We start from the raw sequence: 71,216 nt of genomic DNA on the forward strand, positions 1-71,216 counted from the left end.
GAGGAAGAGGAACCAAGATGACTCTATCAGACGTAGTTCTTGGGTCATGGGTCCTCTCAATCGTTTGGCCATCCGCGGTCTTGTCCATCGATTCGAAGCTGACATGGCTATTGTTAGTTGATTTGGCTAGAAATGACGGGATTTTTGCCTCACCTTCTCCATGCAAGCAGTCTCGACTAACAACCTCGCCAGTACGAAAATATGGCTCTAGCTAGACAAAGCATTGGCTTCTCCCGGTTTCTTAGGGGTTTCAGGCTCGAAAGACGCTAGATGCCATCTGAGGACAACGATGGACACCCACTGGACGCCAGGGATCCAAGCCGCAAGTAGGCCATTCTATGAGAGGGTTCAAATGCCGGGAGACAGACACTGCTATGCGCTCCATTGAGTCTGCATCAGGTAGGCATACCAACGCATGATCTGATGAACCAAATCGACTGGGAGAAGGTCGAGGTAGCGACTCGTCGATGCCACCAGTAGTCATGTGGAAGAAACAAAGCATAGATGGTATTGATGTAGGGGAGGTCGAGCAGATAAGAGATTTGCTCGCTTTGCATTCGGGTGATGGGAATCTGACGGCGTCTTCCTGTGGTGAGACCCGAGTCAGCAAGTGTTGATTCAGTTGGACAAGGTGTTGTACTCTACGTTATTCATGAAGAATCCGAGTGTATGCTTGAGACAGATAATCAACAAGATTCGTGATCATACCTGCTTACCAACTAGATCACTGCCAATTCTGTTCTGCAACGCAGTCACCAACACGCCATGTTGTATCCATGTTCGTCGCACTCTCAGGCTGTCGCTTCGAGAAGTCGCGCTGGATGAACCGACAAGTTCACAAGACGGCAAAGGCGCATGACGACTCATGCGTGACAAGAAATTGTACAGTTGTATTAGGAGACAGCTTCGTGCAGACAGCGAGAGGTTGAGGCACTCCGCTGTTCATGGTGTGAAGGCGGTGAGGAGGGGGAAGACGCGATTGCGTGCGTCGCGCCCTGGGTCTTATCTGACTCGGCGGGAATAGGTGACACGCCACAAGAATTGTCGCGGTCGGCGATGGGCTGCTCCTACAACGGCATAGAGATGTCAGTGGTGTTTGTGTCTCCGGCGCAGAGTTGACACAAATCATCGGACCCGGCGCAGCAGGAGGCGTGATATTGCACTCACCTCGTCGTGCACAACGAACGTCTGGGGCTTATGCATCCTGCTGTTTGCCCGCGGCCTTAGTTTGCAGTATTTCACATAGGACATGTTGCATGGTTTGAAGTGATAGGGCCAGAAATGGCGTGTAAGCCATGACCCTGCGCGGAGCACTGACGGAGAGCTGGTTCGGACTCGGTCTGGTGCGCTGTCAACGGTTTCCTGTCCATCGTTAGCTTGTCGATCGGCAAAGCAATGCTTGACTCACATGTTCTGAAAGACGACACGGGAAAGGGCACCGTGGCTGGTGTATATTGGATGGAATGCATGGATCTTTGTTTCGCACCGTCTTTGAAGTCAGTCTAGTCTCGGATAGGGTCGCGCGGAGACAGACTTACCTCGACCGCTCTTTTGCATCGATATATTCAGGAGCGGACAGTGGTCGGCTGCTATGGTGGACAGATGTTTGCATAGATACTTTGACTAGCTAACCCAAATCTGCTTCTTTGATCGGCTAGCATGAGTGACATAGTGGACCTGGTGGTCGTCGCGTCTCACAAGCACTTTCTAGCTTGTCGGCCCACGACGTATCCATAGGTGTCAGTATGGTGGAAATTCCAGTAGGGTTGAAGGGAAGAACATATCAGGTGCCTCAAACCGAGGGCCTGCTCGACTTTGCGCAGCAAGTGACAGTGTTGTAGAACAAATTGCTGGGGGCAGAGGGCGAATTTATAGGTTTCTCGGCTCCCGTCGCGAACGTGCTCTATTATAGAGCAAACGTTCAAGGACACGACGCTATCCTAAGTGAGGTCTGTTGCAATTCATGCCTTCGTTCTACCGCAACTATTTGCAGCGAAATTTTTGGTGTCATGTTAGATGCCCACCGAGTAAAAATGCTAGGGTCATGTTGAGAATTAGTCAAAGTGAGTCGGTTAAGAAACGTTGGCTCACTGTTGAATCTACGGTCCTAATACTGAGGCAATGGAAGCTGTTCGTTCTTTGATTTCACCAAGAGCGCTCACAATTTCATCCAAGGAACATGAAAATTTTCTGGCCTTGCTTGAGTGTTGATTGTCTGAGCTGCGTGTGGTTCTGCCCGTCTAGGCTGCGGAAAGCGTCAGGCCGCGGTCGCGCGGGTACGGGTACTCAACCCGTCAACCCATTGAAGCTTGGCCGTCCTTGTTGACGGGAGTCAACTTTTGAACTTGTGATCATGGTTGAGATGGATACCTTATTTTTTCGATTTTCTTTTTCAATCCTCTAGGTTTTACTCTATTTACTTTTGGAATTTCTGAGCTCTCAAACGAATGTGGAAAATGCGTTGTGATTGAATATATATCTCCCAGTCCGTTCATCACCGGAAGCCATTAATATGAGGCATATTCACCAACCATCAACACCACGAGACTGATCACCAGCACCATCATTAAACGGACTGCTAACAGAGTGCTGAGATTGAAAAGCTGACTACGCTGATTAACTGTCATGGTAAAAATGAGACCGAGTACCTAGCCACCTATGTCTTCAAGTCTATAAAAGCCTCCAAGAATTGATGGACATGCTATTGCCCAGATACTCGACTTTCACTACGATCAAGATGGATGCCCCTAACAGCACGCCAGAACGGGACAAAGAAGGAGAACAACAGCCCAGTGCATTGCCAATCGTTTCTGAAAAAGAGAATTCGGAGGAGGCTTCTGATCATGTCTCACCACAGGTAAGTAAAGCGGCTCAGCTTCGAATGCTCTTGCTGACCATTACAGCCCTCTACATCGCAACAGGAAGCAGAAACAAGACATGCCTTGGCGACTGAGCCCTTTCAACCTATTTTGAAGGTGCTAGCAGACCTCGAACGCGACGATCCCACGTCCGCCTTTCCAGCAGGTCGAATTGTCGGACTCTATCGGCGCCTCTGGGAGTCGTGCGTGTCCAAACACGTCGATGGCCAGAAGCTAGAGCAGAGCAATCGGATCTTGAAGGAGGCTAGCAGACACCTGACTAAAGAGAGGGACGGACTTCAGCTTCGCCACGACAAGCAGCTGTCTCGGCTGCGCTTCTTTGAGCAGGCACTGGAATCATCTCGGGGTCGATTGACTAGGATCCTCGATGACTGGGATCACCCTTGCAGACTCAACCTGGCAGGGCTGCCAGACATAGCAAGAGAAGGTTGAAGGATTCTATATTCTTGATTGTCCTATGTCTTTTACCATGTGGAGAGTATCCAATGATGTACAGTTTCCAACGATGTTGCAATGAAGAGTTACCGCAGGGGAAGAAGCTTATATCTTTTCGAGAACTCATATTACAGCTTTTGTGGAATGTGTCTGCGAATAATCCCGCATGTTCTAGTGTCGCTTTTATTACCCTAATATATTATAAACGAAAAACTACGGATCCAGTGACAATGTGGCCAGTGTAGCTAGCGGAGAAAGTGTCGATTAACTCGGCCGTCCCGCAAATCATCACGACAGCTACCGGAAGTAGATGTCGCCAGCTCGTACAGACCACCAAACCTTCTCCCCGGAGACCGCTTCAACAATCTTTGTGGAGTGTTGGCGTCTTCCATTCTGCTTCGAATGGCCCTCTGAATGTAATCGTTCCTGGTTAGATCCAGAGATTTTGTTAAACTGAAGTAGTTCAGTCTGGGATTGACCACAAGTGCATCAACAATCGAGGAATGCCCGCCTTTGACCGCCAACATCAATGGATCCTCAGAGCATTGATTCCTGAGGTTCACATCAATCCGATCATGGATTAGTAGTGCCTGGACCATCTCCAAGTCACCGCCACGGGCAGCCATGCAGAGAGCGGTGTCGTGAGTTGCGATCGTGCTTTCATTGATGTTCAGACGTGCGTCTTGTTGCACTAAAAGCCGTACCACATCGAGATGGCCATGTGAAACCGCTTGACAAATGGGTGGGTCTATTGCATCCCTTCCATTAATCTCTACGCCCTCCATACTCAGTAAAAGCAACCGTGTTCACGCGTCCGTGATATGCGGCCAGGGAGATTGGAGAGTGGCCTCCAACACAGACATTCAGACTGATGCCTGGCACCGCAAGCAGCCGTCGTAGGAGCACAGTATCCAACCTCGCCGCGGCATGGTGGAGAGATGTAGACGGCATCTCGAATTTCCCGCGGCCTCCAACAAAATTGACGTTGATGTCTTTTTCGGCCAACAGCCTTTCGGCTATCCCGTCGCATGACGAGTAAGTAGACAGCCAAAGTGGCGTATTGCCATGTTTGTCTTTGCAGTTTACGTTGGCACGGGGATGACTTAGGAGCAAATTGACCATTTCCAGGCGCTTGTTTCGAATGGCGAGGTGGAGCGGCGTATAACCATTCCGGTTCTGGATGTCCAAACTCGGGCCCTTTTGTCCGAGAAGCCGTTTGACAATATCTACTGACCCATAGGCCACTGCTTGGTGAAGAGGTAGCTCAGCCTCTTGTGATGATTTGGTACCAAGAAACACCTTGGCCATCGGATCGTTTGAAAAAATCATTTCCATCACGGGTCTATTGAAGCGACATGCCCAGTCCCATGGCGAGTGGCCCGAATCATCCTGTAGATCAGGGTCGCTGCCTCTAGAAAGTAGCAGATGCACGAGCCCTATTCGGCCTGCGAAGACTGCTAGGTGGAGCGCCGTTCGGCCGTGTTTGTGCTTGATGTCCACCTGGACGTTGGGTTGATTTAAGACACTTTTGACGGCGGAAAAGGTTCCGTAGTGGATAGCATACCACAGGGCGCTCTCCCGCGCTTGATTTTGAATGTTGATGTGTAGGTCTCCACGACTGAGCAAGAAGTCCCGCACAGCAGGGGAAGAGTATTTGAGCGCCCTCATTAAAGGAGTTTTGCCTCGGTAAAATGCATTGATGTTGGCGTTGTGCTGGAGCAAAGCCTCTGCAAGACCAATGTTGTCGTATTTGACGGCCAAGTGCAACAGATTGCTGTTCTGAAATTTGATGTTGTATTTCCAGATGCTGGGCTGCAGTTTAAAATCAAAGTCTTTGCATGATTTTGCGAGGGCAAATAATGCACTACCGTCCAAATACGACACAATCCACAGCAAAAGCTCGTTGGGCAGGTCTCTGATGTTTGGCTGTAATGTATTAGCTCATCGGTAAACTCCGTAAGAACGAATTGAACAGACCATGATTGGAGAGCGGATTGAGCAAACGAAATGTAGATGGGGGTGAGGTGAGAGTTGTGAAAGTAGGATATGGGAGGCCTTTATATACTCACCTCAGCCAAATTCCATGGTCAGCTAGGAGTGTAGTCTGTCACTCCGCTGAGAGGTGCGTAGCAATCACACGGCAGCATCAAAGCCTTGACAACAATGTTCAGGCGGAGTTGGAGAATCTGTGGGATCTAGCTCCTGGGAACGCCAAAACTGTTCCTGGTAGTGTGTCGATGGCCTGGGAACCGAATCTATCTCTACGTACCCACATCTTGCATCTAGCGCCATAAGAATAAATCACAACCTATCACGCACTTCCGAATTCCATAGGCAACCCAGAATTTCACCCAGCATATGTCGAGTTTGCTGCTCACCGCAGTAGCCAGTCTGTTCGCCACTGCCTGGTCACCGCGAAGGACAGTCACAAGTACAGCTGATTGCAGCAGTGATCTGGAATGATATCCCTTCTCGCAGGCCACTGATCGGCAGCATACGGCGCATACTGCGTGTGAATGCATTCTTCCACGTACCGACTGTTTCAAGGAAGTGTTCCATGCCAGCCACGCAGCCATGTAGGTAAGGAGCCCACGCGATGGCATATAAAGCTGGCGGGGGAACGCCGCAGTGATTCCCCAACACCACCACAATCCGAAGCACTTTCTGCCTTTGACGACAACCTAAATAACTACCATGCTGCCTTGGAATCCGTTTCTTGTTTGTGAGATAGAGGTCAGCCCCAATGGCGGTCCTGGCTCTTGTTGCGGGACGACGAAAAAAGGCGAGCCGTGCAAAAACTCGATCAAAGTTGAAGACACCAAAATCGGCCATCAAAAGTTGACCACTCTCGCCAGAGAGCCGTTTGACTTGTCAACGTTGCAATCCAACCTCTGTGATGTCGCCAGAGACTTCCTCTGCGCGAGATGGCACCGGCAACGGCAGGCCGACCAAGTTGGCCAGCAGTGGTATGAAGCCGCCGTCCGCAACCAGGCGCGAGTACCACATGGCTCCAGAATGGCCTCTCCATCAGTTGTTGTACATCCAGGCCAGCGTCAGACATCGTCAGCCTCCAGGCGACGCCCTGCCTTAGACAACACCCGGTCATCGCCACCACCGGTGCGCCTGTCAACCAATCCCGAGCCAGTACAGCCATTCAATCCATTTGTGACTTCCACAATGCTGCGGACGAACAGTGTTCCATGGCGGGTTTCGCCGGCCCGACCAGCCATCCTCTCATCGGCAACTAATATCCGGGCTGGTTTCCAAGACTTGACGCTCCAGAGTCTCACCTCGAGTGAAGAGGTCGACAGCGTCCACGTCGACAGCATCTACTGTGTGTTCTGCCAGACCGAGGATGAAGACCATGCGGACGAGAGCGTGATCTTGCACTGCGGTCAGTGCACATCGCTCTGTCATCTGTCGTGCGCCGAAGAATGGTTGGAAAAGCGAGATACAGGGTTTGGCACGTCATGCTGTGTGTGGTAAGTGTGGATGACTTTATTTCTGAGACGACCAAGATGCTGATGAACGCAGCCGAAACGAAGGAGCCGTAGATGCCTTGATTCGCCCTTTACCAATCACCTCATCGGATGCCGAAACACATTCCGTCCTCGCAGCAAGTGAATCATCTCCCGATGGTGGGCCCCCTCGCTCAGCCAGACTAGCAGGAATTTATCTACCGCGACAACCTTCCACCGCTGCACCGCTTCGCCGATCGGCACGACTCAATTCCACTCAGCGTAGGTGATCACAGGTTACAGCCGTTATAGCCGTGATATACAATTTTGAAGCAAATTAGCAAGAAATGAAATACCGATGGTCAAACTCCGAAGTACAACGCGACCGTTTCATCTCGTGAGTGCTGGACACCAATACACCATAGCCGGTAGCTATTGACTGCTTCGGTGATTCCGAAAATGTCTGAGCTCGAAACTGTAGTGGTAGATAAAAGTTCTGTTTTCATGATACCTAACGGCGATGACCAAAGAAACAGAGGATTCATCTCAGTGGAGCCGTGTCGCGTGAAAGGCGGGGATTATTGGCAGAAAAGCCACAGGCAAGAGATTGACAAACTCTCGTGCTTGTTAACTTACTCTGAGAACCAATATGTTGGCCCTGGGAACCTCAAAAGCATTTATAGGAGCTGTTTATCCCCTAGGAAATACTCTTGAGATCCTGGGGCTGTTCCTATTTCTAGCAAAATGAGATCTACCCCTTGGATCTTCACTCTACGTTCCTGACTGCAAACGAAACTAGCTCTGGGAATACATTGACCAGATCTGGGAGCTGTGGAGCCCCTGGGAGCTTACTTTAGGGCCCTAGAGTCACTCTCTTGCCTTCCGAGATCGCCGAAAGCCCTCACAAAACAGCTTCACCGGACCTGCGCAAAATTCTGCGTCATTCGGTCACTCCTAGAAGGCCAAATTATAGCTTAGGAATCAAACAAGTCGTCAACAGGAACGCGGCTTTGATTCCCCGACGTGGGGATACCAGGCCCCAGAAGCTACATCGGGTTTCCTGGGGGCTACGTGGCTCCTAGAGGCTGTTTCTTTGCTCCCAAAAACGCTTCAGGGGGCCCCGTGAGTAAGAGAACCCCTAGGGTTAAGAGATGAATTCCTAGCACTGATGCAACCGTCAACAGGAGCGTGACCGATTCTTGATAATGACGATGAAGATGTCCATGTTTGTATCTGGATACGGCTATGGATATCTGTTCGCTGTTTATACGGACAGAGACGGAAAGTGCGCATAAGCAAGGAAAATCTCCCTTTTCTTAGACTTCAGCCGTGAAAGACATCAAGCCTAGTGGATTTAGTTTCCACCTGATTTCTGGAGGCAGTAATGAGACGGCGTCTGAGATAAAAGCCCTGCTATCTGTAGAGGATTACCGAGCACAGCGAAGCAGAAATACTTACTCTAGTTAAGTTCAAGGTAAAGAGAATCATGCTCTTACTCATTCACATTAGAACAAGAGCGAGTTATAACAGTATCTGCGACCTTAATAGCTTCAAACCTTCCGAGGACCACAAAGCAGCCAAGGAGGACCTCGCAGGCTCAGCTGGACTAGACGCAATCTCGGCGTTCTGAAGCTCCCTGTTTATGCACTATATCGTATATTGAATGCTTTCAACATCACTTTTCACTCCTAAATCTGACATGGATTATGTACATGGCTTGGTCGAGCGGCGAATTGAGGAAATGATAATTTACCCAGCAAAAAAATGCGGCCCTGGCTCTTAAGCGCATTATAATTGGAATTGCGAGGTATTCTTTGCTCTGCACCTTGACTAGCTTTTAGAACTTCACAGGTCCTAGGTGTCATCAACCAAGGGGGACAAACAACGGTGGCTAAACGAATGCATGGCTTCAACAGGCCTCAATTAGGACAGGCACCCGTGCCTTCATTTTCAAAGTTCCCTATTTCCTGCTCTACAGGCGTGAGTGTCGGGTACGGATTTCCACTGAAGCACATTTCTCTTTGTTGCCAGAATAGCAACACCACTAAGTTTTAGACTGGGTCAGAACATGGAATCTGTATTTGAGGTGTCTCGATCTGCTGAAGGACACATACTGTAACCCATCATTAGCAAGAAAGACAATGGTCTTTGACTGAAATTCGCCACGCGTGATTGTATCTCAGTCGCCTACACCAAGGCAAGCATCGTGGCAAACAAGGGCGCCATTCGCAGAATGGCCAACAGACATTGTCGGGCGAACTAATAGCTGTCATTTCCGGCAAAATTCAGCGAATATGAAGAACAATGAAAATATTCGAAACAGAAAACTTCACACCACGAAGATGGAAATTGTGCCATCCTTCCCTGGGATTGGAAGACCCCTTGCTACAAGAGTTCGTGTTCGTTTAGCCCTCTTCTTTGAGGACATGCTCTTCCAGTTCTGATATAGAGCTACATCTTCAAGCGAAACTTCGGTCGGACGGAATTTAGCCGGGGAGTCCTCAGCAGCAGCAGGCTCGTCGATAGCAGCATCAGGCCAATCGGTAGCATCAGGCCAATTGGCAGGAACAGGCTCAGCGGCAGCAACAGCCTCCACAGAAGCGGGATTTCCATTAGTCGACTCTTCTCTGTACTGTCGCCCATTAGTTATCTTGTCCAAGGAGTCGTTTATTGATGCATTTCTCTCTCCGTTCCCATGACTGTGCATCTGTTCGCAAGGACTCTTCCCGTCCTGCGAGATGATCTCTTGGGAACGAAGGAGTATCTCGAGCATCATTTTCGTCACAGTATTATTGAAATAATGATCCTGACCGAGGGCATTGTAAAGTTCATCCAGATCGAATTCTGACTTGCTAGACCTCAACCACTGCCAAAGGTTTCTTTCGATATACTTCGGAAGCCAGGTTTCGTCGTCGGGAAGTTTTGAAAAGATCTACTCCCCGAACAGTGGCTGCGGTGCGTTAATCGTATGGTTACAAGACAATAAGGATGAGTACTTGCCGTTCAGGAACATGTCAGCAACAACACTGAGTCTTGTCAGAGAAATTATTTTGGTATTAGAGGGAATATGGTACCTACTTACTCGCCCAAGTGCCCTTGCCGGTTCCGACGTCTAGGATGTGCTGTGCGCTAGGTCAGTAAGGCCGCATACAGTATATTCGATAATCAATAGACTTTGTGAGGTGTCGTACCGTTGGGGAGTCACCTACTGGCGAGAGAAACAGCGGATTTGTCGGATCTGACTCCATGGCAAGAGCAACAAGGTGCCTGGAAGGGTGGTTAGTGAGAGTCGCGACCTTGGCTAGACACCCAGACATACCCAGCATCGCAACTTTTGAACTGTTGGTCATCGGAGGGATACTGCGTCAATGATAAGTTGTGTGTCCATATTAACTTCCATAGCTCTCTGACTTACAGGTATTCATCCGACCGAAGAGTTTGGTACCTCTCCGATAAGGTTAGCTTCAAGACTGGCGAGATCCAAGGTAGACTGCACTGCGTCTTACCGCCTGCCATTTTCCATTAACCCCTACTAAATCGAAGATCCGATCGAAAGTGGTTTGCCTAGGCAATGTTGAATGTCAGAAAAATTCGGCAAGGGTCATGGGATCACATGCGACAATCAATCTTCGGGGCCAGCTTTGCTATCGGCGTGGTACAGATCCGGATCCCGATAATGGCAGGTCAGAAGGCGTATAAAGGGACTCGGAGGGGTTTGAGCTTATCCCCGACGCACAATATCGATATTTTGGTGGGCCGTATTTAAAGGCAAGCTCGCAGCCAACAGCGGGGAAGCGTCAAGATGGGCTGGATGGTGCGAACATAACGAGATATAAAGACAGGCACAGATTTCCACGGCTGGTCTGAGGCGCCAAAGTCGCGGCATGGCTCCCCGTCGTCCGCGTTGGATTGTGGCGAGGCAACAGAGTTTATCCGAATCTTCACGTCGTGGTTGGGTAAATATAAACACTGTACGGTAATTATTATGCAAGATGATGATGGCTCGATTGGGTGAATGGCCACATATGGGTCCAAGCGGCTGCGGCATATCCGATCAACCTGCCACCTAGAGTGATTGTTGTAAGCGCTATCGCCAAGACAACCAATACGGAGTAGATTAACCTTACCATACCAATACCACTCCCTATCTCACAACCCTCGGACGGTTGGAGTTGGATGTGAAGAAAAGGATAGCATGGCCTTTCGTAGAGACTCACTTCCTGCAGCTTATGTCTTGGGCTGTTATCTGTCTCTAGATGGGGAGCCTTTGATCGTGGGTCTTGAAACTGCAAAGGTCATTATGCGCGATTCCATCAGGACGAAGGCAAGGTTTTTTTTTTTTTTTTTTTTTTTTGCAAGATAGCCATTCTCGCCTGATCCTGTTAGAGAGGGAGAGAGCTGCCCTTTTAAATAGTCTTGCGTCACATGGAAAGATGTGAAAAAAGGTTGTTCTGAACTGCGAACTTGATAGTATTAATAAACTTCGGGAGTAGGCCCTTCACCACTGGATAGTGGGGAACTCCTGGCTGTCCAGAGACCTGATTGGACACGGTTAGTTGGCAGTTTGGAACTGCGACCCCACGAGCCTCTTTGAGGTTTCGGCTTGGAGATCAAATGCTCGTTGCAAGTTATTAGAAGGACGGTGAGTCATCGAGGTGAGGTTTTTCGTCTTCCCTGAGTACCTCATACATGTTGAGGGTCATTTCTCCTACGAGTGATGCAAACACTCCGTTCCCGCCCCTTTCGATGCAAGCAGAATCTATAGATCGTGCGAAGAGCATGAGCAAGTAAAAGCGAGCGAATAAGATGAATCTATTGGGGAAATTTTTTGCTACTGTTGTCCAACTGAATTTCCTCCAACTCCTCCAACCAGCTATTTCCGTCGCGACGGGTGCAGTCCGCTTCCACCTCAGTCTCCTTTATGCCAGTGCCGCGGTGGTTAATCCATATGCAATAGAATCAAGTTGCATTTCTTCCTTAGGGTAACGTGAAATAAGGGATAATACCGCTTCGTTGAAATCAGTGAAAAACGGCTGGATTGACAATGCTGCACTTTCAAAGACGGGAGGATATGCACCGGAATATGCCCAGTCAATCAACCACACCTGTTCATGCTGATCTAAGATCATGTTTCGAGGACTGATGTCGTGGTGTGTAAGGACAAACTTGGTAAAATGGAATGGCGGAACGTCTTTTGGGGCTTGATGGACGCTCTTGCAGATTTCTAGCTTGTGATTAAACCAAGCTTCCATTTCAGCAGGGTCCATAAATGGCCCGGCGCTATAATCAGTGAAGAACCGACCCCGACATGGTCCTCCACCGATGGGGCCGGGCTTTAAAAGCTCAATGGACTGCATCTCTTGTATCATTTCAGCAACCTGCGCAGCGATTTTCCCTTGGGTGTCACGGGATAGGGTGTTCCAGCACTCATCCAGCGGTTGGCCTGGGATAAAATCCATGACAATATACCCAGATGTGCCAAAATATTGGGTATCATCTTTTACCTGGAATGAGCGATAGACTCGTGGGGCTTGAATAGTGGTTCTGGAAGCAATAAGACGAAGCATTTCCGCTTCACTAGCCATGACACTGCCGCCGCCCTTCATGATCAAAGTCTCTGAAAGCCGCACAACCGTCGTTCCACCTAGCTGATGGAGAATAGGAGCAGTTCTGAGAAGGGTTGCCAGAGCCTCATCAGTGACAGAATTAAGATCCTTTCCATCCAGTGGAAAAGATCCATCAGGCTCACGACTTTGTGGCTTGACGTGGGATGTCAGTAGATGGTATTCAGCAGATTATGAATAAACGTACATCTGCTATTGGGCGCATGAATAGTTCCATTTCAGTAAGGTAGATGAAGATGGGATGACGGTAAATGTCGGATTATTGCAAACATAGAAACCCCTTCAAGCTGGACGGGGTTATAAAGGAAACTCGGAGAGAGGTTTTTCCGGTCCGTGATTTTATCTGTGCATTATTCGTGGCTTGCGGCCTACAGGTGCTTATGACTGACCAGTGGAATTGCCAACCAACTGAGGGGTCTCTGACTTGGCAATGTGCCGCCGAGAACTGACTGTGTTTAGGAACTCCCATCGTCATGGCTCCGGCCAGCCCAGGGCGAATGACGTGATTGATAATAATAGCCGGGTTGACTAAATTAACAGTTAGTTACAGATGCTTGCGCATAGCGGATTACCCAACACCCCGATTCACTCATGAGCACCGGAGACAATATGAAAAATCCAATCGTTAGGTGCTCCTTGACTTTGCAAGCGCTAACATGTCCCCAATAGGCATGTTCAAAGGTATGGAAAATCCCAAAAATGAATCATTAGCCATATTCTCATCGCGTTTCGTTTAAGCGCTTTTTCGGTGCCTACAGTAGCAAAAGTATTGGCTTGTGCCTATCCTGCGTCGATCAGATGCTATGCTCGCCCAATCCATCCGCCTCGCTCTCACACCCAGGCGCTAATTCTGCACAATGGAAAACGTCGTGCATTTCATACTTCTCATTAGCTGAAACTACCCGACTTCACAGCAAGATAATTTCTCGGATAAAATACAAGCTAAAGGTTATTTTTGCGTTTTTATGTAAAGGAGCCCATATGTACATAAGTGGTCAATATGTATTCATGCCTCACAGACAGGTCGAAGAGAATTAATGATTATATATGTGATTCGCTTAGCCGACCTAGGTATGGAAACAATCTGATTATACATCCCTCTCCTTTTTTAAAGAAAGCCGGAACCATCTGGTGATTATCTAGTGGGACCTAGCTAACCGCTGGGCTGAGGAGCGTCAATCCTTGAACGCCTATACGATGGGTAAGGCATTGGGCGTCTCATGAAACGTCTTATACTATTTTTATTTAGACAAATTATAGGTCTCCATTCAGTTCTATGGGTACTTAAAGGGCCCTATTCCTTAACTTCTGGTGCTTCATAATCCATCTGTGTTTTCTCGCCTGGAAGGTCTTATCCGTACAGACCATACAATTTCTCTCAAATCCTGTGAGTTCTGTTTCGATATTTCGTTGTTAGATAAGTCATTCTGACTTGCATTTTTAGTCTGCCTCGTTATCTATGTCTATTTTTCAGCCTGTTCACTATGTGCCGGCCAGTCGCCAGGCTCAAATGTTGGCTATGCCAGTGAAGCGCATCCTCGCCGTTCCACACCGAAAGGCAGCGGGTACCAATCACTGGTGTCTCTATCTTTCTACATCCCCTACGAGCTCGGTTCGGTTTGATTGTCAGCCAAGTCACACTGTTCCGAGCTCGGTCCTTCGAGGAGGCTCCAAGGCCAACCTCATTATCTCTGAATTGCCTTATGAAATTTCTCACGATGCCCAGGCTCAATTTATTCTCGATGTTGCCCCTGGGCTGTCAGTGGGGCAAGTTGTTGGGGAAATTACTCAATGTGGGCGGCATAAATACGAATTCGATGCGAATGGAGTTGGGTGCAGGTGCTGGACTACTGATCAGATTAATCTCTTATATCAGCTTCGATTTGTCGGCAATGAATCCCAGGTTGCAGGGGCAAAAGCAGGAATTCTCAAGCTGTGGCCAGATCAGACACCACTTCCCCTTGACCAGGGGGCTTATTACCAATGAGCCTCATATTTCGAGTGTTCAAGTTGACGGGAAAGGATTTCGCTGTCAAGATTGTGTGATCATAGGCTTTCTCCTTTGTTTGACTATTCGTCTTGGGCGGATAGATTCGTTCGAAGTCATCTTCATCCTTCGTTGTGGATTTCCTACGATCAAGGTGGACATTACGTCCATAGTTCTAGCGGTGTTTACTTGTGGGATGGGGTGTTCCCGTAGTCGAGCACGTGTCTAGGATGGAGACTCACTGCGGGGCAATGCACGGCGTTTGGCAATCCTGAACCGCCAAGCTATGTATCCAATCAGCTTCCTCGGGGTGTTGATTTTATGTCAAAGAAAGAAGTGGGTCTATTCATTACAGTGACATGGGAAAGGTTCATTCGTTTCCCGTCTTCCTTATGTGTTTGTATGTATTCAGCGGGTAACGACTCGATACTGTACTAGTAAGGTCAGTCGAATACTCTGTTACACTGCCCAGGGACACTCAACCTGCCCCTTTTCTGAGTTTCCACACTTTTGATTCCTTTGGTTTAATCAATCAATGGTTTGTCTGATGCCGTTGGCTCTCTCTCGCCACCGCCCGAAGTGTTTGGTACCTCAGCAGCAAGGTCTGCTTCAAGTCCGCCGAACTCTAATGTTGACGTTGCGTCTTACCGTCTGCCATTTTCCTTTAACCCCCTATAAATCGAAGATCCGATCGGAGTTGTCTGCCTCCTAAGCAGTGTTGAATGTCAGAACAGTTCGGCAAGGGCCATGCGGTCAAGTGACATACAATATCCAATCTCCGAGGCCAGATGTGCTATCGGCGTCCTACATATCCGGATCCTGATAATAGCAGGTCAGAAGGCGGATAAAGGGATTCGTAGGGGATTGGGCTTATCCACGACGTACAATATCGGGAATTTGGTAGGCCATGTTCAAAGACACGCAGCCAACAGCGGGGAAGCGTCAAGGAGAGTTGGATGATGGGAACATAAAGAGATAGACAGGCACGGACCTCCTTGGTTGGGTAAATATAAAACCGTAATTGTCATGCAGGATGATGATGGCTCGATTGGGTGACTGACCACATGGGGGTCCAAGTGGATGCAGCAGATTCGATCAGACTGCCACCGTAGAGTGATGGTTGTAAGCGCTATCGCCAGGGTATAACCCAGTACGGAGAAGATTAACCTTACCATAACAATATCACGCCCTCTCTCACCCCAAACGGTTCAAGTAATCAAGTTGGATGTGGAGAAAAGGATAGCATGGCCTTTCGTAGAGGCTCATCTTCCTGCAGTTTGTCTCGAGCTGGGGAAGATGTGATCGTGGGTCTTCAAAACTGCACAGTTCGTGGTGGACCGAAATTGGTTACGCGCGAATGCACCGAGCCAAGCATTTTTCGCAAGATAGCCACCTGTTAGAGAGGGAGAGAGCTGCCCTTTTAAGTAGTCTTGCGTCACATGGAAAGATGTGAAGAGCCGAGGTTTTCAATGAGGTTGTTCTAAACCACGAACTTGAAAGTGTTCTTGAACTTCGGGAGTAGACCCTCGACCAGAGGTTAGTGGGGAACTTGTGGCTCTCCAGAAGGCTGATTGGACACGGTTATCTGGCGGTTTGAAATTGCGACCCCACGAGCCTTTGAGTTGCTTACTAGTTAACTAATTAGAAGGCAGGTGAGTCATCATGCCGGTAAAGACCGCTTCTGAAGTACGAAGAGGAACATTGAATATCCTATTGATATTACCTACATAGACATGCTCACTACCCTTCGGCGTCGGGCGCTTTTATTCATTGTCTTCTTGCCAGCAAGCAAAAGAAATCGTGTTATATATATTATGATTGTATAGGAGGCACGCGGTAGAGAACATCCATCTTTAGCTCTACATGATTAGATGAAGAGGCACTAGAGCACTCCCACCCACCTTGGAAGGCCTGGTCTGGTATTGCTCTAATACCCGGAACTAAAATTCTAGTGGTTAGATGCTCCTGGGAGCCCGGTCGGTAACCACTGAATGAGTGTGACGGTTCATGGATGCTTGGGTTTTACCACTACGCCATCTGGCCAAAAAAGCACAATGTTTGGTCAGCACCAAACACCCGAGCTACTATATATGCTCGATCTCTGACAATGGGTCAGTGGCAATCCAGTCAGCACACTTAGAAGCCTGTCATTTGGTGCTCTGAATTGGGTAATTGGCAATACCCTTCTATAGCTCGAGGGTTGCTCATCACATACGAATGCAAGCGCTTACAGGTTTCACATTTATTATGCCGAATAAGTTATTTTTACCATTCTGAAATTCAGATACTCCCTATTGCAATTTGAAAGACAACAAGATTTGCAGGGATCAGACCAGCCATGGGATCGTCGAGCCGCGCGACCAAGTGCGAGCAAGAGCTTCCCCTTCTAAGCAGCCGCCGCTTTGATGAGAGCTGTTAGAGTCGGACTCAGTGAGTTGCTCGAGGACATAGAGTGATTTTCCACCCGTAACTGGGTACGCTCGCAGCTTGATGTGTCAAATATGAGTAGCTCAAACGGGCAACCCTGTCAGCTTAGGCTGTTTACTTAGCCTTAGCGGAAGCAAGGCAGTGAAATGGGGGTAGAAGGCCGTATTAGGATAAAGAATAGACCTGACAGTTACTTACAGGAAACACTCTCTACCTCACAAGACCATCACGGCATTCACATTTGGTTCACATTGTTTAGCTGCTTATGAAAACGCTCAGTAATTGGCGTGGATTAGGCCGCCTACAGACTGTATTGAAAAAGCCCACAAATCCAGATCGGACACGCAACAGTCTCATAGATAGATACAGCAGAGTACTGAATCCTTCATATCCAATATCATAACTCGACCTTCATTCCCACCACTGTTCCTTTGACTTCCCATCTTGGTGCCTCATGCCAAAGTCCTAATCCCGACTATTGAGATATGGCTGAGTATAAGCCATCTTCAGAGCCATTCCCAAAGCTGATCATGTAAAACTTATCCAGTGGTGGTATATCCTCTGACAAGTTTGCGTTATACGGATTCGAGCACGCCATCTCACATAAAATCTCCTGATGACTCGTACGCTCGAGGGATACTCCTTTGTCTTGAACATGGGCCGTGCGAGGGTCGGTATGGGACATGGTTTGCGACATGGTCGGTAGGCTGAATAAATCGAACGGGACCGTCAGAATATCGCGGTGATCCTAATAAGCATTCAGTTATGGTAAGTGTAAGTCTCAGGGTAGCAAACATACCGCCCTCGGCTCGTTGTGAGGAAGGTTATTACCCTCTTGACGCCTTTGCCACCACACAGAGTGCACTTAAAACCTCCGTCTACCCCTGTTCCACCACAGAGCTCACATTGAGCCATCGTGTACCAGTAGTCTTAAGCCTTGTCAGGAAGATGGGGTCGGAGATCGGAGAGACAAATTGTGGTCCAGGAGTCGGTCGAACGTCTTTAAGAAGATTGGGCATGATCACATGAATTCCTGGCACAGGTTCTTCCTAAGGCAGCAATATGTAACTAGTTAAAAGTCACGCGTTTCGCTGACAAACCCAACGTTGTGTGACGGAGCATCCAGTTTCCCAATAGCGGTATCTGTGGGGGACTCCCTTGTTTCACTTTTCACGTTGAGGGGTGTTAGGACCCATCCTTCCCCTTCGGGTGTAGCGCCTAGTCAGCTCTACTTACTCCGTACTAAGTCCGCCAATACGAACGCGTTGTGCTTCCCGACTCTCATGGGTGGACAAGGATTTGTCGGTGTGGGTAGGCAGAAAGATGTAGTTGGCCTAGTTGTCGCGCCTTAAAAAGGGGAGGGAGGGCATGCATCGCCCATTCCCTGTAAAATATTTTCCTTTTCTTTCCCCACCGCAATATTATCATGGCCCAAAAATTAGTTGAGTGCAACATCTGCCCACAAAGATTTAGTACGAAGCATGAGTACCATTTGCATAATACTCATTTCCAGGTTTGTGTATACAGAGTAGAAACTTGGGCGACGAACTAACGCCAGGCAGTCTCGAGCACAGGAAATTCTTCTCAAATATCAACGTCTGCAGCAAGAACTACTTTCTGAGTTAAGCCAATGTCTGGCACATAAAGATTCCGACCGATGTTGCCAGAATGAAAACAAAACCCGCGGTAATGAGGACGACGATAAAAGCGAAGCGTCCGAGGATTCCGGTAATCCAAGTGTAAATAATGATGGCGGTGCTACAGGAAGCGCTCTGGTGCGAACAAACGGGATTCCATGCCCAGAATGCCACAAGTCATTCAAAGTATGGAAAAGTCTTGTTCGGCATTATCACATTCGTATGCATGGTCTTCTTCCTTTCGTTTGCCACGTCGTCTCACTGTATTACAGATGTCAGATGCTATGAAGTTTGCTGTGACCGTATCTTCAAGCGAGTCAGCTTATACATCAACCACAAATGCGACCTTCCCAAAGCCATCACGCGTCGAGAAGATCTCAAAAGACTGTCCGAGGAAAGACTTGAAGAGTCTCTGGCCATTCCAGAACCTCGTCTATACATTTCTAAGCGACGCAAAACACGCAGATATTTTGCTCACCAACGTAACCCTGGTCCTTGTCCTCACCCAGTCGGGCTGCCTGAGACGTCTCTTGACGTTGAAAGTATGAATAAACCTGCGTCATCTACCGATACGTCTAACCTTGCTTCGTCAGTAGACGCCTCGCACTTGGAATACGGTCTTTCATCAAATGTGTCATTTGATTTCTGCGCCGGCGCATCGCTAAACATGCCCACAGGCCCTACTTTCGCTACACAACCCACTGCTACATTTCCTACCTATGGTTCTGGTGCACGAGCACCTCTTATGTTCAAGGGTACGATAAGCGGGCCCCAGCATGACGGCATGTTTCTTCCATCTGAGCGAGCTGCATTCTTCTCAGAAGGCCTAGAAAGAGAACCTGGCGTTGCTAGCGCTCACGGAGGCCCAGAATGGATTTCTGGACACGGAAGCTTCTCAGGACTCAATTTTGGAACGCAAAATTGACGCCAATTTTCAAAGTGCCCATTTCAGCCACCATCTTCTCAAGTCCTCGATCCTTTGGAAGCACCATCTTTGCCCATCCACGCAGTTCCTCTCTTGTCGCAAAGACGAACATGATCGCAAGTCCCTTTACAATACGAAACGCAAGTCGAGTATCCGTGATAACCCTGTACCATGCATCAGAAACCATATGGAGGGTATAACTAGCAAGATCCCTAGCGTACATGCCACCATTTTCCAACTCAACAGTTTCAGGCCTGCTTTTCGCTAGGTGGGCGAATGGCACTTCCAATAGCCCCGTGGACGAGTCAAATGTATTGAGTTCGAGTGATTGCGAGCCGGCGTAGTATTCTATTTGTGATCCGGCCTCCCATAGTTGGACAGTTAGAGAGGGTAGCTCAACATTTGGACAGTTCATAAAAACGTAGACATGTGTTGGATCACTGCCGAAAACCCTGTATATCCCTAGCCCACACCAGTCGAAGCACTTTTCGAGGACGGAACGAATACGCTGGATAAAGTCAGCAAAATTCCACCAGAGAATGAATCGCCCTTACGGTGTCGTCTAGGACAGTTTGCTTGCAAAAAGTAAGGCCGTCGGCAGTTCTGATAGGAAAACGTTTCTGTCTCATTCCTTTGACTCTTCCGCCTATTATCTCGTCTTGGAAGACGATGAAGCCTTCCGTTCGCAACCGACATACGTCGGTTGGAGCTGGCAAACTGGCAGCCATGTGCAGAACAAGGTCGTTGAAAATGTCTCAACGGGACGTCGGACACGATGGTCGTATTCGGGCAAAGATGGGAGGGGGAACACTTAGTCACGTGATTGAGTGGTGTCTAGCGTCATGCTGTCAGCCCCTCCAAGGTGGGGGCCTAGTTCTTGGAGAACCTCTTGACCCAACACGAACAAAGTTCTTGGTCCACTTTTGGGACAAAGTTTCGTTTGATCCGGGACAAAAATATTAGTCCGATCCGGAACTAAATTTTTAGTTCAATCTGAGCACGAAAATCCGAGTAACTAGGAACAAAAATCCTTGACCTTCCTGGAGCAGTTACCTTTGATCCTGGCTGGGAAAGAGCGGTCGACTCCATAACGTGATGTGATTGGCTTATCGACATCCATAACTTGTGCCAAGATTGCATGCCATATTTCATGGGATTCAACTTGCAAGCGCTATAGCCTCTGTATCTTGCCCAAGGAGGATACGAAAGAAAATCAGTTCCAAAATAGGTGCAGGATTTCCGTCTCATGCATATTTGGAGGCCTAGGCCTGTGGATGCAAACTATTAGAGCGAATCGGACAAATCTCTCCATTCGAGCGCAAATATCACCCAAAGCATGCTTTCGTACCTTTGTTCTAATAATCAGACATCGACGGTGAAGTAGGGAGATGATGAGTTGAAAGCTGCAGGGGCTTGCGGCGAAGTTATAAATGGGCGCAACATCTCTCGTTCTTGGAATTCTTTGATCGTATTGACATCAGTGTTTGACCCTGCTGTTTTCTTTTCTTCTCTATCATACCAACAAATTCCATCGACTGGATCGAACAGCATGGCACCTATTCAGAGCAGCCCAACTCTGCCTTCCTCAGAGCACAACATTGCATTGAAGGAGACTTCTTCCTATGACCAAGGCTTGACGCCACCCGATACCCCAACAAAGGGGACGGCTTCAGCTCAAGCTACTGTGGAGGATCTGAAGCATCTCTTCGGAGTGGTTCTTGAAAAGATGCTACTCGATCTTACCAACCGAGAACCTCCAAATACTCCTGTCTCCCAGGATCAGCCCCCATCAGGCCTTGACATAGTTCAGCTGAAGCAGTTGCTGGTGAAACTTACCCGCGATGAATTGTCTTTAGCTGAACTCTCGGTGGCAATTAAGCCTGCTCAGTCTTGTTCCGCAAGCAATGAACAGGAGAACGTTCCAGGGTTAGATGGATTTGATCGCAAAAATCCCATCTGTACCACCCCGGATGATTTCAAATCGTTCGAAAAGTGGGCCTCGACACCCAAATTCAAGACGGTCGTTGAAACGTATGAGCCACCAACTCCACCAACTCCCCTTCCCATTCTCTTTTAGAGGCTGGCTGACATGGGTATAGTTGGAACAAAGAAGCATGCAAATACAAGATAGCAGAGCCGGTGGAGACCAGCAGTGGCTTGGACGATTATGCTGAATATGCATTCATTGTCCGTGAACGTGTTGGTACGTAATGTCTTTGCGCAGGGGACCGAACCAATACTAATCGCATGACTAGAACGGAATTCCGAGGAGGTGACGCCTTACATAGACATCAAATCGGAAGGCCTACGCGACATCCTGCGTGTGGTGCTGCACGACATCAAAGCTATTAGCCTGATGGAGGACAAGCCATCGGTAATTGACACTGAGCAGAATCTCGAAAAGAACGCTGACGTGGATTTAGATCGAGCAAAACGTCCTTTTCCATTTCCTCCCAGAGCTCGACAGATGTGCAGAGAACATGGACAACGGCTCGGACCATGACACTGCACGTGCGGAGCATCTCAGCCTGCTCATCGACCACCTCAAGCAAGCATATGCTTCTATCTCGGGGCGTCTCGAATCAATGTTGCAGCACGGTCATATTACTTATGACCTTCTTTGGGCGCTTTTCAAGCCTAGGTGCCATGTTTATACCACATGCATTGGCACAAAAGAGCCACGGTGTGTCAGATTCGACGCGGGGGAAGAGATGACACAAAATGACGAGACGTGGTGGAATCTCGAGTGCCGCTTCATCGATTATGACGGAGTCAAGTTCGGCGAGGCCGGAATATTTCTGCGTATCGCAAAGTTCCGGGGGTCAAGACCGATCGAGAGCCTTGAGGCCTTCCCTCTCCGCTACCATCCAAGGCACGAGGAAGTACGGAAAGACTTGGTCGAAAGAGGCCAAAAGTTTCGGGATTTGGCCGGCTCGCACATTCGGCACTGTAACGGCAGTGCGTTCTTTATGAACAAGGGGAAGGCGATCAAAGTCAACGTCAACAGTCGAGTGGCAGTGGACACCGCATTCTTTCATGAAATGCAGCCAAACTACTCCCGACCGTCACTCCGCGACCTAGGGGTCAAGGAAAAGGATGGAATTGCAGTCATTGACATAGGTGCAATGTGCATGGATAACCGTGAGCGGGAGAAGGAGAGAATGCGAGGTGACGGCGTGGATGCACAAAAGCTGAGCGAGGCTGATTTATTGGTCGCCTGCCCAACAGTTTGCTGTTTCAGCTTCAAGGAGAAAATGTTCTGTATGTGACACTACTGACAATGCTTTAGTGTCCGGCTAACGTGATTTCCAGTGGAGTGCGCAGTCAGTGCTCTTCGGGACGTAGATTGGTCACCCGGATCGTTCGACTGCCTGCAGATCCCTTCAGAGACCAAGACAATGCTCTTATCACTGGCGAAAACCCGCCTGGGTCTGATACCGACGGTACCGTTCGACGACGTAATTGGTGGAAAAGGTCAAGGACTCAACATCCTACTAAAGTATGTCGGAAAGTGTCTATACTATATCATGACTTGCAGTCTAACTCATGCTAGTGGCCCACCGGGCGTCGGAAAGACATTCACGGTTGAGGCGACCTCGGAATATTTCAAGCTCCCCCTCTATTCGGTATGAAATCTTCGTCGCGCAGATTGTGGCCTTACTAACTTTGCCAGATATCCGCAGGAGAACTTGTTGTTGACCACGGAGATTCTCATGCGCTTGAAGCACAGCTTGAAGTCATCTTCAAAATCGCGAAGCACTTTAATGCTATACTGCTCTTAGATGAAGCGGACGCGTTCATGGCAAGCCGCACAGCGCTCCATGACAACCACAATCGACTAGTAACCATATTCCTACGAAAGCTGGAATATTATCAAGGAGTTCTCTTCTTGACTTCGAATCGGGGTATCCAATTTGACGATGCAATCCTGAGCCGGATCCCCTTGACCGTCGAGTATGGAAATTTGTCGAGAGAGTTTCGCAGAGATCTCTGGTCAACGTTTCTGTCCAAGGCATGTACGATGCAAGGACCTGCCGTTGTTGAGGAACACGACCTCCGACGATTGGAGTCTTTAGCTCTAAATGGACGAGAGGTGGGTTCCAGAGCGCTGCTGTGCATTTCTCGCTTGCTGGCTAACATGAACTAGATCAAAAACATCGCAGCAATCGCACATGCTCTTGCTGAGGCGGATGGCAACCAAGTGAGCTATAAATTTTTGGAGTTAGCCTCGGAATCGAATAAGAAATTTTCGAAGGAGTTTGGTCGACAGGGGATGGTTGATGGGATGTATCTCTAGCAGTGTACCTGGAAAAATCATTTGGATAATTCGTCGCTCAAGAATGTCAGGCAATCGGGCTCTTCTTGCAAACATGCCTATTTAACTCACGATCTTAATAGAAAGGTCTCGAGGTCTTGTGGCGTAATGTCTTGCAATGTTATCGGATAGACAGCTAGAAGCTTAAGGTCCTGCCATGTCACAAATTTTCCACCTTTTCCAAGTCAGGGTTATATTTCATTGCTCTGACACGAGCACGCCGTGTATTGCCAGACATAGATTCAAGGGCCCTAGGGCGCTTCAACCATTTCACATCCTCCAAGTCAATGACGACCAGACGGCCACTCAGGTCATCCCACAGCATATTACGCCACTCACTGTCGCAGTGGATAACTCCGCGCGACCGGAGCACAGCCAGAGCTTTGTCGCGCTCTTGGTGGAAGAAACTAGAATTCCCATCATTGATGACATGTTGGAGCCGCGTTCCTGACCAGCTCAAGATCATCATCTGGGCCATTAATTCGCCGTGGTACCAATATGCAACGCGAGGCTTAAAGTCCCCAAGACAGACGGGGATGTGTTGTCCCTGCAAGCTCCTGAGATGGTGATAATTGTCCACTTCCGCTTGGAGGCGATGCTGCTTCTCCACAGTCGTGGCTTTAATGATCACAGTGTATCCGCGCGAAAGGAGGGTGGCTTTCATGAGGTATCCTGTCCGACCATAGACATGCAGCTGTTCGAATCCAAGATCTCGATCTCGGGCAAGTTGACGATGAAGCTGGCGTCTGAACTCCTGCGGTCCCATGGAGTGTCTCTGACCACCGTGGAGTTTCCAGTTAGGGCATTTTTTATCCAGAGGTTCTCGGTTGACCACGCCTCGGATGCAGGCAATGGTGCAGTACGGTCTAGTAGAATGCCTGTCTTTTCGAGAAGTCTGTTTGTTGTCCCGGTCGGCTCGTGTCCTTTCGCTTCCCCTAGTTGATTGGCGGTTGTTGCCTCGGCCACGGCTCGATCGGCTGCGCGATGCTGCCGCGGTAGATGGCGAGTGCGATTCTTGATCACTGCCGCTGCCTTCAGTCGACGAGTGCTTCGGTGTAGATGCGCCCGGTTGACAATGAGCGCCAGCACGAGAGCGTGTGTCGTGTATTTTCCGATCTCATTTCCGCTCTCGTTTCCAGTGCGAGGGCCGATAATTAGAGGCCGGCGGGTCTTTATGGAGAGTTTCGGGAATTTCCCTCAACACGTCGAGATATTCGACCTTCCAGGTCGCTAGCTTATCGTGTGCCGCATCGTGCCATTCTTGAGTCGGAGGTTCGACGGCCAGTGCTTGAAAGGTGAACGCAAGCACCTGACCGATGGCTGTCCGGTGGAGGCGCAATTCATCGTCCGCTTGCACATCTTGATTCGGGATACACAAGAAATATTGAACAACGGTAGGATCATCCTTTGGAATATGGAGGAAAACGAAAGCCTCTCCAGTGCAGATGTAGCCGTATCGAACTCCACTGTCGATCATGTACGAGAATATCTGAGTGACCACGGTGGCGATGAGGCGGGTGGCATAAAATTCAAATATGTCACCTTCTTGGTCAATGACATCGCGAGCCAGATCAGTCTGGTGAAGACCCGTTACCAGTTCGGGAATTGTCACTTTGTGTGGCGCTTCGAACTCCACTGCATAAACTGGTATGTGTTGTTCATCAGCCACAAGGTGCACGCAGAACTGGTCGGCGCGCCGATTGCGTCTTCGTGCAGTCCCATTCCTCTTCTGTCTCTGCGCCGCTCCTCTCCCCCTTCCATGCCTAGTGTCCGCCGGCCGCCGGGGTGTACGCACATCGTGAAGATTCATTCGCTCCAAGCTGTTCTCCAACGAAGTTTCCGATGGGTTCGCGCGATCATAGAAGGTGACTCGGCCTTGGATTCGAAACTCCTGTCGAAGGGGTTCGTCGTCTCGCAGAGCCTGAATGACTTTTCCGACAGAGTTATCCACCGTGTCTCGCTCAAAATTCCGAAGAGACGCTTCCGAATAGATCGGCTTGTTCTGGATATTCGTAACGACATAGTCGATTTTGGCATCAGAAGGGAATAGCGGGCGCGAGGTAAAGGCAGCGGTGCGGTCGAGTTTCTCCCAGACTTGTTCCTATAGCTGGGGAAGTCAAGCCAAGGGACGATATGCTTGGGGTAGAGTCGGTTCACTGGGTCGGCCGCGTCGCCCTGCGTCGTGAGGGTCGCATCTGCCTCAACTTGGATCGCTTGAGACAGAGAATCGTGGCAGCGATCGAGGAGGCGAAATAGTGAGTTGGATTGCACTCGCCATTCTGCCGCTTCTCGCGCCTGTCTCTCTTCCTCTTCACGGCGCTCAGCCGCTTCTCGGAGCCTTTGTTGTTCTTCAACCTGACGTCGTAATTCGGCAATTGTTTCCTCCATCCCTTGTTGAAAGAACTATTCGGCAGATAATCGAACGAAACAAACTGAGTCAACAGAGTATTGGGGGACCAGCTGGCGCAGGGAATGGGCTGTCACGGGAAGATGTGCGTCTGGTTGTTTATCAGCTTACTCATCTCTGGACTCACAGTCAGTTGGTGCCTCAGGCATTAACGCACGTTGCACTTTCGGTTGGTTTCAGGCATTGTCTCCAAAACATGCGCCGACTCGATGGTATCTGGATTTGCCACGTCAGTACAAGATAAATTCGGTCCTCCTTCCGATCCTCAAAGTACAGTCACCGTAGCGAGACGACTATTTCAATTTGTATCACTCGCGTGGCCCACTTCCTCCAATAAAAGCCATTTGATTCGAAGCATAACTGCGTTGTATGATCTCGCTGTGAGGAATGCACAGCAAAGCTAGTAGTCAGCAAAAGCTCTTTCCAAATAACTAGCTAGAGAGAATAGGCTTACCTCTCCCGTTGTCCGTCTGTTTTGCGTAACACCCTATTGTATGCTCTAGTTTTGGGGTTAGACATCATCCGACGGAATTGACAAGGAAAGACATACCTGCCCTAACCCTTGTCAGGAACAGGCTTGCTCGCTTAATGCTGATGGTCCTGGTTGAGCTGTCAGTCCAGAATACACATCGGTCTCTTCGGGGAGGATTGGCTCTTAAATATTGCGTAAGATGCCTAGTGGAGGCGAGGTCTTGCAATTCAGAACCGCGAACTCCAAACTGCGAAATCCAAACCGCCGTAACTCTTAAGGCTAACTGACGATCCAGTACGTAAATGGGAAATTGTAACCAAACTGCTATTCAGAACCGCGAACTGCGAACTGCGAAGCCCTTGAGATGCAAGCAATCGTTGCCATACCGCAAATCCAGCCAAGCACAGCCTGAGTGTGGAGCGACGCTGGTGTCCCAGGTTGCCTGCAGCTCTAAGTGAGCCTCTGTTTTGTATAGAGACTCATTGGCCTAGTGGTCTACCAATGTAGCCAAAGGGTCGGCGGAGGACATCGTTATGGCATTCAGGTAGAAGCTGACATGTATATTACACGAAACATATATACACTACTACCGTCTGCCCCTACATGCCCCATCGACCTCCCATACACATCGATCCACCTCTTATGCCGTGACATCCGTCCATCTAGAGCACCATCATCTCGAGAATTGCTAGAATCATCTGCACAATAGGGCACTGATACTACGCTCTCTCAAAACTATACTTTGTTAGTGATATGATACAAAGCCAGATGACTACCCCGCTTCTGAGAACTGATATTATAGCACGTGTCCGCGGGCTGGGATATATCTTGGCGTTGGGTGCTCACTACACCTGACACTGATCAGGCGTGTTTTGGTTCATAACCTGGGCCCGTTACGCTTGCAGGGGCATGCCATATGACCAATGATGAATGAACACATTTGAAGTCAAACTGTTGGGCTAGGAATTCCTACATGGTGAATTATGGCACCTCACATGTACTGTTTTGTCCACTTGTGACCAACTGAGGGTTGTCGATAGAAATTCAAATTTTTCTTTCTTAACTATTCACAGTCTGTGACATTTCATCTTCAAACATGGATCTGGAAACCACAATTGAAATTAGGGGCGGAGTTGGCGCGCAAGGTATGTGGGTCTTCACAAACCAAATCTGCGTTTGATTTCCTTGAAGATTCAAAGCTTACACCAACCCCCCTAGCATCTGAGATTTTGCAATGGATTCAGTTGGTTGAGAGTGGGTGGAATCTAGCATCTCCAGATTTCAGCTTAACGAACTATCGTTGTACTAACTCATTGTCTAGAGAACTTCGCTTCATTGAAGAAGACTCCTTGTCGAGTCCGTATTGAACAACTTGCCTACGGATTATACGTGAAGGGAAAGTGGACAGACCATCCATATTGGTTGATCCATGTATTTCAAGTGGAGGAAACATTCGATATGAGGGTACATTCCTATGAGGGTCCACAAGGCGAAACGCTGAACGATGTGCTTCAGAGGGTGTTTCTACAAAGTTGTCAGGAACATGCCCCTTAGACCTCAAGGAATGGCTCTTTCGTATTCCAATCTTCGCCAGTGTCTATATTTGGCAATCAGATTGTGATAAATCTGGGATTTCGTACTCTCGCAAATGGCTTTTACTCTTTGGCCTTCTGAAGAGCTGTGTCTAAAAATTATCTTTTATACATACCAGCTGTGACTATGAAGAAATAAAACTGGCAGTAGTGAGCGGAAACCACCAGCGAGCACTGGCAGGCTACGAGAAGGCCCTCGGTCCTGACCATACATCCACTCTCGCTACTGTCAACAACCTTGGAATTCCCTACACTGATCTGGGGAAGCAGAAGGAGGCAGAGGAGATGTACCAGCGAGCACTGGCAGGTTACGGGAGGGTCCTCGGTCCGGATCACAGTAGGACCCGGACACTTGTAGACAGGTCAAATGCCTTGAGCGCTGCAGATGTGAAGTAGTGTCTTGCTTATCTGATAGAGTTCATAGTCTTTAGATACCATTCTAGAGAATCCCCTCTTCTCAGATAGCCCTACCTTCTGAGAAATCCGCCGCGTATCCTTGTAAACCCGCGCCCGAACACCAATCGACATGTACACACCTGGCAACCACATTGAAATTTTAGTAGTCGTATTCAGTCCTACTAATGTCTTCAGTCCTGCCAGAGCCCTTAGTCCCGCTGGAGTACTAACAGTCTGCCGGGGTGCTTAGTCCTACCAGGGTGTTTCCCAGACTAGTCATAGTCCCTGGGATCCCATAACAACACCTCAGGAACACCTTCATGAACTCCGGGAGCTCTACCCATCCCAGGAACTATCTAAAGGGTCGTGGTATATATATCGTCGCCACCCTACATGGAGATAGTGTTATGAATGCGCAGAATGTAAATTGATATCTGATATCCGGGTACATGTAACTACTCCACGTAAAACCTTTTCGATCTCTGGTGATCTTTAAGCACGGCGTAAGATACAAGACTCAAATAACGAACTTTTGAACTCCCACTATGCATTTCACAATATGGGATCCATCGATAATTCTCCGATAGGACCCAGTTTGGGGAGCTTTTCCCTTCGACGTCCGCCCCCATATTTTATGGATAATTCTTCCATCGTAATTTTTATCGGCTTAGGATATGTGCTGCTCTGTAACCTGTCAGGAAAAACAAAACAGGGGCGATGTAGAGCGACCATAAATATTGATCGCGTCAAAACATACCAAACTTTCTGTCGAAGGGGGGCAGTTTGGTGACTGTGACGCGAGCGTATATATCAATCCACTTTTCCTCATGCGCAGAACCAGGTAAACATCTGCTTCACACTCTTGAGAGTACTCGAAAGTTTTCTTAAACAGGCTGTGTCTTCCCCTTAAGATTTTCTGACTCCCCCTCCTGGATTGTGATGTTTTTAAAAGAATACCTACCCGATCTAAAGAACAGCGTGTCGCACATGCTTGAGTGTCCATATTGAGCTGAGTGAAATGGATTAGGCACACTTTCGAGCTGAAGGCCTTTGGTCTGGCTTTATGGGAGCCTTGACTGATCTAAAAATAGGTTGTGGGTCTCGTGGAACTGAGATCGACCAAATCGTCTCCACACTGACGTAGAGCCTTTCCTCCTTGCCCTGTAGACCTTCGTTTACGATCAGAGACTCCGGTGTCAGAGTGGGCGGGCAAATGGTGCTGAAGCGTCTAGAGAAATTATTTTATCTTCCTCAAATCTTTGTATGAAGTTGACAAAGAGCTTGTTGTGGTAGTGGAGGTGCGTGGAAAAAGCTTATTGGATGTCCAACTTCGCGGTTCAGAACCGCCTACTCTGCGACCACCAGGCTCACGGGGTCTTTGCTTGGAGACTAGAACCTTCGACCCAGCATTGCCCCTCAATTCCGTCTGGTCGCGCCATGCCCCACTCTGGCTTTAAATTGGTCGCTCCCCCCAGTCCCCTCTTCTGTCTCTTTTGTCCCCGGCCTTCACTCCCAGTTTGGCTTTCCCTGCTCAGGTGCTGCGCACCTGTGCGTCCCATGCTTTTTGTACATTTGCCTCCCCTCCCCACACTCGTTTTTCCTTGCCCTGGTCTGCACTAACACGGGAATTACAACATGTCCCAAGAGGAAGGCTTAATGCAGCAATGGGGGTTTGGACTATCTGAGCCAAATTGTTCGATATTGACAGATCCCAAGGACTCATCTTCAAATGAGAATTTATCGGGCTATTAGCAATTTGCAAGGTCTGAAGAAGTAAGTATCAGAGCTTGGATATTATCAATAGGCTGCTGATGATTGTCAGTTCCCTGGTTTGGTTCGATATAACCTCTTAGCCCTTCAATCCCTTCCAGAGGCTGAGAGGCAGGATGTGGCCGCCAAAGTGGGTATTACATCGTTGATGGCAACCATACATTGTCTCGACACGCCCGGAAATCAAGTCTTAATGGACTCGCAGGTTGGAGAATATGACGGTGCATAGCTTGTTCCATTTCAACTTCTGCTTTGATTTGCTACGCAATTTATTCGACACCGCGTGTACTGATTTTATATCTGTAGGTCCTACGACGGAAGCCACTGGCTGGGGTGAGTTCAGTGAGTTCACCCACGATCTCGGTATCTCGCCCATACCTTCGAACTCGGAGATTAGTCCGCCAAAACCACAGCCTTTGAAAACAACCTCCTATCCAGCCCACCAGTCTGTTCCCAGTCCGGACGCGGGAACCAATACCTTAGGCTCTGATTTCTCGACTCCGGCGGATCTCGATCCTTTCCAGTTGCTAGATGTGCCAAGACCCGCACATTTGTACCCGACCCAGTCCACATTCGATTCACGCCGCGACCGGCAACTGGCCTAGAGGGTTCTACGCTACATAATACGCCCGAAAATACGAATGGCGTTGGCATGGGTCCACCACTGGCAGAGCCAGCGGCGCTCATCTCCCAAGCTCCTGAGCAATGTTTAAGTCCACATAAGGTGGATGACCCTGCTGAGGGAAATCAATTCGCTAGTCAGTCTCTTTCCCTTGAAGCTTTGCAACATGCCCAGGTCCCTGAAGTTGCGCCCCTAGACCATGCTCAAAACATGATACTATTGTTTCCGGATTTAAGTACAAACAAACTTCGACAAGCTATGGAACTAGGTGACCGTCTTTTCCCCCAAGACTTGGCCCACTTGGAATCACAAGTCAATCACTGGCAAGCTGAACGATTGTGGAGTATTGTGGGTGTTTCACCAGGGTCGTCTGCAAGACAAAGGATTGCTGCAACCTGTAGACACATCAAAGACATGGGCAATCCAAACGCGGAAAACTACATGAGGATCCGACTCGCAAATGTCCAAGTCAACATGCTCTATGAGACCATCTGCAAAGAGGAAAAGAATCGGCGTCTCGGTCTCGGAACGAGAAAGTTCACAACCCATGTTCTTAACTGCATCGAGGCAGCTATTAGCAATCCTGGTGACCGACGCCTTCCTGTTCCCAAAAAGTCACGTGTTCGCGACGCTATCTTTCGATATAAGCAGGTTGGTAAAAAATGGTCGGTGTCACAAGGTCTAAGTATGACGTTGCTTGTTGGCCAAGACTGTGGAAGGACAATGTAAGCGCTACCATAAAGGTCGAAAATCTCCTGGCTAATATCATGCAGAGAAAATGGCCAATTCACTGACATGCAGATGAAGGCTTTGATGTTCCATGTTTCGGCAACTCGACCTGATATTATCAGTCTCTGCAGCAAATTAGAACATGCCGTCAGCTATTTTCTGGCACATAATCAGTTGCCAGCGCATCCCACGTTGGACGACGTTCGAAAAATGATAGGGATTCACAATTCAATGACAGCGATCGTAGATTAACGGGGATGGACAGGTTAAATATTGCGCCGTTTTCTTCAGATAAATATCCAAGTCCAATTTGGTCTGCGCTATTTATGCGTTTGACTTTGCTTGGTCGAACTCTTTTCAGTTATCAGCAAATAGAACATGAATCAATAAGTCTCGCCTTACCGCGCTTGTGCAGTAGATCGTGTCACTCACTGCGCAGTATCCCAGGAAGGATGAGGAGCTCCGGACAAATCGGCCGTTCAAGGACGAGGAGTTTTTATGCTAAGAGGCTAATAAAAATTGCTGTGAAGAACCAGGTAGTCTTCACGGAAAGAATTTTTTTCTGGGAATATGCCTCAACTTTGTATGCACCACCAAGAGTGGAGTTGAAACTATTGTGTATACCGACGAGAAGCAAACGGGAAAGGAGCTTTGATACGGTACGGAACCACCGATCGAATTTGGCAGTTTGGGCTGGATACTGTGCGCCCATTGGTCGGACACTTTGTTGGCGGTTCAGAATCGCCTGAGCCGCGATTCCTGCTCGTACCAAACCATACGATCTCCTTCTAGGAGTTTCCATCGTCCGAGAAGGGCGGTAACTTCCCCAAGGACGGAAGCAGTGTTTCTGGTATTTTACAATTAGCTGTATCGAAACACCAGAGAAGAGAAACAGGAATGTGAACTCGGACTCTAACCCAAAGGACGTACACGTGGTATCAGCTACCGACAGGGTGCAACCAGCTAGCTAATATTCCTACCGACTTTACACTGTGCGTCCATCGATGGACCGCCCCTCTCGCGGTTTAAAACAGCGACTTCGAAGAAAGCTATTTCGAACAGCCACCTGGCGAAGCTACATTTTCATGCCACCAAAACACTAAAAGGAACAGGATATTCTTCGCCATCATGCTTTCAAATGAGATTCACAAAATGAACTCCATTCCGAAACAGCACTCTAGAGCGAGTCTTAGGGCCGGGAAGGATCGTGAGAAGTGGGTTGATGTAAGCGCCCGGATATCCATGTTCAAGGCTCAACTTTAGTGCAAGAGATGCGTCTTACTGACAAGGTAATATATACTGAGGTTTAGAACAAACTACTCTGGATCCAGTGCATCCTAAGATGGGCTACATTTTTCCATCCTTTCAAAACATCCCACGCAGCTGCGTTACTCCGGATAGCGCGCATCCTGAGATGGGCCACAGGTTCCTGTCTGTGTGCTCCTGATCCCAAGACTGACAACGAGTTCCCTCCTTCCGTAGGGCCAAGCTCATCGTAGGACAGTCCACGATTTCCCCTCTCTCCAAGCCATCGCAGCTCGGGCCGTTTCTCGCGATCGAACTCATCGTAGGACGGGCCACGACTTCCCCCTCCCAAGACACGCAGCTTCGCTACTCCGGATAGCGCACATCCTAGGATGGGCCATGGAAACCATACGCTAGTCGTACACGAATCTGGCGCCTCGCTATTCGGTAGCACAGGACCTAAGCGATTTCCAAAAGATTAGTTGGGAGGAGACAAAGCTGCTAAGAAAGGAGGTCGGTCACGCCTACCGAAAATTTACACAATGCAGTTAAAGTGGAATTTCCGGTAAGCTGATAATGAGCGTCTCAATGAAGTGGCCGCCCCGCTTTATCTTCCTGGGTATCGACAACTTCTGCCTTCACCTGAATACACTGCTTTTTCGAGAAGGAACCTGCCCTTTGGATAGCTTGGATGTTTTTATTAGCTCTTCTTGATCGATGCAGTACAGCTACATTCAGATGCAACTTTGCCTGACTGGTATGCAGTGATGCCCAACGGCGAGACTAAGCTGGGAATGGCAAAAATCTCCGAAGATTCAGCTGCCCAACTGGTTGCTCATGAAACATACAGTCAAATCTGCGTTCGATGTGGAAGTTCTCCCATCATTGTCCTCTGCGTCCTAACGACATACATCAAGTATCATTTAGCAATCAAAACGAATTTACTTCAATTCGAAACCGTTCGAATTTCCTTTAGCGAGCATGGAGTGCCTCGGTATTCCTATTGACCATCGACTGCGGCGACTAATTCGGGAAGTTCGGCCAATTAGGGCTCCGAAAGGAATAAATGAATGCGAATATACAGCATATTCATATTCGCACTGCAGGAATATGAATATATGAATTTTTATTCACGCGAATAAACGCATTATTCATATTCGCATTCATATTATTCATATTGTGAATTTTATCCGCATTAATACTTTGTCCGGTACAACGGTTCTCGTATTACCGAAATACGTTAGGGGTTAATTTCAAAATGCCATCACTTCATCGACGGCGTTGAACCGTAGAATGTCATTTCCAAATATATGCTAGAATTCAAGATCCGCCTATCTACTAAGCTGCAGTGGATTGTGACAAACTAAAGGAGCGGTCAAATACCGCTATGGCCTTTTGGGATAGGCTTGTTCATCGTTCACCCAATTTCCCCTAGTATTTGTATGGTATTCGGACTAAATTCGGATACGGTGTCATAACACGCCAGAGCACGGACAGTAGACTCCAGAGATCGCTGAACCGATCTACACACCTTCAATCAATCATCAGATTCTATTGGACATGTGCAGTACTAGCCAGTACATTAATTCCTCATCCTGACAGATTGTTTTGAGGTACCATACTCATCCACAAGCGTCTGATCATGGAGACTTTAGGGCCAGTAGAAAAGAGCGGTTGAAATTATATATATCTATGACCCAACTTCATATCATCTTGTTTGGTCTATTTGATTATACCCACTAATTCCCGTAGTTTCATTGTGATCCATTTCAAATTTCGTCCATGCACTATGTACGATGAATGGCACGTAGAAACACGTTTGCCTCACAATATAGAGTCTCCAATGACCCTGGCTGCATTTTATTTACATTCTGTTTACGCTCAATGTTATGAATAGCGCGCTGCAGAAATAGAGAAGTGACCTATCGATTTTCCAGTTCATAAAGGGCATATAAAGCGCGAAAATGACCGAGATTGCCAACAATCATCCCACCCTCCAGTCCCCCTCTTAGCTCTGCCTGATTATTCAAGTAGCTCAAGGTATGTTATACATCATTGTTGAGACCACTTTGATATACTGACCCAGAAAACACTAGCATGGCATCTACACCTGCTCCATTCGTGCGGAGGACGCGGGGTCTTCCACGCCGGGACTATAATGCTCTACACAATGGCCTGGTTTCATCACCTTCTGAGCAATCCGAGGAATCCATTTGTGAAATAGGACGCCCCTACTCTCCGGAACCCTCTCCATCTAGGGGCCCTGAGCAAACACCCCAATCTAAGCGGTCCTACTGTATGCCTAGTTCTTCCCCCTCCCCGCTTGATCCCGCGTTTTCAGAGAGCACGAGCAATACGAGTAGCTTGCATCCGTATAAGAGACGAAAAACCAAGTCCTATTCTAGTTGGACCACTGAGCACTTTTGGACCACAGAGCTGGACAACACTTGGTGTCGACAGGGCGGCCCCTTGAAGAAAGACCGATTGCTGGTTTGCAAGCACTGTAGCTGGTCCTCCAGGGATTCGACGCGCTATGGTTCCACTTCGAATTTGTTGGTGCATCTCCAGACCAAGCATCGTATCAAATCCGGGAATCACCCTATATTGCTGCCCACGGCCGAAGGGAACCTCGACCCATTCTTGGAGTCGCTGGGGAAGAAGGCTGATGTTGAAAAGACGCTAGTCCAATGGGTCATTCAAACAAGGCAGCCTTTCACGGTAGTGGAGCATCCGGCGTTCAGGGCACTTATTGAAGCAACGGGGGTTAAGTTGCCTATCAGGACCGCTGACACTCTCTTCAATCGAATCAAGGACGAATTCCACTCAGATAGGGCTTGCGTGAAAGAAAAGCTTGCTATAAGCAGTCGAACACTCGCATTATCTCTTGACGTTTGGACTTCGGAGAATCAGATCGCGATAATGGGTATCATAGGTCATTGGATCTCCCCCGAGTTTGAAAAGCGAGAAGAACTTCTCGAGTTCACGGATATCAATGGACCACATTCTGGAGAAAATCTTGCGGAGATTGTGCTAAAGATGCTCGAGGAACTGGACATTGCGCCTAAACTCCTGACTATCACAGGAGACAATGCGGGCAACAATGGGACTCTCTGCGATAGTCTGCATGACGAGCTCTGCAAAAAGTACGACAACGATGATGACCGCTTTCGCATCAGGCCGCTAATGCGGTTCCGTGGACGACAGAGCTTTATCCCTTGCTTTGCCCACGTCCTCAATCTGATTTGCAAGGACGTGTTAGCTTCTTTGAGGGCCGGCTCGGCACGAGAGGCGAAGGCGATGCTGGACGACTTGGCCGTCAATACTAGCTCAGCATTTAACTCCCTTCACAGCACGAAAGGAGCAATCATGAAAATCCGGCTTTTGACGCTATGGATCGCCCGCAGCCCACAACGCCGCCAAGATTGGAAAGAAGTGTCACCAGGCAAGCAAGTCAGCTATGATGTTGACACCCGATGGAACTCAACATATGTCATGATCCAAGACGCCCTCCGGCTACAGACTGAGCTGGGGCAATTTGTCCGGATACATCCAGAAGTCCAGGCCCTTCAGCTCACCGATGACGAATGGTCGACACTTCAGCAAGTAGCCAAGATTCTCAAGCCGTTTTGGGACCACACAAACTCCGTATCAAAGACTCGCCCGACAATTGTGGAAAGTCTACCAATTTATTGGAGCTTGGACGACTTGTTGAACGACGTTCGGAATGCCGCGGGAGATTTTGAAGATGTGAACACTGAAATTCGAAATGCAGTGGAAAGAGGGATTCGGAAGATGAACAAGTTTGCCAGGAAAATGGACGACAACCTTCTTTACTACGTTGCTTCCGTGTTGGATCCGCGTATCAAGTCGTCCTTGATTGTATCGCAGATGAGTGACCAGGATGCAGGGCTCATCATTTCTCAAGTGCGCGAGTTTCTAAAGAAAGAATATCCTCCGGAGGCCTTTACCTTGCATGAATCTGAGAACTCACGTCCGCCGGGGATGTCGGAAACCATGTGGAAAACTCTGCGCAAAGTTCAGCCTGCCCAAGGAAAACTTTCATCTGATATCGATAAATATTTGGACTCACCACCGGTCAGCTGGTCCCACCATATGATCGGCGATGCGGACGAAGAATGGGTCCTGAAATGGTGGAGGGCCAACGAATTTAATTTCCCTCTAATGGCAAAAGCCGCTCGCGATTACCTATCGATCCCCTCAGCAGAGGTCGGTATTGAACGTGAAATCAGTAATGCCAGAGATATGTTGGGTCTCCGAAGACACTGCCTAAACGCAGAGACTATGCGATGGTTGATGCTACTGAGAGAACGGTATCAAGCATAAATTTCTGGTAATTCAAACTTCAAAGCCTCGTATTATTACGCTGCGTAAGAACAAAATGATGAACCCTATTGATGTATTGGGATGTAATGAAATGAATGGTAATGTATGGGATCTGCGTATTTGGGATAAATATGAATTATTCATTTATTCATGATTAATGCGAATATGAATAGAGGGCTTATTCATATTCATATTATTCAATTCATTTAATTCATATTCGCAGATATTCATGATTATTCATAAATAATCATATTCCTTTCGGAGCCCTAATTGGGACAGACTCAGACCCGTCATCTGTTCCAGTATCGCGGTCTTCGGTATGTCTTCCCCGGATGCAGTCAATTGATTCTCACCTAAGAAACGACTTACAGTCTTTCGTTGGCCACTCAAGGATCGTTGCTTTGGAAGCTGGACCGAGAAGTCCCTCGGCCAACCTCACGCGGTTTGCACCCGACCGCCGACATTGGGTGCTCTACGAGACCGCCCAGGAGCACGAATTCTTATCGTGGTGGCTGGAGACCGAATATGGACAACAACTGACCAAAAATGGACAATACAAATTCAGATGGTCGACTGAGTCGCGCTCCTCGGAGGTGTGGAGGCACTTTGACCAGGTGGCAGAGCTCAGGTCTGGTCGACCCAAGGTAGTGTGTCGGTCTTGCCTCACGCCGCTGAATCACCCACATCACCCACATCACAAATCTCATGGAACGAGCGCAATGGGTAAGCACCTGAAATCCAACTCTTGTCGGAGAAGCAAGCAGAAGGTGTCCGTTTCTGCTGTCACCCCAGGCGCAATCTAGGAGGCCCGTGCGGGCTTCCCCCCGTGAGGAGTAGATTCACCAAGGCGCAGCTCAAAGAACAGCTTCTGCGGACAATTACATCCGCAAATCTTCCATTTGGGCTCACGGAAGAACCCACATTCAGGGAATTGTTGAACCTGGTCTATGCCAGCGAGACAACTCTTTCTTGGCAAAAACGTTTTCTTGAAATATCTAACCAATCAGAGGTCCCAAGGCCTCGTGAATTAGTTCATCGTAATCGTAACCTCAAGCGCTACGGCCTGATACCCTTTTCATAGGGGAGATGGCAGCGATGGTTGGGACGGGTGCGAACGCACAGATTTTGCCCCCTGACAGGAGAGGAACACCAAAAACCACGGCCCTCGCGGATCCGCCCCGATCCATGGACGACATCGCGGAAGGGGCCCGCCGGGTGCTTAACCACATCGAGAACAATGGCACGGAGGACCGGTACGTCACTGGATATATTCGTGCCGTCCGCCAGTACGCACTAAACGCCCAACGGGGAGACGGTCAGGGGATGGCCAAGGTGCTTGAGGCGCTGACCAAGATCAACGCCGGTACTGAACGCCTGAACCAGCGAATTAATACCATTGAAAAGACAACGAACACATTATCGACGGCACTATCTACCCCCGCGGCGAACTCTGCGGCAGCGTGGCGCAACTTCCGGGCCAAAGAATGGCAGCGCGACTTGGCTACGGCTGCGGCTCCTATCACCCGGAGCGGCGGCACATCGTCTCCAGGAGTACCGGAAATGGAACTTCGCGAGGACCGAGAGGTCATCGTCAAGGTCGGAATGAACCGCGAGCAAATCCGTGGATTGACACCAAAAGATCTGGTCGAGAGGGCTGAACGACAGAGGGTATCAAATGCCCGTCAGAAGAATTCAGGGGTACTGGCCGGACAGGCTTTCTTTGTCGCTGCTCGAAAATTGCCGTCGGGGGATGTGGCAATGATCGCCAACAGTGCGGCAGGGGCAGAGGTCCTCCGCAAACATGCTGCGTGGCTGAGAGCCTTTGGACCAGGCTCGGTGGTCCAAGAACCGTCATGGGGAGTGGTGGCGTACCATATTCCCGTGAGGTCGATGAAGGTTACTCCGGAGACGATGGTTGACGTTGCGGCTGAGCTGCTCAGGCAGAACAACTGGGGCGAAGGCGCCAAGATTCAGTATCTAGGATGGATGACCCGTCCGGGTGAGAGGGCGGAGGGCTCCATCCTGATCGAGTTCACCAGCCCAGTCGTGGCTAATCGCGCGATCATCTCGGGAATCGTGTGGGGGAAGCAAATTCACAATGCATCACGATTCTGTCGTGAGGGGCGGATAAAGCTATGCAGAAAATGCCAAAAGCCGGGGCATATCCAGTCACACTGTTCCAACTTCTTCAAATGCGGTCACTGCGCCAACGGACACCCGACCTGGGAGTGTCCGTCGACGAAGGGGCAAGCGATACCAGTCAAGTGCGCCAATTGTGGCGAAGGGCATCGCCCTACAAGTCGGGAATGTCCGGTGAAGGTTGCAGCGATGAACGAAGCCAAACAAGCGCTGGCCAACTGCCCTGCATATCACCGCGTTCCTATGCACCTCCAAGTGACGGCAAGCACCGGCAACGAAGCACCTTCGACTAGGGCAGACCCCATGGTTGCGAATGGACTCGAAGCGTCGATACACGCTCCGGAGGGGCAACGGGGAGAAGAGCCCCCATGGAACCCCCAGGATGCTGTACTCGACGTGGAGACTGCAGCGATAGAAGTAGAAACATTACCAGAGGAGGTCACTGAACCGACTCAGCCTACTCAGCTCAAAAGAGGCCCTGGTCGCCCAAAGGGCTCAAGAACGAGGCCAAAGAATCCCAAACCAACAGTGATACCGCTGGCATGCCAAGGGTCCACAAGGCTCCAAGCGGCCTCGAAAAGGCGCCGCACAGGCGAGCCGGACGACACCATGGACGAGCAACCAGACGACAATGAATGGCTCAGCATTCAACCCACTCCGGCCAGTCTCCCTCAACCTGACACTCAGCAAGATAGCCTAGAACACCGACTTACCCAATTCATCAACGAGGTCACCACTGTCAATGAGGCCAGTAACACGTCCGGGCCTGATGACGAGGGGGAATTGGACCCGGAGAGCCCCGAATACCGCAAATTGGTGATTCTGAAATACACGCAGCGGCAAGCGATACCGATTGGATCATCTCCGCCGCTTTTTCCGAGGGATGCACCAACAATCGAAGACCCAAATGATGAAGTATGGCACGAGGCCAGCGAACGAAGCGATGACGAACAAACTCATCAATGAAATCGTTTGAGATTCTTCAATACAACGTACACAAATCGTGGCCAGTGATGGCAGCGTTCCTCAGAGACAGAAATGTCCTCGCGGCGGACGTCGTCGCGGTGCAGGAGCCATGGAAGAACGAAATGCAACACACAACGCACCAACCAGCGACGGCAACATTCCAGCTAATTTACCCACCAAAAGCAGCTGCCGACGGAACAACCCAAGGCCAGGGCAATCAAGTCCAAGCCTCGGATCTCTCCCAACCGGGCGTATGCCTGTTTGTGTCTAAAAGGCTTGACCCGAGCACTTGGTCGTGTCAACTCGTCTCACAGGACTACCAGTTACTGAAACTTAGAAAGGCTCATCAGGGCAGAGACTGGACAGATCTCTTCATACACAACATATACATAGGCCGGGCAGCAATACCCTTAGACATCTAAGAAATGAGCTGTCAAAACGTCCTCATGGAGAACACATCATCTTTGGAGATATGAACGCGCATCACCCGAGATGGGGAGGAACAGGGACCAGGGCCGATGAGGAGGCCGAGCAACTCCTAGAAATTGCCAATGAATGGGGACTCGAGTTGACGACCCAACAAGGCAGACCTACCTGGTCTCGAAACGATCAGTCGTCGGTGATTGACCTCACCTTCATCACATTCAACCTGGTTAACAGGCTTATCAATTGCGAGAGGGCGGATGACATCGAGCACGCATCCGACCATTTCCCGATCAGGACCGTGCTTGATATTATTACACCCATTGCTATACAACAGAAGAGAAGAAACTGGAACGCAACTGATGATCAGAAACTCATCCAGAAGATCGAAGGAGGTCTACAGGCAGGGGGCCTATACCAGGCAGATCCGCAGAGGATAGAAGCCAAATGCCAGGAGCTAATGGGTGTGATCCAGTCAGCAATCGAGGAATCAACCCCATGGGCAAAACCATCCGCGTGGTCGAACCCCGACTTTGACGACGAGTGTAAAGTTGCGGTCAAAGAAGTTCGTCGCCTCCGTCGCAAACACACGAGAACCAAAGACCCCTACGACTGGATGTGCTACTCGGAAGCACGCAACAAGAAAACGCGACTCGTCAAGAAAACCTTGTCAAGGGCGCACCGGCGCCGAGTCCAGCAGGTCGTTGAAGATGGCCCACAGGGTATGTGGCGATTGGCTAAATGGGCAAGAAACCGAGACGGAGCATATGAGAAGGGTATCACCCCTTCGCTGAAAATACAAGATCCCCAAATACCTGGGACTCTCGCGGAAACAGTTGAGCAAAAGGCAGAGGCATTCCGCACTGCCTTCTTCCCAAAACCACCACCAGCCGATCTATCCGACACAGATTCATTCCTGTACCCACAGCAAATTGAGTTTCCAGCAGTCACCGCTCAAGAGATACAGGAGGCGGTGCGAGGAGCGAAAGCAGGGAAAGCACCCGGAGAAGACGGTATACCAAACTCTCTCTGGCACAAGCTTATCGAGATACCGGTGATCCTAGAAACAGTGGTCCAGTTATTCAACGCATGCATAAACACGGGGTACAACCCGTCACATTTCCAGCGCTCAATCACGGTGGTGCTCCGGAAGCAAGGCAAAAGTGACTACCAGCTCGCAAAATCCTACAGACCCGTGGCGTTGCTGAACACGCTCGGAAAGTTTCTGGAGGCAGTTGTCGCGCGACGGATCAGCTACGCAGCAGAAACCAACGGTTTACTCCCACGAACCCATCTAGGCGGACGAAAGGGTATATCCACCGATCATGCTATCCACATTATCATCGACCGAATCAAAACTGCATGGGGAAAGGGCAAGCCAGTGGTGTCTCTGCTGATGCTGGACGTGTCCGGAGCGTACGACAATGTCTCCCATGAACGTCTACTACACAACCTCAAGAAACGACGTCTGGGACACTTCGTTCCCTGGGTGAGGGCCTTCTTGACCAACCGAAGCACACGGATCCGCATGCCCGAGGGCACATCTGATCGAATCCCGACACCTACAGGCATCCCTCAAGGATCACCGATCTCACCCATTCTATATCTCATCTACAACGCAGACCTCGTTGAGAACTGCAGCAACGGTGTGACAAGCAACGGGTGGGTCGACGATGTTTGCTTCATGACAAAGGGAGACAGCGAACGCGAAACCATCAAGAAACTCAGAGCGGCATGCCGCAAAGCCGACCAATGGGCCGAGAAACATGCATCAGTTTTTGACCCGAAGAAGTATGCACTCGTGCATTTTGTAAACACCAGGGAAGTCGACCCACAACACACATCGCTTTCTCTACGAGGACACACGGTGACAGCGACGAGGACGGCTGAGCGGTACCTAGGCTATTGGCTGGATCCGGGTCTGGAATTCCACCATCACCGCGAGAAAGCGGTGGCCAAGGCCGGTGTCTCTCTCCACGCACTACGAAGCCTGGCAGGATCAACGTGGGGAGCCTCACTCTATGCAATGCGAAAGATCTACCAAGCGGTGATAATCCCGCAGATGCTCTTTGGGGTTTCCGCGTGGTATCAACCTATGCTCATCAGTCATTCCAAGGCACGCATAATCAGTCGGCCTTTCGTGGCAATCCAGAAGCAGGCAGCATGTCTCATCAGTGGAGCTTTCAGAACTACGGCAGCAGAGGCACTGAATGCAGAGCTTCACCTACCGCCTATTTCTGTTCACATGAATCGACTGGTGAAAGAAACGGCCCTTCGACTACGGACAGGACCAAAGTTCGCTATCCCGCCAACGATGTTACGTCGACGACCGGCAGATGAGAGAGACTGGGCTGGATGGTCACCGATGGAGGCGCAAGCTTGGAAAGCGGGCGGATGTCTTATGGCTCCCCCGGATACTTTGACGAGGAAATTGGAGAGTCGAAAGGCATTCGTCCTGGCACCATGGCAAGCGCCACCAGAGGTAATCATCGAGGACAGAGAAGCTGCGGTGAACAATCACAACCAGATCCTGATGAAAGACCCAAGAGAAAGACCCTTGATTCTGTACACCGACGGGAGCGGAATTGATGGAAGGATCGGAGCGGCAGCGGTCGTGGACCTTGAGGATCAACATGCTCATAGCCAGATGGGAGATGATAATACGTCCACCGTATATGCGGCAGAGCTTCGAGCCATTGAGATGGCACTTGAAATGGTTCTGGAAAGCACAGAGCCATGGGCTAAGCAGGCGAAAAACGGGGTAGTCATCTTTGTAGACAGCCAAGCAGCGCTGAAGGCGCTGAGACGACCGCGGATGCCGTCAGGACAGGTCTATCTAGCAGGATGCCTCAACCTGATCCGACAACTTGCGGGCAGAAGCATTCGGACAGAACTCAGATGGATTCCTGCGCACCAAGGAGTCATTGGCAACGAGATCGTGGACCAACACGCAAAAGAAGCGGCGCAGGAACAGGACGGGCTGCATAACCCCCTCAACCGAGACATATGTCTCGCAGCCGCAGCGAGACGACGAATTCGCAGAGAAGCGAAGCTGGAGTGGGACAGAACGTGGGCCAAGGAAGCGACCAGTCGTCCGACGAAACGCTTGATTGAAGCACCAACAAAGAAGACGCTGGAATACTGGACGGGCTTGCGCAAAGCGACGACATCGATTCTGATGCAGCTTAGAACTGGGCGAATTGGCCTAGGGGCTTACCTGAATCGTATCAACCGACGCGAAACAGCGCGGTGTGATTGCGATCTTGGCAGCCAAACAGTAACACACGTCCTACTGGAATGCCCCTTGCACCAGGACGAGCGAGACTGGATGAGAAGCGCTCTCTCATACCAGGGAGTCGCTCTCCACCGGGACGAACTCCTCACACGACCGGAGGCCCGCACAGTTGTGGCCGAATTCATGGTCAAGACCGGCCTCCTAGGCCAATTTCAGACAGTCGACCCTACGGCTCTGGGCGAGGAAGGGGACGACAAAGGAGCGGAGACAATGATCCCTTAGACAGTGTGACGGAAGAAGAAGGATGGCGCCCATTAGGAGTGCAGTGCCAGGTCCACTGTACTCCCTTGATCCAAGCGAGCGCGCAAGCGGCAGCCGACAAGACTGGACAGTTGGAGAGAAGAGGGCGTGGGAATGGTGTGTTGAAGCGGGGCCCTGGTCCTACCCGCGACCAGGGGTAAATGACGTTCATTTTGGCTTTGTGTTTATCATGTTTGCATCCGTGCATTTCTTTTGTTTAGTCTACGTCTTTCGATTCGAGGGCGATTGATCAGAAATTCGCAAGGCGAGTTCCCTGACGGTCGCCCAGTGGGCTGGCGACCACCTTCCAGCTGTTGGCAGGCCTGACAGCACTCCCGCATAGCAGCATATATATAGAGCGAGCTACATCGGGCAAATGAATACATCATCATCATCATCATCATTGATATACAGTCAACTCTCGCTTATACCACAGCATACTATCCAAGCCAAATTACGTGGTATAATTGAGTTGTGTTTTGGTGAGAGGATGACATAATATTTGACAAGCTAACTCTAAGCCCTAATACCTATTTAGTCTTCCATCCCATCATCTGATCCAAAGTCACCTGACGTTTCTCATCAATCTGAATCCTGCCAAAGTCGCTGATTAAGCTCTCAATTTGTCTAATATGGTCCGAGGTACCCTTTTCTTTGCTACAAACCCATAGTAGGATATCCTGGAGGCTGTCCAATATAGCAGAATTAGACAGAAGCTCAGGTGGGGGCCCATCAATGTCAATATCCTGAATTTCTGAGGTTGTTGGGGCAATATATATATCTTGCTCATTGGTCTCATCTCGCCCTTCAGTCCCATCTTCTAACATGTCTTCGTCCGAAGGGTTCAAAAACTCGTCAAATGGCACAATATCTTTATCACCAAGCTTATCAATTGCTTGATTATATAGACTTTCAATCTCATCACTCAATCCGGGCTCGGAAAATAGTGCAGACTCAGGTGCGGACTCGGGCGCGGACTCAGGTATAGGTATAGACTTTGGACTAATCAAAGTACTTTGTTTAAAGCAATTGATAATCGTTTGGTCTGATACACTTGTTCTCCAAACTTGCGTTACCCAGGTAACAGTATAATAAATGCTCATTCTTTGTTTTGGGTCTATCCCACGATCAAGAAAAGCAATCATATAGCGCATCCATTTCTTCCGATAATGGTGCTTCAAGTTTTGGATAATACCTTGGTCCAAGGGTTGATAAATTGAAGTTGCGTTTGCTGGCAAAAAAACAACCGTAATCCGGGGTGGTGGTGGCGCTCGCTGGAGTCCAATAACATGTGGTGAAGCATTGTCTAAAAGGAGCAAAGCTTTCTTATCTAAGGGAATACGCCCATAGAAAGATCGCAACCAGTCCTCCATAATGTCATGACGCATCCATGCTGCCTTGTTGTGACGCCAAACACATCCCAGAGCTCGGAAATTAACCCCCGGAGTGCGCGAGGGGTTTTGCTGTGCCAATCAACCATAAAGGGACTCGATCGGAACCATCCGCATTTGATGCAACAACAATAGTGATTCGTGTTTTATCAAGCTTTTTGCCAGCAATTTTTCCCTTTGAAAGACCACCATTTGGCATACGTCGCCAAAATAGGCCAGTTTCATCCATATTGTAGATTTCGGACGGTTTGAATTGATTGCAAATCGATTTGGTGCTTTTGATCTGATCATGTACCGAGGATGGGACTGAGGCAGCTTCTCCGTGGAAAGTATGATATTGAAGAGAGTGGCGTTGTTTGAAGCGAGTTAACCAACCCTCAGAGAATTGAGGTTTGGTCCGATCTTTGTATTCCGGTATTTGTCTCCAAAGCTCAGCTGCTTTAGTTTGGATCAAAGGGCCATTTATTGGTATTCCATTGCCAATATGGTTATCTGCCCAGTCATATAGCTTTTGGTCCAATAATGGCCAATGAGAGGATGAAGATCGTTTGTTTGCCCCTGCAGGGCCCGTATCAAGATAATTGTATTTGGATGAAAGGATCCTTGATATGGTTGACCGGTCAATCACTTGTTTGAATTGGTCCTCAAACCACTTAGCACATGCAGTCTGCGTGGGCTTTGGGCTAGTATTAGACCAAAATGCCCGTAGTGCCTGTTTCTGCGCGTCTGATATACCCAATTTGGTACGCTTTGGTCCCATTCTGACGCGCTTGGGTGGGGTCGGGAGGGTAGGAGAGCTTGTAGATTGAGGCATTCTGATTGGTTGATTGCGCTGACTAAGCAGATTTGAGAGGAAGAAAGTGTGGTAAAACAAAATGTGTTATATTCTGTCAATTTATATGGAAAAAACTGGAATGAAGGGGCCATCCAAGCAAGGGATGTGTTATTATCAAGAATGTGCAATATCCCACCGTGGTATAAGCGAGAGTTGACTGTAATTAAATAGATTTTCTCAGTTCCCTGATTCCATTGCAATCCATTTCAAACTTGGTGCACAAAGTAGCCCTGAGAAATGGCACGTAAAAACGCGTTTGCCTCACGACCCAGAGCCTCCAATGACCCTGGCTGCATTTGTTTACGTTCAGAATCGTCAATATCGCGTTGCAGAAAACAGAAAAGAGATCTATCAACTTTTCACGTCAAGAAGGGCATATAAAGCGCGAACATGACTGGGCCTGTCAACCATCATCCTATCCTCAAGTCCCCTATCAGTTTCTAACCCCAGCCCAGGTAGCTCAAGGTATGTTATGCATCACCGTCGATACCCTCTTGATATACTGATACCAGGAAACAGTAGCATGGCATCTACACCTAATCCGTCCCTGCGGAGGACGCGTGGTCTTCCATGTCGAGACTATAATGCTCTACACAATGGCCTGGTTTCGTCACCTTCGGAGCAGTCTGAGGAATCTATGTGTGAAACAGGACGCCCTTACTCTCCTGAGCCCTCCCCATCTAGGAACACCGAAGACACGCCTCAGACGAAGCAGACTTATTCTTTGCCTAGCTCTTCGCCCTCCCCGCTTGATCCTGCCTTTTCGGAAAGCAGGAGCAATACGAGTAGTCCGCACCCGTATAAAAGACGAAAAACCAAGTCGTACTCTAGTTGGACCATTGAGCACTTTTGGACCACAGATCTGGATAGCACTTGGTGTCGGCAGGGTGGCCCACTGAAAAAAGACCGACTACTGATTTGCAAACATTGCAGCTGGTCCTCCAGAGATTCGGCGCGCTATGGTTCCACTTCGAATTTGTTGGTGCATCTCCAGACCAAGCATCGTATCAAGTCTGGGGCTGACTCCATCTTCTTACCCACGGCCGCAGGAAGCCTCGACCGGTTCTTGGAGTCGCCGAGAAAGAAGGCTGGCGTTGAAGAAATGCTAGTCCGATGGGTCATTCAAACTAGACAGCCTTTCACGGTGGTGGAGCATCCGGCTTTCAAGGCACTTATTGAAGCAACGGGGGCTTCTTTGCCCATCAAGACTGCTGATACTCTTTTTAACCGAATCAAGGAGGAATTCCATTCAAGTAGGGCTTACGTGAAAGAGGAGCTTGCTAGGAGCAGCCGCACACTCGCTTTGTCTCTTGACGTTTGGACGTCGGAAAACCAGATTGCGATAATGGGTATCATTGGTCATTGGATCACCCCCGATTTTGAAAAGCGAGATGACCTTCTCGAGTTCACCGAGATCAATGGACCGCATTCTGGAGACAATCTAGCGGAAGTTGTGTTGAAGATGCTCGTCGAACTGGACATCGCGCCAAAGCTCCTGACCATCACAGGGGACAATGCAGGCAATAATGGGACGCTCTGCGATAGCCTGCATGACCAGCTCCTCAAGAAGTATGTTAATGACGATGACCGCTTTCGCATTAGGCCTCTAATGCGATTCCGCGGACGACAGAGTTTCATTTCTTGCCTTGCCCATATCGTCAATCTGATTTGCAAAGATGTGTTAGCTTCTTTAAGGGCTGGTTCGGCTCGAGAAGCAAAGGCGATACTGGACGACATGGCCATCCATACTAGCCCAGCATTCAACTCCCTTCACAGCACGAAAGGAGCAATCATGAAAATACGACTTCTGACGCTGTGGATCGCCCGTAGCCCACAGCGCCGCCAAGATTGGAAAGAAGTATCACCTGGAAAACAAGTCAGTTATGATGTTGACACCCGATGGAACTCGACGTATATCATGATTCAAGATGCCCTTCGGCTACAAACTGAGCTGGGGCAGTTTGTGCGGATACATCCAGAAGTTCAGGCCCTCCAGCTTGCCGACGACGAATGGTCGACACTTCAGCAAGTAGCCAAGATCCTCAAGCCGTTCTGGGACCACACAAACTCCGTTTCAAAGGCATGCCCGACAATTGTGGAAAGTCTACCGATTTACTGGAGTTTGGACGATTTGTTAAATGATGTTCGAAATGCGGAGGGAGATTTTGAAGATGTGAACATTGAAATTCGCGATGCGGTGGAAAGAGGCATTCGGAAGATGAACACTTTTGCTAGAAAAATGGACGACAACCTTCCCTACTATGTGGCTTCCGTGTTGGATCCGCGCATCAAATCTTCTTTGATTGTGTCTCAAATGAGCGAGCAAGATTCGGGGCTTATCATCTCGCAAGTGCGGGAATTTCTTAAAAAAGAATACCCTCCAGAGCCATTTGCGTCGTGTGAAGTTGACCATCCACGTCCAGCGGGGATGTCGGAAACAATGTGGAGAACTCTGCGCAAAGTTCAGCCATCCAAAGAGGCATCTTTGTCGGATATTGATAAGTACTTGGATTCCCCGCCGGTCAACTGGTCCCACCACATGATCGGCGATGCGGACGCACAATGGGTCCTAAAGTGGTGGAAGGCTAACGCGTTCAATTTTCCGCTCATGGCCAAAGCCGCTCGCGATTATCTACCCATCCCTTCGGCAAAGGTCGGGATTGAACGCGAGTTCAGCAATGCTCGAGATGTCTTGGGCCTCCGAAGGCACCGTCTGAACGCGGAGACTATGCGATGGCTGATGCTATTGAGAGGAAAGTCTCAGACATAAATTTCCAGTGGTGCATGCATGCTTCGAAATTAAAGGCAGGCACATAACTATGGAACAAAGTGTCTGAGCATGATTGATGTATTCGGATGTAATGAAACGAATGGTAATGTATGGTATCTTATTATATGAATAAATATGAATTAATCATATATTCATGAATATTGCGAATATGAATAAAGGGCTTATTCATATTCATATTATTCAATTTATATTATTCATATTCGCAAATATTCAGGAATATTCATGAATAATCATATTCCTTTCGGATCCCTATGCCAAAGGCGTTTGGATTATACTCATTATACTCTTTGAGATCTATTATTTACGGCGCCAGGTTTTGATTATACGTCTCGTAACATTAGTTCGTAGAAAGCGTAATATGCTGGCTAAAACCGGGATTGTGCATATACTCGGCTACGAAGCACGAAAAACGTAGATGCGATCATAGAAGAGTCCACGTGGTCGACGAGCACGGAAGGACTTCTTAAGTAACAATGCCATTTTCCCTCGGGTCTGAAAGAATTGCCCCCTCCCCCGTAACAATCCTGCTCCACTGGGAATATCCCGAAGCGGCCGGATTGACAAAGATTGGAGGACTGGAAGCTTCGGCTGAACAGATAGTCCAATTCGACGAATGGAGTAATTTGTCTTTTCACCTTCCTCTTGAAGTTACCCAAGCAGGCAGCAATACTAATCGAGTCCTAGTGCGCTTCAGTGTATTCCGTACTGTACTCTCCTATTTTAGTTTTCCGTTGGTTGTCAGAACTTTCCCCACTCAGCGCGGCTGTCGGAACCAGACACCCAGAACCAGCGGCACATAATCGTATGCCCGCATATCTGCTGCCTTTTTGACCCGTACTACGGAGGAATTATGGAAGATACTCCGTCTTCTGTGCACGAAATCAACCAAAATCTATCACATAGAAAGAAGGGGGTGAATTGCCCAAAGAGCATCTTGGAATCATGAACTTAAAAAGTAGGTTTCCTTGTCCCAAGAAATGCTAGATCAAACTTTGGACTCCATACCTTGTAAATACAGTGGTGTATCATAAGTATTTGACCTCCGATACTTCGGGCTAGGACCCACTTTTTATTACTGCTTGGCAGAAAATTACTGGTAGTATGTAAACCATATGTCTTAGCTCTAGTAAGGTAGTCACGCTTTTTTCCGGCATATAGAAGGCATAATTGAATAAGAAAATCACGAAATATGCTTTAAAATGCGTTGACATGTAGCGTGTGTACTAGCGTGTTAAGGATTGATAGACTGATATAGTAGGCGGTCTAAGTGGCGGTTAGAGCCCGAAGTACCGGAGGTCAAATACTTATGATACACCACTGTAGATACACACTGGAGGGAAACAGAAGAAAAGAAAATTCCACGTGGCTTCTACGCCATACCCTCCGGTGGGGACTTCGTAGCTTCAACGCTATCCACCATCGGTTATCGGCAATTCCACGGCCATGATAGCCAATTGGGGCCCGGACCACACCCGCGCCTTGTGGTGCTTATTGCGTAAGTCTGGAAATTCTGGTTAATAGGGCAGGGGGTCAAAGGGTCCTGCACAAATGTGGTTGTAGGCCTGTAACTGTAAATCTTTGCCTGTGGCGGGCGTACTACATGGAAGGTTATAACCCCAAGACTCTGGCCGGAATTCATTCCCTCCTCTAATTTTCCCTCCCCGTTTGGCCCCAAGAGGATGCGCGAGGATGGTTGATACTCATTTACAGAATTCTGCGCTGGGGATTGTGGTTGCCTTCCCCATTTTGGCTGGAATCGCTGTCCTCTTGAGGCTCTGGAGCCGCCACTTATCACGATCGGCACTCACCAGTGGTATGAATGGGCCCTTTCCCCAGTGATCCACAGACTACTAACGAGTCTACTTAGATGATTACTTGATCACGGTGGGATATGTATGGGATCTTTCTTCCTTTCCAACGTCAATACTTAGACACCAATGCGCCTTAATAGATTCTCGCCGTTGTCCAATCCGTCACCTCATGGTATTGTGGGTATATCAATGCAAAAGGAAAAGAAGTTTCGCAGCATGTACTGACCCGAGCGCCCTCAGATATCACAACCAACTACGTCGGGATACACTACAACGATATTCCAAAAGACCGTGATGTCAAGACGGGGTTCATTGTCAGTATTCTGGCGGCTGTCAACGATGGATGCTGTAACTTACCCGGAGTCATTGAACAGTGGAACTATGTCAACCAGCTGGTCTACAATCCCGCCCTGACCGTCGTCAAGCTGTCCATCTTGTTATTCCTGCGTAGGCTGGAATCTCAGTCGCGCGTGGTAAACGGCCTGATCTGGGGCGCCATGGCTTTCATCGTCGGACTCTTCATCGCGACACTATCCGTTGATATCTTCCAATGTCGTCCAATCGCCTATGTCTACGATATGTCGATTCCAGGCGGCACATGCATTGATCAAGGCGGCTTCTACGTGTCGACTGCGGCGCTTAATCTGCTCACGGACTTGGTGGTGCTGTCAATTCCCATCATTATCACTTGGAGCTTGCAGATGCCCCTGCGACGGAAAATTGCCGTCTGCGTCATCCTATGCCTGGGTGGAGTGTAAGTTCCCTGTGTCTCGAACAGACGATACGATCCGCTTCAACCCAATCGCAATTGCAATTCTAAATTTAACCCCCTTCCTACAGTGCAACCGCCATCGGCGTCTGGCGCATCGTCATCCTTGCCCAGGTCTTCCTCACCCACAAAGTTAACCTCGATCCAACCTACAACATCAGCTTCTGCAGCTCCGCCATCGAAGTCAACGTCGCCGTGATCACCGCCTGCGGCCCCTCCGTGAAAGCCATCGCCAGCCGATACCTCCCCCATCTCCTCGGCACATCCCATCGTGAAACCTCCAGCTACGCCGCCGGCACCAGCGGCTCGCGCGGGCGATTCCCTGGCTCGAAGCTATTTACGAGCAACAAGTCGCCGCTGCACTCCAACGCGGACGACGGATACGAGATGGCGGACCCGAATGCTGGGAATACTGTGAGTATTGGCCGAAGCGGTAGCGGCCGCTTCGATATGCGCAAGTATCGCCGGGGCGGGGATAGTCCGAGTATTAGCAGCGGTAGTGAGAATGGGGTTGCAGGAATTGTTAAGACAACGGATGTGTCGGTTAAGTATACTGTTGGCGAAGTGACGTTCGATAATCGGTCGCGGGATGGGAAGCATGCCAGTGTGGATAGTTTGGTGTAGTCATGTCCACTGGGTGTGTGTATGTGGTGGCTGGGTGTTCGGCTTTGGAGTTGGAAACGGGAATTGGACTTTGCATAAAAGTAAATTAGTAATGGATAGGTGACCCACGATACCTTTTCTCGGGCGTCGCTGCGAGAATTTTGGTTGACACTTTGTGTATACAGCCGAATCCCGGAAGTTTATACTTTCGCCGAGGACGTGGTGGAGTTCGGTAGATGGTGTACTGTAAGGACTGAAATTATTGGCTAACCGACAAGATGTTCTCCGCCCCAAAGCCTAGGTCCGTGCCTTTCTCTTGACAGGGGAAAGAAACGGGCAATAAATGATGGATTTATTGTGAGAGACGGACGGGGGAAGGAGAGAAGCCCCGACCCCTCGTGGACTATCTAACTACTCTCAGGACCATCCAGAGTCACATGACTAACTAGGTCATGTGATCTCAACAATTTCCTGATATAGTGGTGTAAGTTTGTCGGAACGTGGTCGTTACAGTACGGACTAGTACGGGCATAGCCAATTGAGTACTTGAGAGTGTTTTTTATATATTATAGAAAGTGCAGAATAAATAGGGGATGAGCTTAGTAAGGTCGTTGAGAGCCTTAACGATCATCAGGCAGAGGGGGTGCTGAGTATTCCTCGGGCGCACTAGTAACATTTCGACCCTCTTTTGTTGACATGTCTCTCTGGTCACGCCGTTAGGTATGATGAAATAAGAAACTGAATCTACCAGCACATTTAGCGCTATGTCATTGTCAAATTAAGTGGAGCAGCCAGTATCTTTGGCTAAGGTCTAGTGGTGCTCAGCACTTGCAAAAATGAACTGTCGCCTTGTACTCTGGATTTTCACAGTCAGGATCTGATTTCGGATCTCATTTCTTGCTAAGCTTGCTCCAAAAATCTATATCAATGCTACAACCACAGTTGCTGATCACGATGCTGAGTGTTGGTCACGTGCACTCACGTGTGATTGGCAGTCGCTTGTTCTGTTTGCATCTTACCTCGCCTGCACTCTACGATCACCCACGCAGAGTGGAGAGTCGTGCCGACCGGCGAAGCGGTGCAGAGGTGGACGGGTCTCGTGGTAAATGAGACCCTGCAAGTCTGGTTGAGCGACGGGGCCCACCATCGGGAGATGATTCACTTGCTGCGAGGACGGAATGTGTTTCGGCATCCGATGAGGTGATTGGTAAAGGGCGAATCAAGGCATCTAGGGCACCTTCGTTTCGGCTGCGTTCATCAGTATCTTGGTCGTCTCAGAAATAAGGTCATCCACACTTACCACACACAGCATGACGTGCCAAACCCTGTATCTCGCTTTTCCAACCATTCTTCGGCGCACGAGAGATGACAGAGCGATGTGCACTGACCGCAGTGTAAGATTACGCTCTCGTCCGCATGGTCTTCATCGTCGGCCAGGCAAAACACACAGTGGATGCTTTCGACGTGGATGCTGTCGACCGCTTGGCTCGGCCTGAGACTCTGCAGCGTCAAGTCTTGGACACCCGCCCGGATATTAGTTGCTGATGAGAGGATGGCTGGTCGGGTCGGCGAAACGCGCCATGGAACACTGTTCGTCCGCAGCATTGCAGAAGTCACAAATGGATTGAATGGCTGCACTGGCTCGGGGTTGGTTGACAGGGGCACCGGTGGTGGTGATGACCGGGTGTTGTCTGATGCAGGGCGTCGCCTGGAGGCTGACGATGTCTGACGCTGGCCCCGATGTACAATGACTGACGGAGAAGCCATTCTGGAGCCATGTGGTACTCGCGCCTGGTTGCGGACGGCGGCTTCATACCACTGCTGGCCAACTTGGTCGGCCTGCCGTTGTCGGTGCCATCTCGCGCAGAGGAAGTCTCTGGCGACATCACAGAGCTTCGACTGCAACGATGACAGGTCAACTGGCTCTCTGGCGAGAGAGGTCAACTTTTGATGGCCGATCTTGGTGTCTTCAACTTTGATCGAGTTTTTGCACGGCTCGCCTTTTTTCGTCGTCCCGCAACAAGAGCCAGGACCGCCATTGGGGCTGACCTCTATCTCACAAACAAGAAACGGATTCCAAGGCAGCATGGTAGTTATTTAGGTTGTCGTCAAAGGCAGAAAGTGCTTCGGATTGTGGTGGTGTTGGGGAATCACTGCGGCGTTCCCCCGCCAGCTTTATATGCCATCGCGTGGGCTCCTTACCTACATGGCTGCGTGGCTGGCATGGAACACTTCCTTGAAACAGTCGGTACGTGGAAGAATGCATTCACACGCAGTATGCGCCGTATGCTGCCGATCAGTGGCCTGCGAGAAGGGATATCATTCCAGATCACTGCTGCAATCAGCTGTACTTGTGACTGTCCTTCGCGGTGACCAGGCAGTGGCGAACAGACTGGCTACTGCGGTGAGCAGCAAACTCGACATATGCTGGGTGAAATTCTGGGTTGCCTATGGAATTCGGAAGTGCGTGATAGGTTGTGATTTATTCTTATGGCGCTAGATGCAAGATGTGGGTACGTAGAGATAGATTCGGTTCCCAGGCCATCGACACACTACCAGGAACAGTTTTGGCGTTCCCAGGAGCTAGATCCCACAGATTCTCCAACTCCGCCTGAACATTGTTGTCAAGGCTTTGATGCTGCCGTGTGATTGCTACGCACCTCTCAGCGGAGTGACAGACTACACTCCTAGCTGACCATGGAATTTGGCTGAGGTGAGTATATAAAGGCCTCCCATATCCTACTTTCACAACTCTCACCTCACCCCCATCTACATTTCGTTTGCTCAATCCGCTCTCCAATCATGGTCTGTTCAATTCGTTCTTACGGAGTTTACCGATGAGCTAATACATTACAGCCAAACATCAGAGACCTGCCCAACGAGCTTTTGCTGTGGATTGTGTCGTATTTGGACGGTAGTGCATTATTTGCCCTCGCAAAATCATGCAAAGACTTTGATTTTAAACTGCAGCCCAGCATCTGGAAATACAACATCAAATTTCAGAACAGCAATCTGTTGCACTTGGCCGTCAAATACGACAACATTGGTCTTGCAGAGGCTTTGCTCCAGCACAACGCCAACATCAATGCATTTTACCGAGGCAAAACTCCTTTAATGAGGGCGCTCAAATACTCTTCCCCTGCTGTGCGGGACTTCTTGCTCAGTCGTGGAGACCTACACATCAACATTCAAAATCAAGCGCGGGAGAGCGCCCTGTGGTATGCTATCCACTACGGAACCTTTTCCGCCGTCAAAAGTGTCTTAAATCAACCCAACGTCCAGGTGGACATCAAGCACAAACACGGCCGAACGGCGCTCCACCTAGCAGTCTTCGCAGGCCGAATAGGGCTCGTGCATCTGCTACTTTCTAGAGGCAGCGACCCTGATCTACAGGATGATTCGGGCCACTCGCCATGGGACTGGGCATGTCGCTTCAATAGACCCGTGATGGAAATGATTTTTTCAAACGATCCGATGGCCAAGGTGTTTCTTGGTACCAAATCATCACAAGAGGCTGAGCTACCTCTTCACCAAGCAGTGGCCTATGGGTCAGTAGATGTTGTCAAACGGCTTCTCGGACAAAAGGGCCTGAGTTTGGACATCCAGAACCGGAATGGTTATACGCCGCTCCACCTCGCCATTCGAAACAAGCGCCTGGAAATGGTCAATTTGCTCCTAAGTCACCCCCGTGCCAACGTAAACTGCAAAGACAAAGATGGCAATACGCCACTTTGGCTGTCTACTTACTCGTCATGCGACGAGATAACCGAAAGGCTGTTGGCCGAGAAAGACATCAACGTCAATTTTGTTGGAGGCCGCGGGAGATTCGAGACGCTGTCTACATCTCTCCACCACGCCGCGGCCAGGTTGGATACCGTGCTCCTACGACGGCTGCTTGCGGTGCCAGGGATCAGTCTGAATCTCTGTGTTGGAGGCCACTCTCCATTCTCCGTGGCTGCATATCACGGACGCATGAACACGGTTGCTTGTCTGTTAAGTGTGCAGGGCGTGGAGATCAATGGAATGGATGTAATAGATCCGCCCATTTGTCGAGCGGTTGCACATGGCCATCTCGATGTAGTAAGACTCTTGGTGCAGCAAGACGCACGTCTTAACATCAATGAAAGCACGATCGCAACTCACGACACTGCTCTCTGCATTGCCGCCGCTTGTGGTGAATTGGAGATGGTCCAGGCACTACTAAGCCATAATCGGATTGATGTGAACCTCAGGAATCAATGTTCTGAGGATCCATTGATGTTGGCGGTCAGGGGCGGGCATTCCTCGATTGTTAATGCACTTGTGGTCGATCCGAGACTGACATACTTCAGTTTGGCAAAATCCCTGCATCTAACAAGGAACGATTGCATCCAGAGGGCCATTCGAAGCAGAATAAAAGACGACAACACTCCTCAAACATTGTTGAAGCGGTCTCCAAGGAGAAGGTTCGGTGGTCTGTAAGAGCTGGCGACATCTACTTCGGGTAGCTATCATGATGCAATGCGGGACGGCCGAGTTAATTGACACTTTCTCCGCTAGCTACACTGCCCACACTGTCATTGGACCCGTAGTTTTTTGTTTATAATGTATTGGGTCAATAAAAGCGACACTAGAACATGAGGGATTATTCGCAGAACATTCCACGAGGGCTATGCTATTCCAGATGTAAGCTACTTTCCATGCGGTAATTCTCTCTCAATTACAATGTTGTCATATTATTGCCAATTTGGAAAAGTAAGACCTACGACAATCATGAATACATATGCAACCCTTCATCCTTCTCTTGCGTTGTCCAAGAACCCTGGTACATGTAGATTGAGTCTGGACGGGTGGTTCCAGTCATCGAGTACGCGAGTCAGTCGACCCCGAGATGATTCCAGTGCCTGCTCGAAAAAGCACAGCCGAGACAGCTGCTTGTCGTGGCGCAGCTGAAGTCCGTCCCTTTCTTGAGTCAGGTGTGTGCTAGCTTCCTTCAAGATCTGATTGCTCTGCTCTAGGTTCTGGCCATCGATGTGTTTGGACACGCACGACTCCCATAGGCGTTGATACAGTCCGACAGTTCGACCTGCTGGAAAGGCGGACTTGGGATCGTCGTGTTCGAGGTCTGCTAGTACCTTCAAAATAGGTTGAAAGGGCTCGGTCGCCAAGGTATGTCTTGTTTCTGCTTCCTGTGGCGAAAGAGAGAGCTGCGATGGTCAGCAAGAGCATTGGAAGCTGAGCCGCTTTACTTACCTGTGGAGGGACATGATCAGAAGCCTCCTGGAATTCTCTTTTTCAGAAACCATTGGCAATGCACTGGGCTGTTGTTCTCCTTCTTTTTACTGGTCTGGCGTGCTGTTAGGGGCATCCATCTTGAGCGCACGGGAACGAGTATCTGGGCAATAGCATGTCCACTAATTCTTGGAGGCTTTTATAGACTATGAGGACATCGGTGGCTAGGTACTCAGTCTCATTTTCACCATGAAAGTCAATCAGCGTAGTCAGCTTTTCAATCTCAGCACTCTGTTAGCAGTCCGTTTAATGATGGTGGTGGTGATCAATCTCGTGGTGTTGATGGTTCGTGAATGTGCCTCATATTAGTGGCTTACTGGTGATGAACGAACGGTCCAGGAGATATATATACAATCACAACGCATTTTCCACATTCGTTGGAGAGCTCGGAAATCCAAACGTAAACAGAGTGAAATCTAGAGGACCGAAAAAGAAAATTGTAAAAACCAGGTATCTATCTCAACCATGATCACAAGTTCAAAAATTGACTCTCGTCAACAAGGACGGCCAAGCTTCAACGGGTTGACGGGTCGAGTCCGTACCCGCGCCCGCGCACGACCGTGGCCTGACGCTTTCCGCAGCCTAGCCAAACAGAACCACACACAGCTCAGACAATCAACACTGAAGCGAGGCCAGGAAATTTCCATGCTCCTTAGATAAGAATGTGAGCGCTCTTGGTAAGATCAAAGAATGAACAGCTTTCGTTGCCTCAATATTAAGACCGTAGATTCAACAGTGACCCAACGTTTCTTAACCGACTGACTCTTTGACTCATTTTCAACATGACTTTAGCATGTTTTCCCGATGAGCATCTAAGATCGCACCACGAATTTCGCTGCTAATAGTTGCGGTAGAATGAAGGCATGGGTTGCAACAGGCCTCACTTAGGATAGACATCGTGTTCAATGTTTGCTCTCTAGTAGAGCCCGCGTGCTACAGGAGCCGAGAACCTATAAATACGTCCTCTTCGCCCAGCAATTTGTTCTCCATTACCATCACTTGGCTATGCAGAGTCGAGCAGGTCTTCGATTCCTGATAAGTTCTTCCCTTTGACCAACTGGAATTTCACTGTATTGACATCTACAGTTACATCGTGGACCGACAAGCTAGAAAGTGCTTGTGAGACGCGACGACCACCAGGTCCACTATGTCACTCATACCAGCCGATCAAAGAAGCAGATTTGGGTTAGCTAGTCAAAGTACCTATGCGAACATCTGTCCACCATAGCAGCCGACCACTGTCCACACCTGAATATACCGATGCAGAAGAGCGGTCGAGGTAAGTCTGTCTCCGCGCGACCCTATCCGAGACTAGACTGAATTCAAAGACGGTGCGAAACAAAGATCCATGCATTCCATCCAATATACACCAGCCACGGTGCCCTTTCCCGTGTCGTCTTTCAGAACATGTGAGTCAAGCATTGCTTCGCCGATCGACAAGCTGACGATGGACAGGAAACCGTTGACAGCGCACCAGACTGAGTCCGAACCAGCTCTCCGTCAGTGCTCCGCGCAGGGTCATGGCTTACACGCCATTTCTGGCCCTATCACTTCAAACCATGCAACATGTCCTATGTGAAATACTGCAAACTAAGGCCGCGGGCAAACAGCAGGATGCATAAGCCCCAGACGTTCGTTGTGCACGACGAGGTGAGTGCAATATCACGCCTCCTGCTGCGCCGGGTCCGATGATTTGTGTCAACTCTGTGCCGGAGACACAAACACCACTGACATCTCTATGCCATTGCAGGAGCAGCCAGCCCATCGCCAACCGCGACAATTCTTGTGGCGAGTAACCTATTCCCGCCGAGTCAGATAAGACCCAGGGCCCGACGCGCCATCGCGTCTTCCCCTTCCTCACCGCCTTCACACCATGAACACCGAAGTGCCTCAACCTCTCGCTGTCTGCACGAAGCTGTCTCCTAATACAACTGTACAATTTTTTGTCACACGTGAGTTCGTCATGCGCCTTTGCCGTGTTGTGAACTTGTCGGTTCATCCAGCGCGGCTTCTCGAAGCGACAGCCGGAGAGTGTGACGAACCTGGATACAACATGGCATATTGGTGACTGCATCGCAGAACTGATTTGGCAGTGATCTAGTTGGTAAGCAGGTATGATCACGAATCTTGTTGATTATCTGTCTGAAGCATACACTCGGATTCTTCATGAACGGCGTAAAGTACAACACCTTGTCCAACTGAATCAACACTTGCTGACTCGGGTCTCACCACAGGAAGACGCCGTCAGATTCCCATCACCCGAATGCAAAGCGAGCAAATCTCTTATCTGCTCGACCTCCCCTACACCAATACCATCTATGCTTTGTTTCTTCCACATGACTACTGGTGGCATCGATGAGTCGCTACCTCGACCTTCTCCCATTCGATTTGGTTCATCAGATCATGCGTTGGTATGCCTACCTGATGCAGACCCAATGAAGCGCATAGCAGTGTCTGTCTCCCGGCATTTGAACCCTCTCATAGAATGGCCTACTTGCGGCTTGGATCCCTGGCGTCCAGTGGGTGACCATCGTTGTCCTCAGATGGCATCTAGCGTCTTTCGAGCCTGAAACCCCTAAGAAACCGGGAGAAGCCAATGCTTTGTCTAGCTAGAGCCATATTTTCGTACTGGCGAGGTTGTTAGTCGGGACTGCTTGCATGGAGAAGGTGAGGCAAAAGTCCCGTCATTTCTACCCGAATCAACTAACAATAGCCAGTCAGCTTCAAATCGATGGACAAGACCGAGGATGGCCAAACGATTGAGAGGACCCATGACCCAAGAACCACGCCTGATAGGTCCCCCTGATTCCTCTTCCTCTCCTTGTTGCTCAGCTTATCGACATATTCGAGCGAGCGGGAACCACTCGGACATACACGGAGCTGCATGCTATCAGGATTGTTTGCTTTTCCCTGTTAGACAGAAGCTTGGCGATTTCATTCCTAAGCCTGTGCTTTTCTATCCAAGCCCGAGCACTACGTGCAAAGCCTATACACCTTGAATGTCAGAGCAGCTGGAGGTCAGTCAAGTTATCCAGTTCCTTCGTCCATTGAGACCGTCGTCTAACATATCGCAATTGGCGGCGCAAGCAGGTCTTGTCAAAATCACAGACTGCTCTACCTCCCGAGCGCATTGTCCTTTGAGCATCGATGATGTATTTGTCACCGCGTCCAGGACGATATCCGGCATATTACTGTTTAAGCAATTCATCGTGACGGTGGGTTTGATATCTGTAACAGCACCACAAGAGCCCTCGGGTTGTAGGACCTCTGAATGTCCCGTACAGCCTATACGAATTATCTACCCCAATAAGCGCTCATGTTACATTTGCTTGGGGAGGATTTGAGTGGATGCCTGCTAGGGTCACACGTGGGTGAGAACACCCCTGTACAAATTACCAGGTCCCGAGCGGTGATCGTGGAGAGTGTCTTTACCAGTTCTGATTTCAGATGGCTCGTTGGGCCCCGATCAGAAATCAAGCATGCTATATGAGCAGCGGAGCATGGTTTATCGCATGTAGTGGGGAATAAGCCTCACAGAAGGTAACGACCGTTTCTTCATCGCTGTAGTGGACTTCTACGAGAGATTGGTTGGATTTACTGGCGGGATATTATTCACAAAGTTGCGACGGCTCCTACATGTAGAAGGAGCGGGTCAGATATTCCCGAGCCAAAGCTACCAATGACATGTTAACCTCGAGAAAGAAACTCTCACTCTCGCAATCGCTCTATTATGTAGGCATTCTAGTGTAGAATAGGTTTGAGTGACTAGCAACAGTCATCTCAAGCAATTTCTTTGGCGACGCAAGAAACTGAGCCTATCGCATAATCATCTTGAATTGAATCCATGATTTGGATTTTTGAGATACATCACATGGCTCTACACTTCGTAGTTCTGATCTTGAGTGTACAGTATGTTGCGTGATCAGAGTTGCACAATTCTTGAATTAGATCATCACAATTGAGTTGGAGGCCGTAGTCAAGGCGTGTCCAACAGGGATCAAAATTGCTTTGCAGGATAAAAAAAAAAAAAAAAAAAAGCACTTGAAGTTTCTATGATGTGGGTGACATGGCAAGAGACCGCGTTGCCTCTGTGAGACGGTGGCCACCCCCTACGGAGGTTAATAGGGATCACGAGTGCAAGAATGACAAATGGTGGCTTTTGTCGGGCAGAATTCCCGCTTGGCCGACTTAGAGGTAGTGAGAATAGTTATGCTGGTACCAGTCTAGCCTTATTAAACCTAGCGTAATACGAAGTAACGTCGTCTATGCCCAATTAGGCTTTAGTCTATCCAGCGCTCACAAATAGACCTAACGTCGGCCAACTCGTCTTCCTACCCTTCCCTGCCTATAAGGCACTAAAACAAGCTGAATTCTTCCAAATAACATGTTTTCGCTAAACAAGCACCTGTCTCCTCTTTCTGACTAGTCAAGACACGCAAATTGAAGTTGATTGAGTCTCAAAATCGAAAAATAACGCGAAATGACATATACTCTCCAAGTCCTTCCACTCCGCCATCTCTGTCTTATGCTAATTACCCCCTGCTTGCCCTCCAGATCTCCGAAACAGGCCCTGACTCAGTCATTCTCTCCATATCCGACTCTCGCAGCTGGTATCTCCGCCGGGTACGTGGTGGAGAGATCCCTGGCGGCACACGAGCTCGCTTTCGCCGCTGCGGCAGCGGTGCCGGTGGTGCTGGTGGCGGAGTGGCCTCCACAGCTCTCTGCGGTGATAATGACCTGATAATTGCTCCTAGTGATGGGAGAGATGATGGGATAGATGCCTCTGACGGCGGAGGAGATGGCGCTGGAGCTCCTGCTGCCACAGGAGCTTCAGCTTCAAGCTTTATCGTCACCGGTTCCGGTCTTTTCCTCTTGATAATCAGGAAGACCTCATAACTATCCTTGATCTTGGTAAATTTCGTACAGAAGTCTGTGAGGAGCTGTTCATGATCTTCCCGCATGCCTAGGAACCAAGGCTCCTTTTTATTTTTAACTGCAGTTGCAAATCGAAATGTATCTCCCTCCTCACGTGTGTAATCCTCAGGGTCGAGCTCTACTAGAAGCTCGTTTTCGATGAAATCGACGAAGCTACTAATAGTACCCGGCGTAAGGATTGGAGTAACTGTAGCTACTCATAACGAGACAAGTTAGTATATCTCTCTTAGCTGCGGGATCTCTCCATACTTAGCTTTTCAAGCCTATCTGGCTTTCCCGATGCTAAGCACCAATAGAGATAGCAGTGGACGATTAATGAGACTGTCGCTGGCGCTGTAGGGACTTGAAGTCGCCCTCGGCCGAGGCGGCCACCTCCGGAGCTTCTCCCACCAATAAATTGGCGCTGAATCGATCGCTGTTGGATCTGGCGCTGCCGGATCTCATTTGTCGTCCCCGATAAGGCCTGGAAGCGTGGTTCAGGGGTAATTAGGCTTCTCTCGTAAAGGGTCGCCCTAGCCGAAGAGGATAAATTCTGTATAGGAGTTCTCGTGCTATACGTAGGGGAAGTAATCTGGGCAGTGGAGACAGGAGGATAAGTAAAAACATCTTCCCCAGTATCGTGGGACTGAGTATCGCGGTAGTGCGCCATAAAAACACAAATAGGATGTTTTTCGAGGAAGAATATCAGGTACAAAAATAATGTGAACATAGGAGGGAGCCGAGTCAGCTTGGAACAGAACGAAATCCCCTAGTAAAATTAGTACTCAGTTAAGACTTTATGACGAACTGAGGCATGGATATCTTACCACAACGAATCCACGGATAGGCTTATTTAGCGTCGGCGCCTTCCCCTATTAGTTTCGTATGGTAATCCGGATAGAGCCGGAAGTATAGCGCCGTGATAACCTCGTGTTTTGGCGTTGAGACATATATACGTAAGAAAGTTTATATATCGAATTACCTCCGTCGATCCCCTTCTTCCTAGATACTAATTGGCTATCCTAAAATCCTAAGAGCGCTATGGCACTCGCTGATCGGCCTGTGTTTGGATATTGGGCCGAGATGCTGTATAGCGGCGCTGAAAATTAGCTTTCCTGTGCCTCTCCAGGCTCCCAATCCCACGCGCCGAGGGGTTTTGTAGTGAGGCGGAGCACTGGATACTCATCCAATTGGTCATGGAGAAGGGCACGGCGGCGGAGTTCGAGATATTCTGCACGGTAAGGATGACTAACTTCCACTGGCGCACGAGACGGGGGTCCTCAGGATTGAAGTCATTCCCAGGCCCATAAAGCTCGGCTCCAATCTCCTGAAGCTGCTGGTGGCACCAAGCCAGGACGTCAAGGGGTAAATATTCATCTTTATCCCAGTCCCGGACGTCCTCCTGTAGCTCGCGAAGCAGCATAGGATCAACTGCACGCTGGTAATCGGGCTTAGATGCATTAAAATAATTCATAAAGGGCTTCCCGGTAACAGCGTTCGGCCGTGACTTTTGCTTTCGGATATTATGAATATTCCAGGTCTTAGCGTACTCGCTAATAACCCGGCGGAGTGTAGGCATATAGACCGCAAGAAGGGCGACTTGCTCAGGGATAGAGCCGGAGAAGAGACCTATAGAGGATTAGCGGCAGCAGCGGATAGTGGGCAGGATAACTTACCTTGTTCCTGGAGCTCCCGGAAATACTGGTAATAGAGGAAAGTACATGACTTAGATAACTGCGCCCACCAAGCCTCTATTCTCTGGTTATCTGTGCTTCGTCCTAGCCAGAAACAGTCTCCATGGGCAGCCTCTGGATCGAAAACCTGCCGCAGCGCCCATTGTGCATCCCCAATTAGGGATGTCTCCGAGCCGAGGTCAGACCGAATAATCTCCGGTTGGTAGCAGAGGTCGGCGATGGTGTCAAGAAACTGAGAGAGAACGCTCACTGCTGTACGAGAACTAATTCCCACGTATATCCAGAGAATATACCGAGAGTACCCATCAATAGCGGCATAAACCTCAACTCCGAACTGCGCTAGCTTCATATAACCATCCACATGCCACACGAAATTCGGCCCAGGGCACCAATACTCGCCGCTGGAGCGCTGGAGATCGTATGATCGGCGGAGGAGTGAGTCAGGGCGAAGGGAGCGGTAGACTTCGAATACTCGGTGCTGTGGGAAAAGAAAACCATGACGGCGAAGGTGGTGATAGAGAACGCGACGCCCATAACCTTCGGCATCGCCAATCCCAAGCTCCTCGGTCAAGATAACCTCGATTTCGAGCCGCTGCTGCTGCCTCTGAAGCGGGCAGTCTGTACGAAGCTGAATTCCAAGCTGTTTTCGTAACCTTTTAAGTGTAGGTTCAGAGACCTGGAATCCCTCCTTTTGTAGCACTTCGAGTGTCTCTTTAGGAGATAAACCGGCTTCGGTAACTAGCGTGAGAAGGCGAGCGTGCAAAGCTTCATTTTGGCTGGGTAGTTCGCGTCGCAGGCCCCAGGAAGAAAGGCGAGTTTTGAGCGTGCGAAGTGAGATATTGACGCCGTAGCTTTGTATGATGGTCTGGATATTGGCAATAGGTGTATTCTGAGAATATAAGAGAGTAATCTCCTCCCTATAAGACTCTAGGTTAATTGGAGGGCGTGGCATGGTAAAAATAGAGGTTATTCATACGAGCCCAAAATAGTAGGAATTATACTGTGTTAAAATCAATAGAAAGGATTGCCGGCTACCTGGTCATACGGTCTTATATACACACTACACTAGCGTAACTACTGAGTCGGAGATTTAGTAACGTAATCTACGGGCGAGTGAAACACCGCAAAATACCATATTGAATGCCATATTTTGATTCCTCTATATCTCAACCACTAGCGGTTTATTCTTGTTAAAATTTGAAACAACAGTTTTCCAAGCAAGAGCAATAATATATCTAGATTTTGAGCTAGTCAGACCATTATTTCGACACTTTACCATAAAATACAGCGTAGTTTTGATATTGAGACATCAATATATATATATCTCCTATTTCTTAAACTTTCTATGCTGCACCACTGGGTCACAAATGCTATTTAGGTTATACGAGCTTTATATGCTATCCGAAAGAGCTATATTTTTGGAGATATGAAGTTGTTATTTATCGCATTTAGTATGGAGTTTTGGGGTATTTCACACGCCCGTGTGTTTCACTCGCCCGTGGATTACGTTATTCCGACCTAGAACTACAGTGACTGGACATAAGTTTCTACACCCCGGCCAGCTCACCGTCTCTATTGATTTATACCGCCTACCTAAAGCGCGTAGTATAGAACCATGCTAAAAATAGTAAGCGACGCAAACCTAGGATGGGAGCATTTCCTTGAGACGATTCCGCAGCGGATGGAAGCTATTATTGGGAGCCAGAGGCGGTATACACCGTATTAGATTCCATAGTATGAATTCATGGAGGTTTTTGACTGGCAGTATATTATATAATCAGGGGATGGGGCCAGACAGTGTAGAAACTTATGTCCAGTCACTGTAAGTCTGTTCCTCGCCATAGTGGCTAACCTAATTAAGGTAGGGCGAACAGGATATAAAATACGGGCGGAAAAGGAGGCGGTATACAGATTGCCCAATTATATTGGATTCTGGGTTATTGCACTCGTGATCCCTATTAACCTCCGTAGCCGGCGTGCATCCCTACGTTTGGTTGCTGTCTCATTCACCACCAACCAACAATCAAGCTTTTATTTTTATTTTTATTTTTTTCCCCTTCGATTCGTCGTCATTCACGTCGAACTGTGAGTAGTGGTAAAAACTACAGCGAGAGTGGTATACTGTTATGGAAATTGGCGTTATTTCTCGATAGATCTTTACCCACAATATATCTTTGCGAGGGCCAACCAATGAATAAAACCTCTCACATTTCATATACGAACAAGCGACAAGGTCCCCGGGACTAAATACGCAATATATGAACGATATCTGAGAAAAGCAAATTAATAATAGTGGTTATGAGTTCAAAATCCTCAAAGTAGATGTGGTACGACCAATATTGGTTCAGCCTTGTCCCCGCGTCGATCCAGAACCAAGTTCAGATGAACCCGCGGCTCAGCAAGATCAGCCTCTGTGTCGGATCCGATCTCCTTTTCACCACCCGAGCCAATTAATCACTTCAGCAACATACATTGCACCCCAACACTAATGATTCACTCACGTGCCTGCTTGCGGTAACCTGGTCACTATAGTTGGAGTTAAATATCCGGGAAATGGATTCAGAGTAAACTCCAGCCTGTTCTGGAAGCTTTAGAGTCTAGGCAGCTCCGGTCGCATCCCGTGCTATTAATTCTAGCCTCACGCTGTGCTAGACCGGAGCGATGTGACAAACAATCATCACGGACAAACACATGTATGGTCACAGATATAAATGCGGCGGTACGCCTACGACTTGTCCAAATGGATGGATTATGGCAGGTAACTTATTAACACGTTTGGCTAACCTAGAAGCCGCCTTCGATGATTTTCTGCCGAACCCACTTTTTGTGATTGGCACTCTGCGCCCCAATCGCCGACTCATCGCCCTGCCAGGATCGTCTATTATCGACCAATGTTTCTCCTGAGAGACGAGTGGCCTGTTCAGGAACAGTATGTGCAACAGGCAAGGGGGCCGGCGTCCAACTGGGCTCCAACACTGTGCCAGTGTTGGAAGATTCTGCTCGCTCGGAGGCTGTAATCGTTTCGGATGTTGCATGGTAGAAAGGGTCATCGTCCGTCCACCACGTGCAAGAGGGTTCAAGATCCAGGTCAATCAATCGAAAATCGCCACTCGATCTAGGATGAACGATACGGCGTACTGCTGCGCGTAACGGGTTGCTTGCGCATACTAAGACCAGTTAGCGTTGGCATAATCCAAGGACGGAGCGCTCATACCCGAAACCGCGGTTGTTCCGCTTGTACCATCCATAAGGCGTGCCAGCTCCTTGGCCATATTGATGGCATGAAAATGATATTTCAAGCGCGTACGGTTGCGGTAACGGATCTGGTCCACGGGCTGAGCATCTAGGATATGTGTGGTGAATTGCAGGATCTGCCACCGAGTTAGCCCGACCTATTATTTTTTGCAGGAAGTGGATTCACTCACATCAAATCCCCGGTCATCTCGGTGTCTATGCTCGGGACAATCGTCTCGGTCAAACATACGGTCGAGTTCAAGGATTTGCGAGATTTCCTCCCCAACCCAGTGGGGATGGTCTGTTTCGGTAAGCACACGACACCGCAAAGCATCCGAGAAGTAGAGGGACACCTACTGAAATTTTTCAGCCTAACTTGCCACAGGACCTCTAGCCGTCGCACCGTGTTCCTCCGGCTTCGGCTTTCTTGGACGAGATGTCGTATGAACGGCAACGCGCGGAAGAGTCCAATATCTTCAAGTATGAAGACGACGGTCCCATACTGGCCCAGGTGAGGTGGGTGCCCGTAGGGACCCAGCACGCACACCGGAAAATGAATCGTCGAGTGCGCACGATCCGCAGCTTGTGCGATCCTTCGGGTCACGCCCGGTCCAGGCCGGGCCACTATGCGTAACACATGAGTTGTCGGTGCTCCTGGGGTGTTTTGCACTGTACCCACCGAAGCCACGTAGAATGCGGGAAGCTGCAAGCAGGACCTTACTCCCAGGCGTGGCATCCAGAGCTGTACATACTGCCCCGGTTGGGCCACCCACTCCACCGGAACCGCAATATCAAGCCATAAGAGCCTGTTGGAAGACCGCGCGAGGGCCCGTAGAGAGGTGATATGCCACGATCTGTGGAGCCACATGGTATGCAGACATGTCCCCGCACTCCAAGCAAATCCGGCGCAAATACCGCCTAGTAAAACCCAGCGGTAGGACGATACCCGGTCGATCAAATGGTAGAAAAAGGCGCCAGTGGCGATCGAAGCAAGCATATGGTGGATCTTGAGGCCAAGTTGCGGCCACCGTCGAAGAATCGCAGCGAGCGTCCAAGGAAAGATCGAGACGAAACTGCATCCGGCCTGTTCAATATTAGCCACTTCTAGTCAGACATCCTTTGGGGAAATGGGAAGGCTGCCGTTCTTTAGCCGTCACGTACCAGGAGTGGGATGATGAGGGAAGCTCCAAGGCTTGTATTTCGAGCAACTGTGCCTAATACGGACCCATGAAGAAGGCAATGCAGCACGCAAATGCGGCCTAGCCACCTATGGGCCCACTGGAACGTGCCCCGTTCGATACGGAAGACATGAGCTGGAAGACTGAAGCTAAACCCAGAGCAGAGGGGAACAAGGTGTGTGACCGCCAAGCATCCAGCTCGCTTCTGCACATCCGCCCAGGTCTGAGCATGAAGACTGATTCCAATAATGTTGGCGATCACCAGAGCGGCAAGTACTCCCCCTTGCAAGTATGATGGGATATCCAGCCACTGGAGCACGCCTGGCGTTGGCGCCTGGAAGAAGCGTCTCCAAGATACTGCGTGTTGCAACCTCAAAGGCAAATGGCTGAATCGGCGTGCGAGGCTGTAAGATATCCAGCATACAAGAGCGAGGAGCCCACAAAGACCAAACTTGTCTTGGACGGGAGCCCTGGCAAGCCATTCGGCAAACTTTGACACAGGGGGGGACATGCTTTTAGGCGAGACAATACTGGACATCAGCAGGTTTATATCGTATTTTCCATACGTTGTCTGAACAACGCTGACCAGAGCTTTGTTTGAGCGGTCGAAAGCAGCTTGGGATGTCGATGCGCTGATCATTGCTGCTGGTGAAAAAGATGAGAAGGCCTTTTTTTACGGCTCCTTGGGCTGAGACGACCGGTTGATGATTGCAAATGATCATCATCGAGACCAGTGAAAAAATCACCCGCAGCATAAAAGAAACCATATCTCTATCGCAAAAGGTGCGTCTCGTGAAGTTTATGTTCAACGTTGAACCCAAATTCTGCGCTTATCGTGTGCCTGCAATATAATGCGGTTTTAAATTGTCCCATGTTTTCAACGGTTGAACCCAGTCAACGTGTTGGGATGCATTTTCAGATGTCGCATGGTCGCTTGCTTTATTAGGCAGCGACTGTCATTGTTAGGAGGATCAGGGAGGCAGCCGTGGCCACGGCGACCGTGGAAACTGTTGTGACCCTCCGCCAGTGGGGTCTTCACACCAGGACTTTTTCTATGGACCAAGTCATTCTGTCTATTGACGCAATCATACTCGAACTCGTCGAAGAAGCAAAGAGCGTTGTTTCTACAGAAGGCGGTCGTGTTGTAGCAAACATGCCTCCGAGCAGTATTCCGAATAGGATTCTACTCTAGTGCCGATCTGACAAGGCTGGACCAATCACCACAGAATTCGTGCTTTATAACCCCTTCTAGCTACGTAGTATTGCAGTTCCATCAGGCTTGCTTTTGCTTAGTCTAAATCTTGGCATATGATTCCTGGTCTGGAAGTTCCCAGAGGTGCTACGATGAATGTTTGGCTGAAGACGATTTCAAGCAATTCTCTGGCCCTTACATGTTCTGAAAGAAGACACCGGAAAGGGTTCCGTGGCTTTGCGCGCATTGGACGGAACGCATGGATCTTTCTTTCGCATCGTCTTTGAAGTCAGTCCAGTTTCGGATAGGATCGCACTAAAATCTACATACCTGTACAGAAATCACTCTTTTACATCGATATTCAGGGGCGGGGCAGTGGGCGGCTGCTATAGTGGACAGATGTTTCGCATAGATACATCGACCATCTAACATAAATCTGCCTCTTTGACCGGCTGGCATGGGTGGCATAGTGGACCTGGTGGGGATCACTTCACAAGCACTTTCTAGCTTGTCGGCCCACGATGTATCCATAGGTGTCAGTACAGTGGAAATTCCAGTAGGGTTGAAGGGAAGAACTTATCAGGTGCCTCAAACCGAGGGCCTGCTCGACTTTGCACGGCAAGTGACAGTATTGTGGAACGAATCGCTGAGGGGAGAGGACGTATTTATACGCTTCTCGGCTCCTGTCGCGTACGTGCTCTATTTAGGGAGCAAATGTCGAAGGACACAATGCCTATCTTAAGTGAGGAATGATATAACATATACCGCAAGTATTTGCAGCGAATTTCTTAGTGTGCTTTTAGATGCTCACCGAGAAAACATGCTAAAGTCAAGTAGAGAATGAGTCAAAGTGAGTCGGTTAAGAAACGTTGGCTCACCGTTGAACCTACGGTCCTAATATTGAGGCAATGGAAGCTGTTCTTTCTTTGATTTTACCAACGGCACTCACATTTTCATCCAAGGAACATGGAAATTTTCTGGCCTCGCTCGAGTGTTGATTGTCTGAGCTGTGTGTGGTTCTGTCCGTTTAGGCTGCGGAAAGCGTCAGGCCGCGGTCGCACGGGCACGGGTACTCAACCCATCACCCGTTGAAGCTTTGCCGTCCTTGTTGACGGACGGGAAAAAGTCAACTTTTGAACTTGTGATCATGGTTGAGATAGATACCTTTTCTTTTCGATTTTCTTTTTCAATCCTCTAGGTTTTACT

General features: G+C 49.2%; 9 protein-coding genes across 9 annotated transcripts; 4 read left to right on the forward strand and 5 right to left on the reverse strand.

The window, feature by feature from the left end:
* Positions 1-9,101: 9,101 nt before the first annotated feature.
* N7446_012056 (uncharacterized protein) lies at positions 9,102-10,122 on the reverse strand (the record flags this gene model as incomplete). Its single annotated transcript, XM_058520798.1, has 4 exons — positions 9,102-9,404; positions 9,664-9,722; positions 9,855-9,894; positions 9,964-10,122. The coding sequence occupies 4 exons, from the start codon at positions 10,120-10,122 to the stop codon at positions 9,102-9,104; spliced, it is 561 nt and encodes a 186-aa protein (XP_058367084.1).
* Positions 10,123-11,691: 1,569 nt separating this feature from the next.
* N7446_012057 (aminoglycoside phosphotransferase family protein) lies at positions 11,692-12,613 on the reverse strand (the record flags this gene model as incomplete). Its single annotated transcript, XM_058520799.1, has 2 exons — positions 11,692-12,531; positions 12,584-12,613. The coding sequence occupies 2 exons, from the start codon at positions 12,611-12,613 to the stop codon at positions 11,692-11,694; spliced, it is 870 nt and encodes a 289-aa protein (XP_058367085.1).
* A 5,946-nt stretch (positions 12,614-18,559) lies between these two features.
* On the forward strand, positions 18,560-19,372 carry N7446_012058 (uncharacterized protein; the record flags this gene model as incomplete). Its single annotated transcript, XM_058520800.1, has 1 exon — positions 18,560-19,372. The coding sequence occupies one exon, from the start codon at positions 18,560-18,562 to the stop codon at positions 19,370-19,372; it is 813 nt and encodes a 270-aa protein (XP_058367086.1).
* Positions 19,350-20,100, reverse strand: N7446_012059 (uncharacterized protein; the record flags this gene model as incomplete). The annotated part of the gene is made up of 2 exons (XM_058520801.1): positions 19,350-19,880; positions 20,071-20,100. 2 exons carry the CDS (start codon positions 20,098-20,100, stop codon positions 19,350-19,352), a joined length of 561 nt encoding a protein of 186 aa, XP_058367087.1.
* An 821-nt stretch (positions 20,101-20,921) lies between these two features.
* N7446_012060 (ATP-binding protein) lies at positions 20,922-23,669 on the forward strand (the record flags this gene model as incomplete). The annotated part of the gene is made up of 8 exons (XM_058520802.1): positions 20,922-21,403; positions 21,472-21,575; positions 21,628-21,746; positions 21,796-22,633; positions 22,685-22,871; positions 22,926-22,998; positions 23,046-23,465; positions 23,520-23,669. The coding sequence occupies 8 exons, from the start codon at positions 20,922-20,924 to the stop codon at positions 23,667-23,669; spliced, it is 2,373 nt and encodes a 790-aa protein (XP_058367088.1).
* A 178-nt stretch (positions 23,670-23,847) lies between these two features.
* Positions 23,848-24,453, reverse strand: N7446_012061 (uncharacterized protein; the record flags this gene model as incomplete). Its single annotated transcript, XM_058520803.1, has 1 exon — positions 23,848-24,453. One exon carries the CDS (start codon positions 24,451-24,453, stop codon positions 23,848-23,850), a length of 606 nt encoding a protein of 201 aa, XP_058367089.1.
* A 351-nt stretch (positions 24,454-24,804) lies between these two features.
* Positions 24,805-26,075, reverse strand: N7446_012062 (uncharacterized protein; the record flags this gene model as incomplete). Its single annotated transcript, XM_058520804.1, has 2 exons — positions 24,805-25,788; positions 25,845-26,075. The coding sequence occupies 2 exons, from the start codon at positions 26,073-26,075 to the stop codon at positions 24,805-24,807; spliced, it is 1,215 nt and encodes a 404-aa protein (XP_058367090.1).
* A 2,139-nt stretch (positions 26,076-28,214) lies between these two features.
* On the forward strand, positions 28,215-28,554 carry N7446_012063 (uncharacterized protein; the record flags this gene model as incomplete). The annotated part of the gene is made up of 2 exons (XM_058520805.1): positions 28,215-28,246; positions 28,278-28,554. The coding sequence occupies 2 exons, from the start codon at positions 28,215-28,217 to the stop codon at positions 28,552-28,554; spliced, it is 309 nt and encodes a 102-aa protein (XP_058367091.1).
* A 22,479-nt stretch (positions 28,555-51,033) lies between these two features.
* On the forward strand, positions 51,034-52,548 carry N7446_012064 (uncharacterized protein; the record flags this gene model as incomplete). The annotated part of the gene is made up of 5 exons (XM_058520806.1): positions 51,034-51,157; positions 51,212-51,237; positions 51,296-51,332; positions 51,396-51,909; positions 51,996-52,548. The coding sequence occupies 5 exons, from the start codon at positions 51,034-51,036 to the stop codon at positions 52,546-52,548; spliced, it is 1,254 nt and encodes a 417-aa protein (XP_058367092.1).
* Between the last annotated feature and the right edge of the window lie 18,668 nt (positions 52,549-71,216).

Source organism: Penicillium canescens (genome assembly GCF_028828765.1).
Source record: "Penicillium canescens strain IBT 15451 chromosome Unknown utg000009l_segment0_segment0, whole genome shotgun sequence".
Lineage (NCBI taxonomy): Eukaryota > Fungi > Ascomycota > Eurotiomycetes > Eurotiales > Aspergillaceae > Penicillium > Penicillium canescens.